The sequence below is a fragment of the Salvia miltiorrhiza genome, chromosome 2 (genome assembly GCF_028751815.1).
Source record: "Salvia miltiorrhiza cultivar Shanhuang (shh) chromosome 2, IMPLAD_Smil_shh, whole genome shotgun sequence".
NCBI lineage: Eukaryota > Viridiplantae > Streptophyta > Magnoliopsida > Lamiales > Lamiaceae > Salvia > Salvia miltiorrhiza.
In genome coordinates, this window is record NC_080388.1 from 46,586 (window position 1) to 104,555 (window position 57,970).

Consider the following 57,970-nt stretch of genomic DNA (forward strand, 5'->3'; position numbering starts at 1 on the left):
AAAACTCACAACAAAGAATAAACTGTGTATGATAAACAGTTATAGCTCAAATCCTCACAGGTTTATTCAACGTCCAAAAGTCAAGGTCAAAATCACTCTAGAATTATGCAAATTAGTTCCAATTATACTTAAATCATCAAAGAAAATCAAATTCCAATTTTTTTTTTTCATAGAAATCATCATTGGCATCTCACCAGAAATCTAATGGAGCAATAAACATCTCACAAACAATCACACACCACCAACCAAGCAGGATAAAACAATAAAGCTAACAAAAAGATAAAAGTGATACACATATCTACTCTCACCCCCCTCCTCCAAACTTATTACAGAATATAAGTTCGAAAATAAGTTTGGAGGGATGATGATATGTGTGTCACTACTCACATAAAAAACATGCTCCATGGTGGTGGTATGAACCAAGCGCGAGTTCCCGCATCTTCCAAGCTCAACGCTGCACTAAAAAAACCAAAACAAAGAAAACAAAGAAAACAAAGAAACAAAAAGAAACTAAACGAAAGGAAAACAAAACAAAGAAAATGGTTGGGTTACCTCCCAACAAGTGCTTAATTTAACGTCTAGAGCTCGACGATACCTCATGGTCTCAATGAACATCAAACGCAGCAGGCGTGACAGATCGCCTAACACGAACAGAGACAGAGGACTCATGTGCATCAGCTGCGTGAAAGACGACGCTTCCATTGGGCACATCTATCATAGCCCTCCCCGTAGCTAAGAATGATCGACCAAGAATCAATGGCGGATTTGTATCTTCAGGAATATCGAGGACCAAGAAATCCGTAGGGAAGACGAGCTTGTCAACCCTCACAAAGATGTCTTCAAGTTTTCCTCTCGGCTTCACTCTTGATCTATCCGTGACAAACATGGTTTTCGTACCTCAATTCCACATGATTTGTTGTCATTTCCCTTCATATTTTGCTTGCCAATGCGTGTTTGTACCATAATGTTGAGTTTTATGAAGATTTGATGTCTTGGTGTAGTTTTGGAGTAATTTCAGGAAAAATCAAGGATTAATTGGAGGATTTTGAAGATATTATATTGAAGTACGTCTCGAGAGGAATCCGTGAGCGCAAACGGCGATCAAATCCGAGTCCGGACGAGGGAGAACGGAGCAAAACGAGCGGACTGCGCATAACGCCCAGTAGCCCGCGGTCACCACCCGCGGCCGCGGGGTGGGACCGCGGGTCAGCTGCCCCCGACTCAGGAGACACCCGCGGTCACCACCCGCGGCCGCGGGGCGGGACCGCGGGTCCCCTGAGCATCCCCCACGTTTGAAGGCCGCGGACGCGGGCCGTGACCGCGGGAAAAGGGCGGGGCTTCCCCCAAGTGGGCCCCAGACGCGATTTTAGCCCCAAAACTCCATTTTTCCCTTCTTTTCTAAATCATTCAACACACACACCCACTTCATCTTCCCCAACTCTCCAATTCCAAACCCTAGCCTCCATTCTCTACCATTTTTTCTCTCTTCCACACACAAAAATCAAAGAAAGAAGGGGAAGACTTGGAAAGGAGCTCATCAAGACTACATGATTGAAGATCAAGATTATAGGATTTGTCTATGAATCTCTATCTCTCTATATCTTTATTTATGTTTTCTTATGACTTGAGATTTGCTTTTATTATGAATATGCTTGGCTAAAATCTCTTATCTTAGGGATTAGATTAGATGGATTTGTAATGGATTGATTTCTTTGTTCTATATATATCTTGATTGTGCTTATTGTTATCTTTTCAAGTCCTAGATTTATCTCTTGTATGATTGGTTGGCCACCTTTTGTGCATTTCTAATTTGTGATTTGAATCGGGAGAGGATAATTACAATAGATTAGGAGTTTGATACATATCATCTCAATAAACCGGGAGGTTGAGAGTTGGGTGAGGGCTTGTTGATCTTTTGTGCTCTTGGGAGTTATAGGTTAGAAATTGACCGGGGACGGCAATTATGACCCGTAATCTACTGTTTTATGTCATCCGGGAGGGGGCTAAAACTAGTGGGGAGATCGCCCTAGATAGGTAGGCCATATCAAGATTAATATTGCTTTAGATTGAAGTTCATTACGATCCATCGAAATCTAGTCCCTAGGATAACTTTCCTTCGAGTCATTCCCCAATTTGTTAACTAAAATTGTTTTGTTGTTATTTTAGTTTACTTGCTTTATTTAGCTTTGTTTTAGTTCTCAACACCTCTTCATCTTTGGTTGTCTAAATAGATTGAAAACAACTCATTAATAATATTTAGAAGTTTAAATTCACCAATCCTTGTGGGATACGACCTTGCTTCCCTATATTGCAACTACACCGTATACTTGCGGCGTGGTGAAAATAATAGCGAACAATCCGCCATTTGAATCTCCATCGAGGTCGGCTTGAGATCTCCAATTCCCAACCGCTTGAAAACAGAGATGGGCATCACATTGACACTTGCCCCTAGATCACAAAGAGCCTTGGGAAAGAGCTCTCCTCCAATCTCGCACTCAATGGTTCTTCTTCGATAGTAGCTTCATTGGCAGCTCAGTGCCCACAGCTGTCGCCTGCGGAATTTTCTTATCCTCATCACCCATCTTCTTGGTGTGAACAACTATATTTTCTTCTTTTTCCTTGGAATCCTGCAATTTTGAGAGAGTTTGAGGCTGTGCATGCCGGTCCGATTCTTCAAGTAGTCTCTTTAGCTCATCCACTATACGTCTATGCTCTGTCTCCTCGGGATTGGCAATTTTTTTCTCATTCTTGCAATGGGAGATCTCCAGCTTGATTTCCTTGGCATCCACCTTTTTGCTCGGCTTCACAGCACATTGCTCTTCAAGCACCTCCCTCTTCATCAGCCTACGGGGGAATGGAGCCTTTGGGATGTATTCCCTAAGTGGAATAGGAGCTTTGTATGGTTCCTCACTTGGTTGTTCGTTCTCCTTGCTCATTCTCCTATCTTTTGGAGACAGAGTGCCATCGAAAATAGCATTGCATTGGCCCTTTGGATTGACAGTAGTGTTGCTCGGGAATTGGCCCGACTTGTGCTGCGCAGCTGCTTGGTTGGCCATCTGACCAACTTGAGTCTCCAATATCTGCACTTGCTTGGACAATGCTGAAACATGATTTCCTAATTGACTCACTTGGGTCTCCATATTGGTCTTCCATGCACCTACATTCGTTTCCAAACCACCTATCTTTCCCAACACCTGCTTCATCATGTCTTCCATCGAATCTTTCTTTGGCTCATTGATAACTCCTCCGCTAGACACATAAAATCCAGGTGGAGGCTGCAAAGCATTGTTCGGATTGCCGTAAGAAAGGTTAGGATGTGGGCGTGCTCCTGGCTGGAACTGCTGCTGAAACTGCTGCCCTCTGTTGTACATTCCTGGCTGTCCTCGCTGGAAATTCTTATAGTTTCTGCCATTCACAAAATTTACATCTTCCATGACTGACGGATCTATCACAGCTTGCTCAGGACGTCCAACATTCAATGAACCAAGTTTTGTAGTCAACTCTGCCAGCTGTGTAGCCATTGCTGACTGCTGCGTAGCCATCGCTGCTTGTTGAGTGACCATTGCTGCAATAGGATCAGAACTGGAAGCAGCTGCAACCTTCTTCAATTGTATTCACTCAGATGGCCATTGGTAGCTTGTAGAAGCCATACTATCAATAATGTTCCATGCATCAGAGCTGCTCTTCTGAAGTAGAGAGCCACCTGCAGCTGTATCCATGTGCATCCTTGTACGCTCCCCGCAGGCATTGTAGAACATTATCACTAGCGTGCCTTCATCAAATCCATGGCTTGGGCACTTTCTGAGCTTCTCCTGATACCGCTCCCAAGTCTCCGCTAGCTTTTCTCCATCGTACTGTTGAAACTGCACGATGTCCATTTTCAACTTCAATGTAAGGCCAGGCGGATGGAACTTGCGTAGGAATGCATGAGCCAAGTCCTCCCACACGACATTATTTCCCAGCTGCAGCGTATGATACCACGACTTCGCCTTATCCCGCAGTGAAAAGGGAAAAAGACGAAGACGGATAATGTCGTCAGGGACACCATTCATCTTCACCGTGCTACACAGCTCCAGGAAATGCGCCAGGTGCGCATTAGGGTCTTCGATCGCCTGTCCACCATATTGGCTCTGTTGGACCATCGTGATCAACCCCGTTTTCAGCTCAAAGTTGTTAACGTTCACTCGTGGGGGCTCCTGGTACACATACTGTGGAATGAACGCTTCATTTATGGCTGGTTGTTTCTGAGCCTCTCTCGTCTCCTGTGCATCAAGCAGCTTCTTCAATTGCTCTTGCAGAGCTCGAATTTGGATTTGCTCTGGAGTAGCCATCGTTTCTGTCTCAGCTTGATCGTTCTGCTTCTTTAGATTGCGCAAGGTCTTGTTGATTTCAGGGTCTAACTCAAAGAGAGGATTCCCGTGAGATCGTGTGTTCATATGAAACCTACAGAAACAGCAAAAAGATCAGAAAAGAAAAATAAAAACAATAAAAAAAAAACTTGCAGTACTATAAAGTCCTATTGGAAATATTAAAGCAAAATCTAAACAGTCCCCGGCAACGGCGCCAAAAAGTTGATCACTATTTTATTAGCAACAAAAATACCGCAACTAACACGGTGTAATCGTAGTATAAACAGTAATCGGATATCGTATCCACAGGGACTGTAAAACGAAATCACTCTATCTATCTCCTACACAGTCTTTCACAATATGCAAGTAAAACGATTATGAAGATGAATATTAAACTAAATTAACTAAATAAAACTAAAAAGCATGTAAACTATGACGAATAACTCAAATATAACGAAAGCTCTGACCCTAGGGATGTATTTTCACTAATCAACTATATGCATTCAACCTATTGATTCAATTACCAATTTTAATCCAACCCTGATGAAAGATCACTATTATCCACAAGCGTCTCTAACGACCACCTATGAACGTAGATTAATAAATCCCTTTTCACATTCAAGACTCCAAGGAATAAATTAACTCCCAATAGCACATAAAGAATAGCTTCCTATAGCTTCACCTATCGCATTCAAGACTCAAGGCTAACACTATATCATGCATTCCTGAATCGGCTGAACAATTATCGCATTCAAGACTCAAACTGAACAGCTAAACATGTAAATCATTGATCAGATAATTCACAAGAGATTAAGCACCAGGAATCATGAATCATAAGTTGGAGGGCAAATTGATATCAATAAATCAAAAACATATAATCAATCAGCTATATACAAACCCTAGGTTCAGATTAAAAGACTAGCCAGACATAATAAAATCAAACATAAACATAATTAAAAAGAATGCAATTGTAAAAACTAAATTAAATAAAAACTGAATTAAAACGATTGTAGCGACTTGAATCTTCAATCTTGATCCAAGCCTTGAAAACTGGAAAGCTAAAAAGTTCTAAAGCTATAAAACAGAAATATGAAAATTGAGAACTGAAAAACTAAAGCTGGGAACCCTAGATAGGTCAAAAGAAGACCTATTTATAGTGTCATGGTAAAATACAGTGTTTGAAACCCAGAAGAACTCTAAAAATCGGAAAATCTCGCAAAACCGCCCATATCGGCGACCAAACTCGGCGATCGCCGAATTGGTCGCCGTTTTTGGTCTGAAAATCGGCCAAATTCGGCACCCGCCGAATTTAACGCTCGTAGTGCAAATTTGAAACAGGAATTTCGGCGACCAACTCGGCGGTCGCCGTTTAGGTCGCCGAATTTTGACTGCTGCGCGCGATGTTTTTGTTTCGGCCATAACTTTCTCGTCCGAACTCCGATTTATGATCCGTTTGCGCTCACGAACTCGTATCGAGACGATCTACAACTTTTATTTCAGAACATTGTTCCAAATTCGAACTCAATAAATCTGAAAATTCCTTCAAAGTTCGAGTAAGAATCATGTTTCACAAGATAGAGCAAATTAAGCACAAAACAATCATCCAACACTCAATTTCCTATAAAATTAACATCATATGAACATTAAAAACCATGGAAATATGAGTGTTATCAGGGTCTCATTGGAGCGGCCCCCTATAGGGAGAAGATGATAATTATTTTGAGAATGGAGAATTAATAGTAGCCGCTAGATCTTGCAAATCGGACGCCTATGATTAAGGCTGATTAAGGCGTTTAATTAATTGTTGGAAATTCATTAAGGTTAGTTAAGTAATTTTTAAATGGGTAGTGCTAAATGGCCATAATTATGGCTACCATAATGGGTCAAATTAGTCATTTTGTATTTATTATGATTATATATTTAATTAGTTTTAATAATTAATTTAATATTTTACAATATTACCCTTGCATTTATTTCTTTCCTTAATTAATTATAAATAGTTTTCTTATATATATTCAACTAATTAATTGTTACATAAATTAGATCCCACGCCAAAAAGGAAATACAATACCCCCTACCCACCCACCCCCCACCCACCCACCACAAAAAAGGTATCATACCTACATGCAATTCACTCTATGAAAATGAAAAAATACATAAGGGTTCGTACTTGTTTTCTAAAAGAAAAAAAAAAAAAAAACTAATTTGTACTTTCTTTTTTGAAATAAACAAATACTAAAAAAAATTTGTTGATAGTTTTCGTATTAATTTACCTAAGAAAATGTCGTTTAAAAAGATTACTTAAGAAAATATAATTATTTATTGTTGATTATGAGACCAATGTGATGCACAAATCGTGATATATTATTATTTATAAAATTTAAAATTATGTAAAAATATCAAAATGTTAGTATGATTTATGAGTTAGATTAATTGATAACAAATAAATATATATATATATATATATATGTTAATATTAGTATATGATTTAATATAGTTTAATAATAATATTATCATCTTAATGCAAATAATTAAATTAAATCTCCTTTTGAGAAAATAACACCAAACCATCAATATAACAAAATAAATAGTTGTCATTTAATATACCAATTTTGGGTTCTTAAAATTTCAAACTATATTATTATTAAAAGTTTATATTTAAATAGCTCAAAATTAATTAAACATTAAAAAAATGCAAATCATATAAATAAATAAATAAACAATTCCTACACATAACTATAAATCTATACAATATAACAAAAATTAATTTTGACATTTTAAACGATCATAACTTATTCGTTTAAAATAAGGGTCTCAATATAAGGGGATCTCAAAATATATAGATCCATGTAAGTATTATATACATTATTATTAAAACTCATTCTCAATATTTGTAGAGGCTAAAATCTACAATTGAGGATAACGTCTGTACGTCCGGATCGATCGGGCACTAGCAATCTATCAACACAAGAACACGTAAGAGCCCTAGGTTGAACACCGGGAGGGGGTGTCGACTGTAGAGCCTCCGACGCTCAAGTCAGTAGCAGAATAGCAAAATTAAATGACAAGCTGAATGAAATAAAAGAGAAAGACAGGTTGGAATTCGTAGTTCTTCCAAGCTGTCAGCGACGTCGGAGGGTGGAAACGGTGACGGCTTCCGATTGGGAAGAGCAATCAGCATGGCGGCGGAGTCGAGAGAATTCAAGGAGTCAATAGCAAGTAGGATTTTCCGTGTCCCTTTTGATGACCTAGTCGGGCTGTTTATATAGTGGACATTCAGCCGCTAGGGTTTCTACAGTCTGGCCTCGTAAAGGCCCTTATCTCCCAGGTTGTTGCGATTTGGACGGGATCACAAAGATTTACTCATCTAATCGCGTCAACTTGGTGGGAGACATGTTTTAGGGTTTGACGGCTGTGAGATGTTTTTTAGGGTTTGACGGCTGCGTCTGACCACCTTGTCAATCTAGGTTGACACAAACCCTTGGACCGCTGGTGAACGTCGTTTACCACCAAATAATTCCTGCAGAATTATCAAAACTAATTAGTATAATGATATACAGGGTCGATCCCACAGAGAGCAGGTAAAATCATTCGATTCCCTAAAATCTATAATTTTTGGTGATGCCACCACACCTTAATTTTGGAGAAAATAATTATCAACTAAAAAGCAAATTAAATTAATTAAAATAACTCTAGAAAATAATCAAGAAAAAAGTAACTCGGCTCAAATAAATCCACACTAATTCAAAGCTCTGATCATCGACGCAAAGATTAATTAATCCCTATCAACCAACCAGTTATAGGATACCGTGAAACGCAACGGACGTACACCAATTCCTACTTACTGTGTCGATAAACAGCTGGAGACGTCAGACCTGCTTATTTCCCTTATTAAAATATAACCTAGCTGGAGACGTGATCACTAATCAGTCATATTCCAACAATTACGGATTGGGGTGCTAATTGACTGTAATCCAATTTAATCTAAGTTGATCAGGCTTAAATAAAATCAGAATTATCTTTAAACCCTAGGAATAAATCGAAATCAATGAGAATCAATTTTAAGCTCAATTAGGTCTCACAGATTTAATAAATTAGTGTTTCATTATTCTTGCCGAATTAAAGAATTAGCTACTCATACTTGAAATAAGAACAAGCAAATAAAATTAAAGCAAGCATGAAACAAGAAAATAAATTAAATTGCGAATAAAATAAAATCACCACTTTTGAATTAAAAGAGAAATCGTCTGCCAAGTTCTTCGATTCAAAACAGCAGTCAAAACTTCAAAATAATCCCAAAAACTAAGCAATTTAAATGGAATTGAATAAAAGGTAACCACAATTGAAAAAACAAAGGAATTTGTCTGCCACTAGTCTTCAAAACAACCGCAAGCTCCAAAGTAAAAGCAAGGAAAAATTAAGAATTCTAAAACTCTAACTTGGGGTCTAAAACGTGTCCCCCAATTAACAAATCTACACCTATATATAACTACTAAGTTTGCGGCTATGAAGTAATTATTACAAAACAAGGAAATTAACAAAAACATAAGTGACCGATCCCTAGTCCAAAATCTTATGGGCTTTCGGCCCTTAACATAATATTAAACCCAAAATTAAATAAAATAAAAGTTTTGGGCACAATTAAATCTAGAATAATTAATTCAAGCTCAATCTCTAATCTTCTCCAAAATTCATGCAATTCTTCATCAAATACTCGACTTCCACCAACTTCTTCCATCCACGAGCATCCATCCCCAATCCATCTAATTCATGTGCCAAAATATCATAAACTTGGGTAATATCAAATATAATCCATGGAAAACAACACGAATATAAATAACTAAAACACACCCATCAAATCCCCTCACACTTGAATCATACTTGCCCTCAAGTATGAAGTGAAGAAAAGACTCAAAAGTGGAAATAGCTATCTAGACAAGACCTCCCCCCTCGACACGTCACTAAAGACTCCAAAAGTAAAGAACGAAACAACGGACACAACAATCAAACGGAAAGAAAACAGAAAAGAACAAGGACACTAACAACTCAACAGAAAACGACAGCCAAGTAAGCATCAAAACACTAGTAACACAACATACTGTCAAATCGAACCATGCAACTCACAATCGATTCTCAACTCTCAAATTAAGAAAAGAAAATGTCAAACAAGTGTTTTCATCGTCTATCTAGTCCAAATCAAGCAACAACGAGTTCCTCTCCAAGGTTCACTCTTCGCTCAAGTATTTATTTTGGAAATTCACACACAAGAAGGAAAATCCACTTAGTCGTGATATGTCATGGTCACATAGTAACTCAAGGAGGTCTTTTCTCATTGGTTGTAATGGGGCTAAGGACCATTCATGATGTTGGCAAGATCCTAGGGGTCCCTAAGCTCAAGCATTGAAAATCAAAGTGTGCACATCTAATCCAAACCATCATCCACAATTTCAAGTTCATAGAGAAAGAAAGATAGTTACTAAACTTAGGCAATGTTTGATAGAGTGGCCTAGATAAGTCAATATTATTTATGGTTGGATAATTATGATAGATATTGTGTGTATTCAGTATTTGATAGCTGCTACAAATTTCGATAGAAATTAAATTTAATCTAGTTTGATAGAGTAGAAAACTTTGATCAAGCTCGTGTCATAGATGTGTGTGGGCTAATGTTAATTTTAAATTGTGAAATTACGATATTGTCCTTATATAATTTATATAATACCCAGAAATGCCCTTTATTTTTTTATTTTATTTTTGTGGGAGGAATTAAAAATAGATGAAATAGAATTTGGAGAGACACCCCCTATTTCACCCCAACATCTGCCATAGCTCGTTGCATCTCATACGAAATTGCTGCTGGGTAAATCCATTGTGCGGAGGCTGTCGAAGTGTACGCCGTTGACGAGGAAGAGTCTAGTTTCACGATTGTGAGAAAATTGTTCAGATTATAGTGCTAGTCAAACAACAATGAGCTCCCTCCAAACAGGTGCAATTTTGTATCATTTGTTAGTTTTTAAAAATTGAATAATGCACACATTGGTTTGGGATTTTGTGGTATCTGATAGCTTATATGGCTAGTTGATTCGTTTGTAGAATTCGTTTACTTCCATTGTTTGATTTTTTTAGGGCTTTATTTGGAGTTCGTTGTTGTTCTTAAATTTTGGGGTTGTATTTTGATGGCAAGCCACACATTTGTGATTTGTTGATAGATTTGGATTTACCCAGAAATTATAGTCCAATTATCGCTGGGCACCTTTCTTGTATCGATGAATTTCTACTTGTTCTATCCACACACACGGCTGCAATATGCATTGATATGTTTTTGCGATGTTCTGTATGTTATTGAACTTTCAGATACATATAGCAATGATACAAGTCGTGGTATAAAGGTAAAGACCGATAAGACTAGACGTACATGGTCTACGAGGGAGGAGGAGGTACTTCTTGTATCTATGAAGGAACTCGTTGTTAATGGTTGGAAATCCGATAATGGGTTTCGCGCTGGCCTGGTATCTCGGTAAGCTCGAAGAGGCTCTTAAGAAAAACTTTCCAGGGACAAACATCAAAGGCATGCCTCATATTCATTCCAAAATAAGCACATGGAAGAAGAACTACAATTCGCTTACATATATGTTGGATAAGACTGGATTCGGTTTCAATATTGACGGGAAACATATGATAGATTGCGACGATGAGCTATGGGCCGAAATTTGTCAGGTATACTCCAACTTTATTTTATTTTCTTGTATTTCTTATGTATGTATAGCAGGTCGCAATTGTTGAAACTTTGTTTGATAACACTTTCCACAACGGTTGGTTGTATGTAGTTAGATCAAAATGCACGCTCGATGCGTAAGAAGAGCTGGCCATTTTTGGAAGATTGGAAAGAGATCTTTGGAAAGGATCGTGCAGCTGGAAAAGAAGCGGAAGACGTCATGGATGCAGTTAACGATATGCATCGTCCAAATAATGTGGACAGCGCAGGAGTTCATGGTGATTACTATGTTCCTATTGAAGGTGAAGCTGAAACTGCTGGTGCCGATGAAAGTGTCTATCAAAGTGAGAAGGACAAGAGCGTTGCACGAACCATAAACAAGAAGCGTAAGGCGAATGATGTTTTCGATGGCTTGGTTGACGTGTTGGGTGAGATGAGCCGGAACGCCGATGTGCGGGCCGACAGCATTGTCTCACGCATAGGCTACAAATTTGACTTGGGGAAGGCGAGAAAGGAAGTATACGCTCAACTCAATTGCATGACAACCTTGGACATGAATGAGAAGTTCGAGGCTTATGAGATCTTGGCAGGCGAAAAGCAGGGGCTTGAACTCTTTATGGGGCTACCGGATGATGCAAAACCACACTACGTCGCTTACATTCTCAGCACTAAAAAACACTAGGAATTTCACACATTCCTTTTTGGTTATGTATTTTGTTATGTATTGGCTTCAAATACCTAAAAATCCTCGCTTTTGGTATCAATGGTGTGTGTGTGTGATCTGAACTCAAAGTTAGCGTCGTGCATTTCGATTTCTATAAGGTTTATGGATTATTGTAGTTTCATAGATGGTTATGCTGATGATCAATGTTTAATTTTTTGTGAGCTGACTTTGGTTATGCTATTTATGAATGAATGCAGTTTTTTTGTTAATGACATTTGATATTGCAGAATGCAAATTTTTTATAGTTACATTTGGGGGTGATGATTTCTGCATACATCTATTTTTTTGGTCGTGGTATTATGTAGATCGAAGTATTGTGGAATGGAAGTCTTGAATACAGATATCAATACCTCATTTCATTTTGAACCACATATGGTAAATTATGCTTGTGTTTCGCTGCTAATAACACCTCATTATGGAAAATCACATAATGCCATCTACAAGGTAATACCTATCACAATTCAAACTTAACACATATTAAAATTCCACATGGAGGTCATATACTTAAAAGACTTGCATTTCATATATAATTCAACCACTAACAAAAAAGGACATCGAACATTATTTTCTTTTTACTAACCAAGCAAAAGATGTGGTTTGGGGTGGGGTTTCATAATATATGTGCAACCCAAATACTAAGCCTGCATCGCCCCTAACTTCAGCAAAAAGAAACACCACGTCTTATCGTGGGTTTACAGACAAAAGACAACCACATCCAAAGTTCTAATTATTATGTGGGCTAGAAGACGCACAAGAACTGTGTTCGACGTCCTTACCTTTAATGGGTGCATAGTTGAGCTTCGGTTGAACAGCATTCACCGGGGGCCAGACATCGTACAAGTGCGGGGTGACACGATGAGATGAGCCGACGCTGGAGTATGCGTCGTCTGGAAAGACCAGCTTGCGAGCGCATGGCTCCTTCACAGGAGGCGATGTGACCTCGTCTTCAGAGATGGAGATGCATGGGCTAGGCGCTTGTTTGTCTTTCGAATACGGCGAATCACTTATGAGTATGACAGTAGGGGACCCCTCCTTTTTGATGTTGTTATATCCGAAGAGTTGACAAAGCATGGACCAGATGGGATCACCTTTCGAGTAGTACGCCCGTGCAAATGAGTCACCCTACAAGAATGAGATAAGGCTACTTTGAAACACACTAGTATAGGTTTAGGTTCTTACGCTATCTAAAAAGAAGTATACCTGGAATATGTTCTCCCACACAGGCTCGTGTGCCGTTACACGATTGTTCGAAACATCCCAGTTGGTCCTTGGGTCGGAGGCAAGTTTTGTGAAGCACAAGTATCGCTTACGCAGAAACTTGACACGCTAAAACACATTGTCGTATACGACGTCGGCGTTTACCTCCTTGTTGAGCGCCTCCATAGCACATATGATCGCGTGCGGTGAGTCTACGGGCAGTGTAGGAGCACATTCTTCTTGACGTTCGATGAGCCGCCGACAGAGGTAGCTATCGAGTGCCTCCGTCCATTTGCCGTCGTACAAGTACCTTTCTTGTTCCGGACCAGCGCCTCCGCTCATTTTGTGGTTTTTTTGGTTACCTCTCTTAACACAAAATGATATGAAACTTTGAAGGGAGAAGAGGCGTCGATGGAATCTATTTGTAGACAAATTTTTTGCTTTTAATAAAGATGGCATTTATGAGGAAGTTGGTGTTTTTTTTATTTACATATTTCATATGTGGTGTATATTACCTTGAACTGTAACATCCGGCATTTTCACTACAGTATACTATATATTATTAATATTATTTGGGCCAGTCTTTGTTAGTATATGGAAGGAGTTGAGTTACATGGAGACTTATAGCTATAGCAGCCCAAATCCTTTATTATTTCAAGTTGGATCAGGCTATTATTTTGGAAGCCCAAATTATATTAATAAAAGAGATGGGCTAAGCTTTTAATTTATACTAAGGACCCAATTATTCAATTAATTCTGAAGCCCAAAGCTTATCATATGAGCTAGTTGTTTTATTATATAGAAAGAAATCCAAGTCCAATCCTTTATATCATTAGTAAAGCAATTAACTTTTAATTAGATTTAAGACATTAATTAGAGTTGTTAAGTCAGGTTAGCTAACAGAAGGACGCGTAGCTTGTAACTTTTACGCAGCTGCTACACATCAACCGACTCAAACCAGTATATCTTGAGTAGCCTCAGTAATTCCGTTTTGTTTCCATTCTACAAATCTTAAACACGCAGCAATCATCCATTCAAACCCACATCCTCCACAGCAGACATCAAAGAAGGTAGTCTTTCTTATTCAATACAGTATATTCAGTATGTAAAGAAAAGCAGTGAAAACAGACATAGCTATACCAGTTAAGCACAAACAGAGATATCTCTAACTCTAATTTCTATAAGCACAGCACGATTCCCAACCATTACAGCTTCAGTTTTTCAATAATCAATCAATGAAAGAACATAAATTTACAATAAGAAAGGTGGAAAAAATAGAATCTTGAGCATTGATCAGGAGGCGGGCTGCCTCGCCGGAGTTGAATCATCGATTCCTGAGATAAGGAAATAGTTAGGGATTTGCTAAACAAGCTATTAAACTAGAAAAGAAAGAAAGTAAGAGAAACAGATACAGAGGAGGAAGAAGAGGCAAGCGATAGCAGCAGCCGCGAGCCACCGCGGCAAAGGTGCGACTTCCGGCGTTGCCTGCGCCACGGCGGTCCGCGGTGGCCGCCAGTAGCAGAGAGAGTTTGAGCGAGGGAGAGAAACAGAGAGTAAGACAGAGACAGAGAGACACGGACATGAGAGAAAGTAGAGCGAGATAGAGGCAGGGAGAGAAGAGCAGAGCGGCGGCGACCGCCGGCGCTGCATGCGCTGCCGCTGCCGCGGCCGCCGCAAGCAAGAGGGCAGAGGGGAAGATCGAGAGAGAGAGCAGAGAGAGAGGACAGAGAGAGATCGATCGTGAGAGAGGGAGGAAGATAGATTACCTGAGACAGAGGTGGCGGTGGTGCCACAGAGACAGCGGCGGCAGTGGCGGGCCTCGCCGGAGGGGCGAATTTCAGAGGGAAAAAGGAAGGCAGCAAACCCTATAATTTGGGGATTTTAGAAATTGGGAAGGAAGTAGGGAAGAAAGAAAAGGATGGGGGGGAAGGAGAGGGCCGGCCTCGCCGCGTCGGAGGCGGGGAGGACCGGCGACATCTGCCGGAGGGGGAAAGAGCGAGAGAGCGCCAGTAGAAATAAAAAGGAGAGAACGCAGAGAGAGGGAGAGAGTGATGCTATTGCGTAGAAGAAAAGGAAAAGGGTGATTAATTTGTTTAGATTAGATTTTATTTATTAAAGAATAATGGGTAATTACAGTTGGGCTTAAACAATTACTTGGGCTAATAAGAGCTGATGGACTTTTGTAAATTAAATTACTGTTGGGCTTGGGTTGGTTAATGCCGTGGTGGCTTTGGTTTAAAATTGGTCTTAATTTAATTATTGTGCTATTATTAATTTAGTTGGACCCTTAATTTTGTTAAAGTGAGCTAAGTTATTTTAATTTAAGCCTATAAATATATATAAAGGATTATTAGCTAGTAGCTAATAATTGACTTGATTTATTAAATAGCCTGGACTTGTAGGATCATTATAATTAATTTATGCTATTACTCTATGTAATTATGCATAAATTAGACACTAGATTATTATAGACTCAAGTTCTTGAAAGAAGAGAAAAATTGATTTATATTATTTCCAATTAATAGCTATTTATTAAATTAGAGTAAGTGGAGTTTCGATTAACGCCAGAGTTACGATTATCATAGTTTAGGTTGTGGTTTAGATAATATGCTGGTATTTATTTATAAGTTCGCCAGGTAGCAACCAGTCATCATTCCATAAGTTCCAATAGAACTATTTTATTAAAACCAAGATAAGTATTTCTTTTAAATCAGTCCATATCATTTTTCCTCATTTTTTATTAGTCAGTTTTTATACTGAAGGTCGGATACAAGCAAGGGTAAAGCAATAGTTCAGAATTACTAGTGTCGTCAGACCACGATCAGGTGGGCTTTCTAAACTCAAAATCTGAAGTGCGCACTATGTAATTATGTTTACATGAATGAAGTTATATTAAAGTTATTGACTTGCCAAAATTTTATGAGCTTGTATGATACCTATCTGGCACCAGAAGTTAATCGAATTCGGATCCTGTTCTATCCAGATGTTAGACAGGATTAGTGTACACAAGGGACCGTGAGCCGATTTAGCATATCGGCCGGCCTAGGACCGTGAGCCGGTTTAGCTTATCGGCCGGTCTAGGTCTGTGAGCTGGTTTAGCGTATCGGCCGGTCAGTGACCGTAGAAGGTGACCACCTTCTCGGCACACAGTTGTCATTGCAGATATGGTAGAGTACAAAGAAGTATGCCTGCAGACGTATGTGAAGTTTATGATAATTACAGGGAAGTTTTACAGTTTTGACGTGCACAGGTTATTTAAATAAAACTCATGTGTGATGCTTGAGATGGCAAGTTCAATATATAGCTCTAAGAGCAAACTTTCAAGTTATTTCGGCATGTGACCATTGAGTGCTTTTGAGTACTCAGCCCTGCATATGTTTTCTAAATGTGCAGGTTAAGCTGTGATGCAAATGGATGTCAGCAGAGCAAAGCTTTTGATATATAAGTACTAAATTAGGCTCAGGATTTCATGTCTTCATACATGTAATCCACTTAAGCTATTCCGCTGCAACGCTTAGTGCGTTTTACTTTATTGATGTGTTGCAAAGATTTCAAACTAATAGCTTACAGAATTATGTCACTTGATACTTAGACAACTTGTCGTTATGTATTGTGAGTTGTCTGCTTTTGAGTTTTAGAAAAGATTGTTTATGATTACCAAATATTTTGATAAATTATTGTTTAAGCAAGTTAGTGAATTTTATTGAGATCTATTTTCTTTTTCATTTTCTTATTTTGTTTTTAGTCACACTTTTTCCCGACTTAACTATTCACTAGCTTAGGTCGGGTTGTGACATGAACTAAGCACCATTCAAGTATTTTTTTAGCAGAATATCATATTGGGTTGAGAACTCCGCAACCAAATTCTGATAAGCATTAATACATGAGGTGCTTGTGGTTTAATTTGATTGACCTCCCAACTACACCAATATCTGATAGATAATGGAGATTGGTTTCTTCTACAACTACCATTTTGTTGCTCTTTTTTCCATTCTCAATTTAAGACATGCACAACGGCAAGGCTGAAACAACCAGTATAATACCTGATTTATTGACCCATAATTTTTTTTTCTTCTGTCTGATGTTAGGAAAATGTAATAATTGAATTAATCACAGTCAACTACTGTCGCGATATTCGTTACAAGTCTTACAAATTAGGAAGGAATACTAAAGAACTATATAATGACAACACGAATTCAGCACAAATTTAATACATTTCATGCATAAAATTAACAAAAGAAATTAGGTAGCTCAACACATCAAGTTTCAAAACGGGAAGTTTCAATACTTAAGTACATAATCAAATCGCCAAATCAAGCATTGTTTAAGTATTGTTGCCACATCGCGAGAGATAAAGCGTCTCTCGTGGCATTCCATGCAGGTGAGGAACCAATGACGTCAATAAATTCAGTGTCTTGCTCAACATCCTCTGCACCGTTTCCATTTGAGGAATCAAATTGCTGCTCTATAGGATCCAGTGGCATCTCGGTCCGGATGAAATTGTTGAGTATGAAACAAGCCATGATTAGGCGATTTTGTATCTTAACTGGGTAGAAGGAGGTACTCCTTAAAATGCCCCAACGCATTTTCATAATTCTGAATGCACGCTCAATTACATTCCTCACTTTTGCATGCCGTAGGTTGAACAATTCCATCGCATTTTGGGGTCTTGCAGCATTTGGCCCCCATTCCTTTAGGTGATATCTAACTCCCTTGTACGGTGCAAGGAAACCATCGCTGTTGGCGTACCCACTATCACATAGGTAGTAGTTACCTGCATTTTACCTCAATGTTAATACTAACATTGCATATGATGACAGCAATGTAATATCGAGCAGATTTAGATGAAAAGTGTTATAAAATTACCCCGAGGAACCCTGAAGCCATTCACGCGAGAAAGGGCATCGCGCAATATTCTAGAGTCAGCTGCTGAGCCTTCCCATCCCGGTAATACATAGACGAATTTTAGGTTACGGTCACAAACAGCGAGAGTATTTGTGGAAATTTGCCCTTTCCTGGTCCGATACCTTGGTTTATCAGCATTTCGAACCATGACATTTATGTAAGTACCATCAAGGGCACCCAAACATCCCTAATCAAAAATCAGATTAGTGCAAGACCAACTTGTGGCAGATTAATACTCAAATCATATTTGAAACTAAACAAAATTCAAACTAAGTTCAAATATAATAGCATATATACCATTTTCATTGAACTAAGTACCTTGAACCATCGCCATCGACTGTCGGTGCAATCCTCTGGTACGGGCTCAGGTTTGACAAGCAAAATAACATGCAATTTCAAGATCGCCTTCAAAACGGCGTGCACAAAGCGTGAAACGGTTTGACTGGACCAAAAGAAATCAAACCTAACAACTCGATTCTTCTTGTGGTGTGCTAAAATGGATAAAAAAATTGCCACTTGCTCCTCTACCCTAACGTATCTCCCATCTGTCAATCCTCCTAGGTCACGTAACAAGAGGCATAGCCTAGCAAATGTGTTCCTATCCATTTCATAAGTTTGCTATGCAATCTATGTCATTAACCCCTACGAGCCTATTCATATGGTTAATCTGATCTGGAATGCGTTCAATATAGCCAAAATTTGCTGCATTTGAAACTCTTTTACGCTTGCGCGACCTCATCCTAACCATAACATAATACGCAACTAAGACTAGAATTAAATGTTGCTGGAACATTTCTTCCATCAACAAATACAAGCAGACGATGTTTTCTGCAGCTGAAGTCATGATTCGTATGGACGAATAATTATAGAAAGATACAGCTGCACGTATAAAGCAAAACAAGTCCTATGAGTTAAGAATGTAAACCAAACCCCTCCTCGTTCTCTTCCACAAGAAAAAAAGAACATAACATACAATAAAATAACCCATTCAAAAACTGGAATTGTCATCAAATGTTTTCCCCAAATGCAGAAAACCTGGATCAATCTATGAAAGTGCCAACAAACAAAGAATATGCAGCCTCAACAGGTCAATGTACCACAACACTAGGTCACCAATAATTCAATATCATGTTCAAAATAAAGATCAAAAGCCAACAAGTTGTTGATCATTGTTCAAAGGGCACTCGATATTTGATAAAAAAAAGAATAGACATAAGAGTAGCAATCTATATATAATACCTCAAACCACTGCTGCAAAAATATCAACAAATCTTTCCACTAATATGTAGGTATTCTTGAAACATTAAATTAATTAGGAACCAAATCAACTACTGGCCCAGAAAAGAAAAAAAAATGCAGTGTAATGTTAGCCACTGTTCCACACGAAATGCACAATTATGTGTGACAAAAAAAGCAGCATTGCATTTGATGGCTAAGGCGTAAAAATGAATAGAACATTTGGTAGTATATGCAATCTGATAGCTTAGCTAGCCAGATTCGAAAAGACTAATCAGCCTAGCATACTTTCCTGCGGATACTCCTAAACCAGATTCATAGGACTCGCCTTGTCTATGTTGAAGGAGCGCGGTTCCAATTTGACAAAGGTAGAATGCCTGGTCGAAGGTCAATTGAGTAAAGGCACTGAATCAATGGGCTGTGCTCCTAGCTTCGGTGTTGGGTCGAAATTGGATACAAATACTAATACCGAATCGAAAATCCTTAAAGAGGAAGCATTTTAGAAAAGATATAAAACCACACGCACGTAACCAAGTTCGTCCCTCAATTTTCAGACAGTTTGCCACAAAATTTCTGCCGCACACAAAATTTCCGAAATTCCCAAGTGGAAAACTTATATATCAGTCGAGAAGAGGAACCCCCCCCCAACAAAAAAAACCCTAGCATTTGAAATTTTTTCTTAATTTTTCAGTACAACAACAGTTCTTCAAAATAACATATATCTCAGGTAGTATCAAAACTGATCTAACAAATTGAAGAGTTATTTACCGAAAAATTTTCGATCGCTAGGCGGAAGACGTCATGTACAGCTGAACAGCCTGAACTTGAGTTGCCTCCAAGCAAAAGACGAGTGGAGCGGAAAGACAAATCTGTGAACCCGTTTTTTGAATTGCATTTGGGGGACAAATTTGTCCAGCTGAAATGTAAAATCAATTCACTGTTTATGACAGAATAATTAACTTGGGGGTTGCAGTGGATTAGCTTTCTAAGAGGAACAATATAATTCATGCGGGCCATGTGTTTTATGCGGGCCCTTTGTATTAATTTCAACTGCTATCAAACTATGAAGTTTCGCAAGAAATACTAATTATCCAACCCAATAACCCCTATCAAACTAACCCTAACAATTTCTAGATCATCATCAGAGGGAGCGGGGAGAGGACGGTACGACAGAGTATGTCGCTCAGGATGCCAGATCACATCAGTAACATTGGCGAAGGCGCACCAAGTCCCTTTTAACCGTCGACACGATACATTATTTATTCACAAAATTCTTATCACTAGAGGGCAACTTAATCATAAAGGTGCTCTTAAACTTCTTACTAGTAGAAAAGCTATAATGGGTGTTAGTCTTCTTGAGGATTTGGGTCTGGCAAAAAAGTTGCGCTGTGTCTCGACAGCCATGATACTTAACCAAGATATGAAAGAAAAAGGCTCTTCGCAGAGCTGAAGGGGCTATTTGATAAAAGGGTATACGAAAATAATTACAAATTTCTATAAGGAAATAAGGAGAAGGAAGACGCAACCCTGCCACCACTTGCTGCTCCTACAGGGCTATACTATTTTCGCGAAGGTTTGAAGGGGTTTCTAATGACTTAATGTTAGGAAGACGGAAAACTAAACCGGGGATAGGCCCTCAGAGTGCTTTCTCTAATCTTTTCATTTCTTTTACTCCCATAACAAATGCGGGAACAGAATAAGAAGACATCTTTGATTGTCTTTATGACACGCTCCCTAAAAATTTCTTAAGAATTAAAAATGATGGAGGCTTTTACGCTATACAACCCAAGAAGAAGAGAGTGGAGATAATACCTAAACCTGGTCGCAGAAACGGGAAAGGAGTAAGCAAAGTCTGGAAAATGTTGAAAAGACGTCGGATAAGCGGCGGGAACATAAAACAATCGGAGAAATCTCTGATGAACGAGAACCTCGGAAAGTGAAGAATGGGGGACATAAAGAAATTATATATACGTAAGGGCGGCGTGGAGAACGAGGGTTTCCAGGGTCCAATAAGGAGCCGATACGTGGCATTTTCAAATAAAAGATAAAATCGAAGATGCGCATTTTTCTAAAAAATGAGGATGATTAGACGGGGCCGGGGTCCACTAAGCTGACAGACATTTAATGCTCTTCAGAAGGAACAATTCAGCGCTGAAAAACGAAGAGGAGACATCCAGAAGCCAATTGTGTATAAACAAAAGAATACTCAATTAGACTGGGGGAGAGTAGCTGATGAGGAGTAAAATATATATAAGGCGGATCTGACAGCAATGGTGATTCCAGCCTTGGAACCGAAAGAGCGAAGAAGACTCTGAACGATATCTTTTGTAAAAAGTCCGCACAGTAGAAGCCTCTGAGCCCGAGCAAATGAATTTTACCACAGGAAGAGCCAGAGCTGACCTGACCAAAGGAGCACAACATGGAGTGGATGTCAGAGCTGTGACAAAACAGGAAAGATATAACTCGCTTCATCGGACAGGGCTGACGTGTCCACGGAGGAAAACCCAGAGCTGAATAGTTTCTGTGCTGGATCAGGGCTGAGGACGTACGAATTATTGACAACTTTTATTGAAGAATCTTCTTAACCAACCTAGGGCTCGTACCGGATATGAATTGACTTATTTACCCTCCTTGTATTCTACTATAAATAGGGAACGCATTCTACATTGTAATACTACGTTATCGACAATACAACACTTCTCTCACTGCTTTCATTACTTTACCGATCTTTCGCACACAACAGGTGAACCATCTTATTTTAAATCGACGATTGTAATTTACGAACTCATCAGTAATTACTTTTGATTAATTTATATGAATAATTATGTTAGATTTGTGCAGTTGCTACATAGATAAGTTAGTTTTAAGTATTCTTCATAATTTTAAAATTAATTTTTCTTGTTGTTACATAGAATAAATGATTACATATATGTTTAGGATAAATGATTACATATATGTTATTATATTTATTATTATTATTATTATTATTATTATTATTATTATTATTATTATTATTATTATTATTATTATTATTATTATTATTATTATTATTATTATTATTATTATTATTACTACTACTACTACGGCTTTTGGTTTGGTTTAATTTATAATTTTAAAAAACCAAATCTAAACTATAAATCATGTATGTTTAAAAAATATAAATCAAATCATATTTTTCAAACCGTAAATCGAATTAATCGCATAAATGCGGTTTGGTTTGATTTACGATTTAAATCAAAATGTGAAAACCCTAGTAACAAGATAGATGTGCTATCTATGTTGGCATAGCGCGTGCGGCGAATTTGGGTTCAATCTGATTTGAGCACGAATTTAAATAGTACTCCCTCTGTCCCATTAAAGTTGGAAACATTTCTATTTTGGGTGTCCCACTAAAGTTGGCCACTTTCTAAAAATGGCAAAAGTTTACTTTAATTAAGTCAACAATTACTCACTAATTTGGTCAACAATTGTAGGCCACTTTCTAAAAATGTCAAAATTACTTTAATTAAGTCAACAATTACTCACTAATTTGGTCAACAATTGTAGGCCACACTTTATTAAAACATATAACACTCAATTTCTTAATCTCCGTGCCGAAACAAATGTTGCCAACTTTAGCGGGACGGAGGGAGTATTTGAATAGTTCAGATTTGCTCATAGTCTACTCGATTCCATATTATTTTCCAGAGAAACTCGATCCAAATTAATGATGGATCAAAGTTTGGATCGGGTCCTAATTGAATTAGAATGATGGAGCCGGAGCAGGGGCAGGACCAGGGCCGGCCCTGACATTCCGGGGGCCCTAGGCGAAAAGGAAAAAAGGGGCCCCTAGGCAATAAACTAGAAAACAATGATGAGATAATTACAAAAATAACTTAGATCTTCTAGCATTTTGAGAAGCAAAATCATCAATAATTTCTTCAAGATCAAGCTTTTCTAATACCTCATGTTCAATGCATAAAACCGCTAATCCATTCAACCTTTCTTGAGACATAGTAGAACGTAAATATGATTTTATCAATTTAAATTTTGAAAAACTTCTTTCTGCTGAAGCTACAGTAACTGGTATAGTCAACAATATTCTGTATGCAATAGAAACATTAGGAAAGCAATCTGAAACTTTAACAAATTCAAGAACCTCACCAAGCGATTTTGTTTCAGATGGTAAATACATTTGTAGCACTTACTTTGACATGATTTAAATAATTTACAACAAAAGCAATATACTTTGTTCACATCTTTTGAATACACTAACCATTTTCTATCTTGATTCTCACCATTTGGTAATTTTCTAGTGTAATGAGAATATGCAAAAAAAAATTATGAATTGATGATTGCTGCTGTCGGCTACAGCATTAGAAATTAGGTAAGTAAATTTTTTTTTTATTTTTTATTGTAGGGTATATAACATAAGTGGGCCTAAATTTTGGGGCCCCCAAAAATTGGGGGCCCTAGGCCATTGCCCCACCAAATGTTAATAAGGGCCGGCCCTGGGCAGGACCATACGATGTAGTGTAACCATCACGCAACGGCGACGTTGGAGTCCCATGCAACACAAAAACTCATACGTTGCAAAACCAACCCACGTCCTCTTTTATTCCCATCTCCACCTCTAATCTTCTGCCACGTCACACACTCTCACCATCCACGGCAAGTCGCAACCTTTCATTCACCAATCTTCCCAAACTACCCTTTACCAATCCTTCTCACCGCCATATCCCTCTATATAATCCTCTCATGAACCCAGACCCATTTCCGTCATTCCTTCTCCACTCTCTCTCTCTAGATTCTCTCTTCCGATCAATGGCGACTGGACTGGTCCGACGAGCGATAGCAAGGATTTCGGCGTTGTCACCGGCGGCCAGAGCTGTCAATTATAGGGAACACGCATCGGAGGCGGCGGCGCAGCAGCTGGATCAGCAGGCGAAGCCGACCTCCGCCCCCAAAATCTTCCAGATCTACCGATGGAATCCGGATACGCCGCAGAAGCCGGAGCTCCAGAGCTACGAAATTGACCTCAAGGAGTGCGGCCCCATGGTCCTCGACGCCCTAATTAAGATTAAGAACGAAGTGGATCCAAGCCTAACCTTCCGCCGCTCCTGCCGCGAGGGGATCTGCGGGTCATGCGCGATGAACATCGACGGCCGGAACGGCCTCGCCTGCCTGACGAAGATAGCCTCCGGCGGGCCGACGATGGTCACGCCGCTGCCGCACATGTTCGTGATTAAGGATCTGGTGGTCGACATGACCAATTTCTACAACCAGTATAAGTCGATTGAGCCGTGGCTGAAGAGGAAGAGCCCGCCGGAGAATCCAGGGAAGGAGAATCTGCAGAGCAAGGAGGATCGGAAGAAGCTCGATGGGATGTACGAGTGCATCCTGTGTGCCTGCTGTAGCACATCCTGCCCCAGCTACTGGTGGAATCCCGAGTCTTACTTGGGCCCCGCCGCGCTTCTTCATGCCAACAGGTACCTTGCTTCTCGCCTAATTTCATGCCGCTGTTATCAGATTTTGATGATTTGTGTGCAATATGGAAAAGTATTTGATCCTTTGATAATTATTACTATTACGATAGTTTGAAAGCTAGATTGGCACGGCCCACGGGCATCGATATTTTGGTGAATTATGTGATTTGATTAGTTTTTTACTGAAGAAAAGTGATGATGATTTTAATCCTTGCCTAATTTCGTGTTGCTGTTGTCAGGTTTTGATGATTTATGTGAAATATGGAAAAGTATTAGATCCTTGCCTGATTATTACTATGAATATTGAGTATCCCTTAATTAGCTGTGTTATAATAGTTTGAAAGTTAGATCGATATTTTGGTGAAATATGTGATTTGATTAGTTGTTGATTGAGCAAAAGTTATGTTTCATGCTTAATTTGATTATTGCGTTCACTTCAAATTGCTGCTGTAAATTGGAATCTGCTGTGTGTATATATGTCTCTTAGGCTAAGGTCATAGTTAGCACATTTGGTGCCCTTCTATTTATTGTTAATCTCAAATAGTAATAAAAGATGTCCTAAAAGCTTGTTGAATGAGCGTGTGCTTGTTAAAAATAGCTTATGTAGTTATTAAATGTTTTGACTATTGTTTTAGGCGTCAGGAACTCTTGAGATTACATGTTTCTTCAACCATTATCTATCTTTTGAGTTCGAGGGTTTTTTAAGACAGTAACTTAGATTGATTTGGAAATTAGGACAATAACTTTCGGACTTGTAAAAATAGGACACTAATTATTTTTAGAGTAAAATAGGACACTAATTAATAAGTGTTGCATCCGCAGGACATGTTTTAGCCAATTATCGGCTGAAAAATGTCCTATTTTTACGACGCTTATTAATTAGTGTCCTATTTTACTCTAAAAAATAATTAGTGTCCTATTTTTACAAGTCCGAAAGTTATTGTCCTAATTTCCAAATCAATCTAAGTTACTGTCCTAAAAAATCCATTGACTCTCTATCTTTTTTTTCAGCATTTGAGAAAACTTATCCTGCTTCATGCTTGAAAAGATCTTATTTTGGCTACATATAACTTGATTACAGAGTGATTAAGAGAAGTGTTAGCTTGTAATTGTTTTAAACAATTTATAAGTGCGTTCATAGAAAGGTCTTGTTTGCTCTTGCTCCCAAAGTAATGGAATCCTTAGATCAACTAATAAATAATACTTCATCCTTCCACGAAAGAACTTCCTACGGACCTATCTATTTGTAGACTATACTCCGCCACTTATAAATATCTCATTTGCGTACCTTTACTTTTCATCTTTTCACCACTTTCAATACTAATTAAAACACTTTTTCACAATTCTCAATACACTCAACAATCTTTTTACCACTCTCAATACACTCAATAACATTTTTCTTGAAATCTGTGTCATTCCCTTCCAGAAAGTTCTTTTGTGGACGGATGAAGTATTTGATAGAATCCCTTATGTTACTGGGTACTTTAACTGCAACTATACCATTATAATCATTTCATAAATTCAATGATTTTTAAAAAACTCCAACATGATATCTATTATGCTAGCAAACATCCTCTAAGATAGGTGAGCTCATAGCTAATTTATAATACTTTCTATGTTAATTAATTCTGCGAATATGTTTTGATGTTGTGAGCTAGGATAATTGTGCTAATCTTCAACACAAAACACTATAGTCATTATGTTCATTTAATGCCACAAAACCATGGGAACATAGTTTTAAGTTGAGAAAAGCATTTAGGAATGAGATGGTGCATTGTTATTGCCCTTGTCTTACATAATAAGCTACGTTTAGTTACTCAACTTACTCTAAACCTTCTTACATCTCATAAACCAGTAAACTTGCGCAAATATTTCTAATCGCAGTGTAGTTCCCACAAGTTTCATTGTGTAGCTAAATCAACTTAGCATATGTGCAGATGGATTATGGACAGTCGAGATGAATACACGAAAGAGCGGCTGGATGCGATCAATGATGAATTCAAGCTGTATCGGTGCCATACAATCTTGAATTGTGCTAAAGCTTGCCCCAAGGGACTCAATCCTGGTATGCAAATCCAGAACATCAAGAGACTTGAACGCACAAATTAGCTCTTCCGATTCTTGGTTGCTTCATTCATTGATCATTTTTTGCAAATTTGAACTCATAAATCAGTATACTATTTCGAAAATAATGAGCTTTTGGAATTGGGCTATAGTTTGTTGTTGGTTAGTTAGTTAGGTGGGGCTCGAGTGGCCCGGCCCGTAACTGTGGCGGGCTTCAGATGGTTTGTAATATCAGCAAGTTTTATTTAGGTTTTAATCTCCTTTTGTCAATATTTAGAGTAGGGCGCATGTAATGATATGGATATGTATTTTATTGTTTAATAACTCTCTAATATTCTTCTCACATTTAATACAGCCTTTAACCACGAAACTATCCATGGATATCAAATGGTATCCATACCCACTACCCGCGGATACCCGCTACCCGTCGGGTATCCGCGAACCCGCTATCCGACGGGTATCCGTCACCCGCTATTCATTGGATACCCGCCACCTACTATCCGCCAGATACCCACGAAACAAAATTTAAATATAAATTTACAACAAATTTAATAGAAAAAAAATCAACACAAATAACATAGTTCAAATCCACATGTTGAAATCCACAAAGAACAATGTTTAAATTCAAATTCATCAACTAAAATATAAAATCCAACAAAATTCTATAATTGCTCAACAAAATTAAAATTAAAATTAGACTATTAGAGTTTGGGGTCTTGGTTGAGTTTCTGTCTGGGCCTATTTTAAGATATAATATGCTAGTCCATAATCTCAAAATATATATTCAAAGCCCATATTTTATGGATTTTTTTGTGGATATTTGACGGGTAATTCACGGATAATTGACGGGTAATTGGCGGATATTTTTCGCGGGTAAACGGGTTTCGCGGGTATGGATAGTAAGTATCCAAACCCATACCCACGAACTAAATGGATAGCGAATTGCAACCACGAAACTATCCGTGGATATCAAATGGTATCCAAACTCACCCTAATAGGTTCGAGTTTTCGCGGATATCCATTACCCGCGGATAGATTGCCATCCCTAACCCCCAATTTTTTTTTTCTAAAATTTTCCTCCCCACTCCAACCCCAGTCCCGCCACCCCCACCCACCCCCCAACCCCCACCCTTCCCCCACCCCCCAATTTTTTTTTTATAAAATTTTTCCTCCCCAATTCCACCCCCCCCCCCTAATCCCCCCCCCCCCCTCCCCAATTTTGTTTTTTGAAATTTTTCTCCCCACCCCACCGCCCTCACCCCTACCCACCCCCCCCCCCCCCCCAAATTTTATTTTTTTAAAATTTTCTCCCCATCCCCCTTTCCAAAAAAATTACTTTTTTTATTTTTTTTAAAATTTTCTACCCCACCCCCACCGACCGCAACCGCTCCCCCATTTTTTAAAATTATATTTATGTCGTTCGGCTCTATAGCTTTCGATCAAAACTCTGACTTTTGTTACATAATTTCTAATATAATAGATCGAACTATTTAATAAACGATAACAAAAAATTACAAAATGATACACGCCGTTTTCATTGTTCAATCAAATTCTTGACCTATAAAGGGGTGGGGAGAAAAATTTTAAAAAAGGGGGGAAGGGGAGGGGGTTGGTGGATGGGTGGGGATGGGGAATTTTTTTTTTAAAAAAAGTTAATTTTTTTTGGGGTAGGGGTGGGGGGGTGGAAGAGGTGGGATTGCGGAGAAAATTATTTAAAAAAAATTGGGGTGGGGGTGGCGGGGCTGGGGTGGGATTGGGGAGGAAATTTTTTTTAAAAAAAATTTAAAAAAAATTGGTGGGGGGGGGGGGGGTGGAGGTGGCGGGTGGGGGCTGGGGCGGGATTGGGGAGGAAAATTTTTTAAAAAAAATTGTTTTGGGGGGAGGGGGTGGGGGTGGGTGGGGTGGGTGGGGTGGCGGGGCTGGGGTGGGATTGGGGAAGAAAAATTTTGAAGAAAATTAAAAAAAAAAAAAAAAATTTGGGAGGGGTGGGTGGGGGTGGCGGGGATGGGGTGGGATTGGGAGGAAAATTTTTAAAAAAAATAAAAAAAAAAATTTTGGGGGGTGGGGGGTGGGTGGGGGTGCCGGGGATGGGGTGGGATTGGGAAGGAAAAATTTTAAAAAAAATTAAAAAAAAAAATTTTTTTTGGGGGGGGGTGGGCGTGGGTAGGGTGGTGGGTGGCGCCCGTGGCAGGTCAGCAGCAAAACGGGTCGGTCCGGATCCATAACAAACGGATCAGATCGGATCTGGACCCGTCAGGTTTAGGGTCTAAATGGGTCGGGTCTAGAACCAGAACCAGAACCGTTGCTTATAGCTCAACGGGTAATGAACGGTTCTGGTTCTGGTCCGGGTAAAACCCACCCATTGACATCCCTACCCCAAACCCCCGACCCCACCCACCCCACCCCCCCACCCACCCTCAAGCCAAAAAAAATTTTTACTCCCCCTAGATAAAAATAAATCAAATTTTACTTTTGTTATTTTATTTTATTTAGTGCCATAAGTGCCAACGAAAATTCAAAATAAAATAAAATAAAATGGTCTTTTTAGCACTTATCGCACTATTAGTGTCATAAGTGCCAAACTTGCAGAACAAATATAGAAACAACAACATCATCTAAACCCTAAACGGAATATTTAAACCCTAAATATATAATCTAAACCATAAATAGAACATCTAAACCCTAAATGGATAATCTAAACCCTAAATGGAATATCTAAACACTAGGGGAAGTGTTTAAAAAGGTCCTTTTGGCACTTATGGCACTAATAGTGCCATAAGTGCCAATAAATAAAATAACAAAAGTAAAATTTGATTTATTTTAATTTAGGGGGAGTAAATTTTTTTTTTTTGGCTTGGGGGTGGGTGGGGGGAGGGGGTGGGGTGGGTAGGGTCGGGGGTCTGGGGCTAGGCAGGGCAGTGAGAGTAAAAAATTTTTTTTTTTTGGTTTGGGGGTGGGTGGTGAGGGGAGGGGGGGGTAGGTGGGTGGGTGGGTGGGGTCGGGGGTCTGGGGGGTAGACAAGGCAGGGGAAGTAAAAAAAAAAAATTGGCTTGGGGATGGGTGGGGGGGTCTTGGGGGTAGATAAGGCAGGGGAAGTAAAAAAAAAAAAATTGGTTTGGGGGTGGGTGGGGTCGAGGGGTCTGGGGGCAGGGGAGTAAAAAAAAAATGGCTTGGGGGGTGGGTGGGTGGGGTCAAGGGGTAGATAGGGCGCTGAGAATTAAAAAAATAAAAAAATAATTTTATTTTTGACTTAGGGGTATATTAGGCATATTGCCTAATTAATGGCCATAATTTGTGTTTTTTCAATTAGTGGCCAAATATTGTGTTTGCATCTTCATTGTGGCCATTTGACACCATTATTTCTAGTTTTATTGTTTTGTCCACATTATAGTTATTTTTATTTTGTTTTTTTTATATAAAAAATATGAAAATTTTAAAAAAAGCACAAAATATTACAAAGATAGCTACAAAATATTTCATGCACGTGTCATTATACATTTATTTATTTTTAAAATTTTAAATTATGTAAAAATGTCACTATTTATGAGTTAAATTAATTGGTAACAAAAAAAATTATGTTAAATTAAATATTAGTATTTCATTTAAAATAGTACTCCCTTCGTCCCGCTTATAACATTCCAAAAAAATGGGACACACAAATTAAGAAAATTTAGGTAAAGTAAATAAAGATAAAGTAAATGAGAAGAGAGATAGAGAGAGTTGCGGAAAAATAAATAAAGATAAAGGTAAACGAAGGGAGAGATAGTGAAGATGAGTAAATCATGTATCATCGCTGATCATTTATTTAATTAATTATTTTATTCGCAAAACAAGTAATTAAAGATACAAGGAACGAAATATTGACAATCGGAGTTAAAAGATTCTTGTAATCAATACCACCGAGCAAAGTAGTCAGAGTTTATAAGTGTTGGAGAAATCAAAGAACATGCCAAAGATGACGACAAGGAGGTTTTAAAACAGTTATACGCGTGTTTCCTTGTAGTGATCGAACAGCTGCCGTGCAGCTATGAGATTGTTGTTTGTTAATATTTTCTTTAATCATTATAGTTTGAGCCACCAAATTCTTCTCAAGCATTTCATCGAACAGCTTCTGAGCCAGATTATGTTCGCCATTGGAAAAGTAACCAGATATCATAGTGTTGTAGGTGACCTCACTCTTGTGAGGCATGGAGTTGAATAAAAGCAATGCGGCGTCGCATTGCCCATTGTGCATGTGGTTTCTGATAGCTACATTGCATTTCACTATGTCGGAGTGCATGAAATAGTTGCTTCTAGGCCTCGCCGGCGGCTCATCAGTATTTTCTGGGACAAGCGCAATATGTCTGAAATGCATGGAATGAGAAAAACCCTGAAAGGAATTTTGTAATTGATCAATTAGCACTCCTTGTGGAATTTGCGCGACGCTACCGGATGAGTACTGGAGGACGTCGTGCAGCAAACTGTCTCAGCATTTCCCTGGTTGGAGCTCCCTGGGGTCCACATTGTCCTAAACCACAAGGAACATCTTCTCGTATCAAATGGATTACCTTTCACTGATGTAGTTGATCACTTCATTGGAGTCGTCAGCCTTGAGTTTACCCGTGTTGTTCTTGTCGGCCTTGCTGAAGATGGCTGCAATCTACTGTGAAGTCTTCACTCCCACTTATATTCTTGATTTACAATGCACCTTCATGTTTTTTTCATATCGATTTTGTAGCATTCAGCTTCCCGGAATTGAACATCAAACTTCTTCTGCATGCAACCATCAACCTCAACATACATATAGCAGATTCATCAAACTTTTGCTGCATTATTTATCAATGTGTGTGGGGGTATACTCGTCATGAAAATATTGCGAACTGGCTCTACAATGCTCTGTGCCTCCACTGTACCACACGTGGGAACACAAAATAATTTTGTGGTGAGACGGCCACCAGCACGGCATATGATCCAGATCTTTTCTTCAGAGCTTCCTTGTGATCATGTACAAGAAGACCTTGTTTCTCCTTATCTGATGGAAGATTTGCATATGCAGCAAGCAAAAGGACAAAACTCCTTTACAATTCCACAACAACGTACATACCATATTACATCATGAATCCAAACTAATACATTTACACAGAATTCCAAATAATCCATCCAATAACTAAACTAATGCCAACTAGACTATATATCCAAATAAATTAGGTGGGAATCAAACCAACGACCTCTTCAATAATGAGTATAACATAAAGCAAACATCCAGCTAAATGAATTTCTCATTATTTTTTTTTTTCATGATAAGTAGTAATTTCTTATTGAAATCTGCAGATGAATTAGTCTCAACTCAAACAGGGAATACTCTAAAATAATAAATTCCAAATTCATAAAGTAAAGGATCCTAAAAAATACAAGTATTACAAAAGTTTCTACACATTTGTAAGAACAATCCTCCCCTAATATTTTAGGAATCAACATATTCATTCATTATTTTCCCTACAAATTCCTCATGTAAGAAAAGCTTTCTTCATATTTGTTCATTTTATTGTTAGATAACACAAGCGCTGCTGGGGCATTCGGTGTCCGAAGGCCCAAGCGGAGAGATGGCCTACATGGAAAAAAACATACGAGAATTCACCAATAGTCTCCACAGTTACACACACCTCCCTCAAAGTGGTGGAAACGCTTAACGTCCCGTAAGATGATCAATCTCCCCTCGAACAGGTCTCCCACATTGAATCTTCATAATCCCATAAGCAACAGCTAACCTTTCACTATGATACTTGAGTGTATGCTGCTTTTCTTCTTCCTCTACATCATGTAGAGCAGATTTTGTGGCGGAAACATATCCATCCTCTTTCATCCTCAAATCTAACTCTTCCAAGAAAGCATGGATGCTTTCGCCATCAGGATGGGTGAAGTCTCCAACAGAAAATGTGTGAATCTTGTTTAGCACTTCAACCTAGCTATATCCCGTTGTTTTGCTAACACCCCGGTCCCTCATTTTTAATTGCGTGTTCTTAGCATCTTCCCATCTGCCCGAAGCTGCATATAAGTTGGAAAGAAGAACATACACCGAAGAGCTCCATGGTTCCAAATCAAACAATATCTCAGCTGCCTTTTCTCCCAATTCTATATTTCCATGAATCCTGCTAGAACCAAGTAGAGATCCCCATGTTGTTGCATCTGGCTCAAAAGACATGCTTTTCATTAGGTTTTGAGCTTCGTCTAGGAGCCCAACTCGACCTAGAAGATCAATCATGCAGCCATAGTGCTTTATATTTGGCACTATGCCGTGATCATGTCTCATGGAATAGAAGTAATGTTTTCCTTTGTCTACCAAATCCGTGTGACAACAAGCAGTCAAAACACCACACTAAATCAAAACAAGTGAATACTTTCAATCAACAGATGGAGATGAATATTTCACATGAACAACAATTAATCAATCAAAATTGACAGATGTCCTACACTATTCATTCTCAAATTAGTTCCGAGTTCAATTGTACAACATGAGTCGTACAAGACTACAAATAGCTCTAAGAAATACTTTGAGCTTTGTATTATTGGCAATCAAAAAACAAGTAGTCATCAAATGCCTTTTATGCTTCAAAAACAAGAAAAAATGTATAAACACAATTAGAATTTAGCATTGTAATTTCATTTGGTTGGATAGACGTTTGTTTCATTGACTCAAAATATTGGAGAGCTTCTTGACCAAAGCTATGTCTTGCATAACCATTAATGATTGAACTCCACTATATCACATCTTTATCCTCAATTTTCTTGAAAACATCATATGCCTCCTTGATGTTTCCACACCTACAGTACATTGAAACAAGAGCATTTCCCACGCTGTAGCTAAATTCTAATGCTCCTTTAACAACACGCCCATGTATTTGCCATTGGAAAAGTAACCGGATATCATAGTGTTGTAGGTCACCTCACTCTTGCGGGGCATCGAGTGGAATAAGCGCATGTGGTTTCTGATAGCTACATTGCATTTCACTATGTTGGAGTTGGTGAAATTGTTGCTTCCAGGCCTCGCCGGTGGTTCGAAGAGGTGGTTAGTACTTTGACGCTGCCCATTAGTTCTTGATCTGCGCAAGATGGTGGTATGGAGATATCTTAAACGCATGGAACAAGAAATGGCTATTTATTGTCACGAATCAATCTGAATTCGGGGATGAAACTGAACATATACAACCGGAATTGAAAATTCCGATGAAAGGTTGTGGTTTGATTATTGATTTGATAATCAAAAACACCAATGGAGATGTCTGAAACGCATGGAATGAAAATTGGCAATTGAATCAATCTGAATTTGGGGATGAAATTGAATTTTAAGTTAAGAGATGGGCTGCCACAAGTGGGCTGAAGGAGGGAAATGGGCTGCCAAGAAATGGGCCTGAGGTTTGGGCCAACAATTTCAACAATAATTTTGAAGAAAGTTTCCACCTATGAGAAATGTGAGCTGAGGAAAGGGATCCTTTGAAGCTCTGAGGTCTTGTACCTTTGAAGCATGAGAGTAATTTACATAACTCACCTTTGCCTTATTATTTTCAAAAAAGAAAAAAGAAAAAACCTCACTCTTGCCTTATAAAAAGACTTTTATCATTTTCCAAGTCAATTGGGTTTGAACAAGTCAGCTTCATCTTCATATCTGAAAATTTATTTATATTTATTTATATTGGACAAAACAGTTTCAAATGTGATGAATAACAAAAAACTATAGCCTGCTTGAATTTACGAGAAATTATGATTAAAATTTTTGGTGGAAGCAGAGTACCTTGTTTCAATCTTTTTTTATTGGCCGATTAACTAAACTCAAATTGTATATTCCCTTCGTCCCATGAATCTTTAGTCACTTTTCTTTTTCAGCCGTCCCACGAATCTCGACTCTTGAGTCATTTCCAAATATAGTAAGAATTAGATAAAAGATAAGGATTATTAATAAGGGTGTAATCGAACCGAGCCGAACCGAATACTGGTGTGCTCAAGTTTGGTTTGTTTAGTATCGAATCGAATCTCGAACTTTACGTACTGAATACTTTGAGGCTCACAAGCCTAATCGAACCTATACGAACTTTCTAAATTTATATTTATATTCAAAATATTGATTATTTTATTTTAAAAATAAATTATTTTATTCAAAATAATAAATATATTAATTATTTTCTTATAATAAATAAAAGGGTTAATTGCCGAAAAAACCATATACTTTTTCGATTTTTGGTTATTTCCCATGACAAAAAAAGTCTGAACAGAAATCCATGAATTGAAAACTTAATTGTAATTTTCCCCCGCGTCCATTTTCCGGCGATCTCCGATGGAGCTCCGATCCAACGTGGCATAATTCATTCCATCTGTCAAAATAAATTGATGACTAGGCAGCCACATCGCCTGATGACTAGGCAGCCACATCGCCGCCGCCTGAAAGAGGAAATGGGAGAGCGAAGGCGGCGAGGCGAGAGGGCAGAGGTTGGAGGCGAGACGAGGGCGGCGGAAGTGGGAGCCGGGATCTGAATCAGTTACCCAAATTTCTGAAAGAGGCGCCGCAGATCTGGTTCTGTCTCCCTCCCTCTGCTTTGTCAAGCAATGAGCCCTAATTAATGAGAATAGAGGCGAGCGAACTGGAAGAGGAAATGGGAGGGCGGAGGCGGTGTGTGGAAGCGGCGAGGCGAGAGGGCAGAGGTTGGAGGCGAGATGAGGGCGGCGGAAGTGGGAGCTGGGATCTAAATCAGTTCTCTCAAAACTAATTGTCGTGCCAACTGCCAATCGCTGCCGGCGTAGGGGACTCGGGGTGGAGTCACGAGGCTCGGGCAAGGCGACCGGTTACTGGTTTGCTGGCGCCGGAGGTCGAGGTGACGGGACTCAAAAAAGCTTCACTATCGCCGCAAAACTCCATTCCCGGCGATGACACGCTGGAAATCCGATTGCCACCTCGGATTCAATTTGGGGAAAAATTGGACGCGGGGGAAAATTACAATTAAGTTTTCAATTCATGGATTTCTGTTCAGACTTTTTTTGTCATGGGAAATAACCAAAAATCGAAAAAGTATATGGTTTTTCCGGCAATTAACCCTAAATAAAATTAATTAGAGATTTAATACAATTATTATTAATTTTAGTGGATAAATAAAAGTTGTATCTACCAATAATTTATATTTTTCAAGCTGAATCACTTGCCGAACATGTTCACGAGCTAACGAGCCGAATAATACTAAGCTCAAGTTTGGTTTGTTTATTTATCGAGCTTCTCTAAACGAACTTGAACGAACTTTTTTCGAGCCGAGCTCCGAATAGTTAGCGAGCAGCTTGGTTTGTTTACAGCCCTAATTATTAATTACATTTTCTCTCCTACTTTATCACTTTAATTACATTCTCTCTCGTACTTTATCAGTTTTATACTAATCTACAACTCCTGAATTCCCGTGCTGAAAAGAAGTGACTCAAGATTCGTGGGACGGAGAGAGTATATTAGTTGAAGTTTAGGATGCTATATTTCCCCCTTTTTGTTTTCTTTATTATTTCTTTTGTTTCACTGTTCCGCTAATGTTATAGGATGAAAACATATATCTAAGAGCACTCCCAACAGAAATCCCAAAATTATGCTCCTATATTCCTCCCTAAAGCTTCCCTATTTAATTTTAGGATTTCGATTTTATAAATGGATACACCAGATCTCCTATTTTCTACATTAAAACAATAATTATGTGTGGGCCCTACTAATTATAAGCTTAAAATAAATTTAGGGTGGGTGTAAATTTAAGATTGAATTTAGGTGGGTGTAAAATTTTTTGTGGGCCCCATCCAATTTAGGGGATCTGCTGGATGCATTTTTTATCTCATTTTCAATTGTTTTAGCTTAAATTTAGAGTTAGTGGTGCATTTAGGTGATCTGCTGGAAGTGCTCTAAGGTGACTTACTAACAAAGTACAAAAATCACGACGATATTCATGCAACTACACGTAACTTTTCCTTAAAAAAAAATACAATTTCTTTCCTATTTTATTATAAATTATTTATTTTTTAACATTCTGGCCGAGTCTTATGACCTATATGATTGAGATGGAGGTGGAGGAAGTATTATATTTTTCAGGTATTAATATATCAAAGTAAAAATATATTTTAAAATTTGAATTTGATGTGAAAGAAACCCGGCCAAATGACAAGAGTTTTAAGTGATCAAGCTAATTGGAATTATTCGAAAGAAACGCAAAAATTTGTGTGCAACATGTTGCAACATGCAACATTGATATTTATGCCTTCCAGTAATATATAAATATGCGTATTTGTGGGTTCTGGGGGTTATGGGTCAACCCTGTTCCATGGTGCAACATGTTGCACCCAAAACCACCTCTTCAAAAAATAAAGTGTAAAATTAATTTAAGATTGATCGAGTCGAGCTCGATTCAAGCTTCAACAATATTTGGTACACAAATTTGTTTAAGTAAATGTTTAGACCACTATATGACAATAATAAGATTATTCTTTATGTGTGCGTGTGTTGGCCAAGCGGTAAGGGGTTAATGTTCAAGACCAAAGGTCTTGGATTCAAGTTCTCTGTGGTGCGACCTAAGTTTCTTTATTTAATATTATTAATCTATCAAAAAAATAATAATAATATCATTCTTTCGTACTAGTTCAATGAGAAAAACTCCATCAGGAAGCAACATCTAAACAAACTCACCCAACAAAAAATGCAATAAAATTGTTTTTAAAATGGTTAGTTATCCAAAACTTCATCATCTTTGAGACAACTTGGGATTTGGACACTATATTTAAAACCTTCCAATAATAACTACACACAAAAACAATAAAGCCAATGTTCATTATTTATTAAGATATACTTGCAACTTGCAAACCAAAACACACGACATGTTTACATTGCAGATAAGAGTAAACATTTCTTATAAGAAAGCAAAGAAACAATTGTGTGAAAAAAGGTTAGTATGAGAAGCACAGCACAGCTGATATCTTCAAGTAATTCCTCCTCACTCTTGCCATCCATCTCCCACGTCGAAGCCGTTCATATCTGTTCACACTCTCAAACACATTTGAGTAGCAAAAATCTGATGATGAAACCACAACATTCTTCCCCAATCTGTTGAACATGCTGCAGATCATCTCATCACTGCCTAGGAAGTTGCTGATGATCCCACTGCGTCGCAGTATCTCAACATCTTTGGTGGATCTGATGAAACAATGTATGAAAAACAAGTAATCTTTCACATACCTTGGATGATCATTAGGGAAGCAGAGCTCGTACGCGATCAAGTTCCTTAAAAGAGACTCAGTTTTATCAGATATGCATAAAGGTGGGAGTTTTATGACTCCTTTGGTGAAACTGATATCCCTTAGACTGATCCCTCTCGACCCGTGTAGCCTAATCCCGCCCTCCTCCATCTCCGAGGCAGAGTATGTGTGGTGCACCGTGTTGCTACCGTTGTTTTCAGTGAAGTGCTTGGCTGAGAATGAGAATGAGAAGCAAGAATCATACACTAGGCCTAATAGATGCTCTGCATTGTGTAACATATCTGAACTTGAGTCGAGCTTTGAGGAATCCGGCCATGGGAGCACGTCTCCGGCTAGGAAGAGGAGGAGATCGTGTATGTTATCGTCTGGATCTTCCATCTTTGTCATGTCGAAAAGCTCATTCAACACGAAGAAAGGGAGCTGGTTCTCTAACAACAGGAGATCATGTCTTATTTGAACCAACATATGATCAAATTGAAATATTTGATCATTCTTGTCTCTCAAATCACTAAACCAGTAGCTTCTCAGCAGCTCAATCACAAAGCATCCATCAAGAAGCAACATCTCCACAAACTCATCTTGATCAAGACTGATTGATTTCGGGTAGTAAAGGCGAGCCTTCTCCTCCATGCTCCTCACTTCCAACACACATTTCTCAATGCTCAACTCATCTCTTCTTCCTACTACTTTTCTTAGATACCTCAGTTTGTGTTGCTCCATGCCCTTAACGCGATCTTTCCCACGATGAATTGGACCTATAGAAACTATTTCGGGTTCAAAATCCTTTTCGTTTACTTGCCTTAGGTGTTGATCCACTTTAGCTATGATAGGCTTTGAGGGAGTGAATGAAGTAGACAAATGATCAAGCAAGTTTTCAATCCTAACAGTAACACAATCTCTCTCCTCTGTCATCTTCAAGAATTAAACCAAGAAACCAGAAAATATATATGCTACAGAAGAAAAAAGCAATAAAAATATTAAACATTTAGCAATCTACATAGGTTCATTTGTTATTGAAACTTGCATTAATTCAAGCATACTTACTAGATTAGCAGCAGAGCTCCTCAGACGAAAAAAGTTAGAGAAACTAGTGCACCTTAAGCTGTCGTGGTTGCTGCAGCTGATTTCTTCGCGCTATTTTCTTTTTAAAGAGCTTTCTTCCCATCTTTGCATTATTGTATTGACAAAGTGAGCGTTTGGTGCAACTAACCAGAAATTATTGTATTCATAAAGTGAATCTTGTGACAGAAATTAAGTCAATTTCCAAGAACTTTACTTTAGAGAAAGACTTCATGCTTAAGAAAGTTCCTAGTGAAATACCTATTAACAAATCAAGTTGACTGGTTCAAGTCTTTTTAGTCTTCTCTTGAGGTTTTTGCCTCAGTTGACTTGAACAAAATGAAGTCTTCTTTTAAGCCATGGCTGAAATCAGCAAGCTTATAACTTCTTTATCCAAAAAATCTTATGCTTCAATGGTAAAACACCTCAAAGGTGAGATCTGTACCAAAACAACAAAGACCTTAATGCAATGGAAATTACATTTCTCATGCATAGAAAATTCTTGAACACAAAATCTCAAACTCTGGTTAAGTTGTTTAGTTCTTCACCTTCCCTTAAAATGATCTTGTGTCTATAAATCTAGATCGACACGAAGAATGTAAAGAAATGGCACACACATCAAGATTTGATCACTAGTGTGTCAAAGGAGCATCCAAGGTTTGATTGAGAATTTGAGCAACACTACTCAACCTAAGCCCAAAATATTTGAAGTGGATGATCGCTTGCGCCAAGTGAATGCAAAGGATTATGAACCAAAGATAGTGGTCTGCAGCAACTTGTGCAGAGAGGAGATTATCTCACCATAGAAAAACTGGTCCAAAAAAGTAAGAGAAATGGAAGAAATTTCCCTCCAATGCTACTTAAAGTTGATGCAGATGAGTTTGTGTGAATGCTGCTTCCTCATCGGGCTCGTGAGAAGGCACGAGCATGTCTCTGATGAATCGACAGAGAAAGACAAGACACTCATCCAGCATCAGATGTGAATCATCTCTAATTAGGCCTAATCTGCCAATGTTTCACTCCATTTTCAACTCAAACTCCCTCCAAGGCTAAAGATAGGAACTCATTAGCCCACATAAACTCTGCCTCGGAGCTGAAGGAGGCCGGTATTCGCCTCAAACGGTCTAAACAGAATCTCCTCACTTTCAAGGCCAGAGTCCTCAAATTCCCACATCTGCAAGTCTCAGGCAAGACAGAGTCCCTTCTAAGGAACACCTCTGCCTCGATGATGATCATCCAAAACACGTGACAGACTTTGCGTTCTTCATGCATTGCCTCATCAGATCCACAAAAGTAACTACGTAGGAGACGAAACTACTTCAATAGTCCGTAGTCCGTGATCAAGTATGTGGCCGCTGCTACTCACCTTAACACAAACTGTTTTTGCTATACTTGCTTTTGAGCATAGAAATGATGTGATTAGAGTGAGTTTTACTTCAATGTGATTCAACTATGTATGTATGTAGGGACAGAATCATTTCTAACCTTATCAACTGTTTATCTAACGTAAGAGATTCAAGTAAAAAATCTCTTTAAAATCTTCCTTCACAGCCAAATACACTGCAACAGTTTCTAGTAATGTTGAATCATGATGCAAAATTGCATTTTCGTAGTAAATTACCTTGGAATTTAGCTAACAGTAAAAAAGAAAAAAGAAAGTGGAAAAAGAAAAAGTTCTAAACTTCAACTGATAGTAATAATATATACAATTGGAACTGTTTCACATATGAATGGATCAAGTTGATTTGTTCAAGGCTTTGCGTAAGTTGACTTGAAAAATGAAGTCTTTTCTAAAACTTGTTCATCTAAACAATCAATAATTTCACCAAATCTTTTCTTATATCTATCATGGATTCAGCATCATATTTTATTCATACATTTCTCTTTTGCATGCTAACAACAGTAAATGGTTAGTTCCGTATAAATTAGTTACTGAACTTAATTTCAACAAATTGCACACCAACTTTAATTTGTATTAAAATTACTCAAACTTGCATACTCGCCCATTTTCTAGCCAAAGTTTGTGCCTTAAACAACATTGTTTCCACCAACTATACAATACGACATCGATTCTATTTTTTCCGCGAAGCCATATTTATTCATGTCACCACGTTGAAAAAATTTCTCCTTTTTCTTTTTGTTAAAGCCAACTCACATTTCTAGCCAAAGTTTGTGCCTAAAACAACATTGTTTCCACCAACTATACAATACGACATCGATTCTATTTTTTCCGCGTAGCCATATTTATTCATGTCACCACGTTGAAAAAATTTCTCCTTTTTCTTTTTGTTAAAGCCAACTCACATAAAAAATGTCACGCAATAAATTTTTGGCTCCTTTTCCTTTTTGTTAAAGCCAACTCACGTAAAAAATGTTACGCAATAAAATTTTGGCATTTACATAGGATTAAATAAGACCGAAATTTTAATTCCAAAAAAATTAATGTTTATGCATTAATTGACCAAGTATTGACTAAAAGTTAAAATTCAAGTATATTTCGTGTATTTACAAGCAATTAACATAAGTAATATTAATATATCTATATATAATATAAAGGAGGAGTTTTTTATCTCTCAATTTTTTCCTCCAAATTTTCTCTCTTTTTTTTCTTTTTAATTTATTTTCAAAAAAATAGTTAATTTTAATTCATGAAAAAAATTCAATACGACTGTTGAATTAAAGATTACGAAAAAATCTTTAATTCGATTCAAAACCTTAAAAAAAACTGAAATAAATAAGTTATGATCATTTTAAAGTGTCTAAATATATTTTTTTTACTCTTATTTATCTTTAATGTTGAACATCATACTCTTTTTATATTTTGTTTTCGTTTACTCGTGAAAAAGAATAGAGTTAATATATGAAAGTAGCCATTTTCTTTTAGTAAATTTAAAATTTACCTACTCAAATAAAAACTTTAAAAATTACCCACTTTTTGTGTTAAATGACTAAACTGCCCCTAAAATTAAAACTAAAAAATTACCCACATCAAATATCTATTTCCCTCCTCTCGGTCTCTCACTCTCTCTCTCTCTCTCGCCTTCCTCCCCCACCCGCTCGCTCTCTCTCTCTCGGCTGACACATCACAATTTACAATCATATTTTTTAAATTTTTTTAGTATTAAAAGTTAGAAAATTAATTTATAGTAATTGGAATAGATATTAGGTGAGTTTTCCAAGTTGGCGTGGCTTTCACCACTGGATGCAAAAGTAAGTCATATATAAAAAAAAAATTAAATACAAATAATAGAAAATGATCATTCTCTCAAAAAAAGGACGATTTCTTAAAATATTACACAAAAACGAGCTGATGAACAGGAGAATCACAAATTTGGTGTTGGAGAAGAGCGCAATGTGTTGAAATTTCATTTTTTTTTTTCTTCTTTCCTTTTCTTTTAGTTTGAGGGTTGGATTGAGGTAATTGTTGAGTTAGGGTTTAAATCTGAGTTTCAAAACGATTTCTCAGAATCAAAATCTCGTTGAAGAAGATGAGGGCTTCTGCAACAGCTCTCATTCGCAGAGGAATTGGTGTTAAATTCGGTACTCTGACTCATCCATTCTCTCTCTACCCTTCTGATCTGCGTAATGTCGGTTTCCAAGGTACGAGACATTTCTCATCTATGCTCAGAGTAGATTTCAGTTGTTTAAACGACATACATTTCGCTCGTTTCCTGTTTCGTGAAATGATGAGAGTTAGGCCACGGCCTTGTCATTCCATGTTCAACAAACTGCTGAATGCTGTTGTCAAGATGGAAGAATACACAACTGCCCTATACATGTTCGACGAAATGCGTCAATTAGGTGGACCTATAGATTTGTGCACGATGAATATCATCATCAATTGTTATTGCCTTGTGAACAGGGTGAACTTTGGGTTTGCTATGTTGGGCTGCATCTTAAAGCTCGGTTACGAACCAGATGTGGTGACTTTTACTACTCTCGTGAAAGGACTTAGCCTAAGTGATAGGGTGGTTGAGGCAGAAAATTTGTTCTTTTACTTGTTAGATCATAATCTCTCTGTGACAGATGAAGTTATGCTTCGCACTCTGATCAATGCACTTTGCAAGGTAGGAAGGGTAGAGGAGGCTGAGCATGTTCTGAAAGTCATGGTAATGCGGAACATTAGCCCTAATGTCATCACTTATACCACGATGATGGATGGGTACTCTTCACAAGGGCAAATGGAAAAGGCAAAAGGAATATTTCGTTCCATTGTGGAACAGGGACTTGAGCCAGACATAATCTCCTACAGCAGTCTGATCAATGCACTTTGCAAGGAAGGAAGGATAGAGGAGGCTGAGCATGTTGTGAAAGCCATGATAATGCGGAACATTAGACCTAATATCATCACTTATACCACGTTGATGGATGGGTACTCTTCGCAAGGGCAAATGGAAAAGGCAAAAGGAATATTTCGTTCCATTGTGGAATACGGACTTGAGCCAGACATATACACCTACACCAGCCTGATCAAGGGATATTGTAAGAAAGGCAAGGTTGATGAAGCTTGGTGCCTTTTCCACGAAGTTTCTCGTAAAGGTTTACAACATACAACCGTCACATATAACACCATGCTTCATGGATTATTTTGTTCTGATAGATTTAATGAAGGTTGGAAGCTTTTCAATGATATGGAAGCGGATCAGCAAGTACGCCCTGACATAATCACCTATCATATTCTAGTCAAAGGTTTGTGTGCAGATGGAAGAGTTGCTGCTGCAAGAGATATTCTTCATCAACTTCCTTCAATAGGGCTGCGACCTGATGTTCCAATGTATACCATGATTTTTGACTCACTTCATCGAAAGGGGTTAATGGAGGAGGCAAAGTGTTTGCTGAAGGAAATGGAAGGAAATGGTATGAAGAAAGATGAAATTCTTGAGAGATTGATTAGAGAGAGGGTTGAATTGTAAATTTAATAAAAATCACCCTTTAAATAAGAAATAATAGCTGATCTTATAAGTCAGTTTTTGATCTTGTATATTATGCTAGTATATATTATGTGTAGTTAGATGCAATAGTATGTTGTGTTGTTGATTGCTTACAGATTTGCATCATGTAGTGGGTTTGTTAGAGATGCATGGAAAATTCTTTGGAGAAAGGATAATTGTCTTGCAATTGCTAATATGGATTCAATAATATCTGAGATAGCATCACCTTCAATGATGCTGTAGGTGTGTGTTAAGTTCTCCTTGTCGATGCCTTCGACACGGTCTTTGACACTCTTATACTGACCCCCATCGCCAAAATGGATAACCTTAAAGGGTGGCAACGCCGCCATCCCCTTCCAAGATCTCGATGTTCTTGATGGCCTGAGGCATGATCTTGGGGATGAGGGAGTCAGCGGCCAGCACCACGGCTTTGAACATCCTTGCAGCTGGGATGGAGGAAGGGAAGGGATCTCCTCTGTTGTAGTAGAGTTTGAGCTTTAGATTCTGCTAAGCAGCCTTTCACACTCAAAACTTGATAGACACCGCAACAGTTTTTCTATCAACAGCAACCAATCCCGTAGTTTGAGAACGATATATGATAAGACCAGTTGCAGTGAAATGCCTGCACACCATCAAGCATAACTAGGCTAGGCTCAATCACCTTGAAAATCTCTCGATTCATCCACTCTGCAAGAATCCTAAGGCTCTCACAACTCTTTCCAAAGGTAAGAAAAATGCTGAAGCATTCAAGGTATTTTCCTTTCCATAGTGTGGAGCATCTCTATCCAAACGAGCAATAGTTCCTACAAAAATAGACACCTTTTCAGCAATATCATTTCCGACCACCAGAATTTGAAGCCCCACATATGCAGCCTCAGGAACAAGAGGGATCTCCTCATGGATAAGGAATCGTATAGCACAAGGCTCGTAAAGGAAGAAGCCCAAATCATGAACCGTGGGACTTGTCTATGTCTACCACGAAGTTGGTGGCGTATGACGTTCCGATGGACTCAGTGTCGAAGGTAAGGCAGGCAGTTGAAGGGCGGGTATCTCCTCCTCCGATCCCAACCTCTCCATTTCTTACACAAAAACTCCACCGTATGTCTCGCACTTTGCGAAGCAATTAGGTCAAGGATTTTCCGGCTGATTTATTGCTCGCTTTCTACATTTTAGGATCGGAAATCTCCTTGCTTTTAGAATTATTCAGTTTGTTACATTCTGTTGCAAAATAACCTATTTTTAGTAGAAGCCCTAATTCACCCCAAAAATATCTTCCTTACAGATATACTCCAGCAGCATCCTTACCCTACAGATATACAAATACATTTCTATATATACCTTGCAGATTTTATCAGAATCGAAATCTGTATATTTTTGCGTGTAATCAATACTGTCAGGTTTGTCATTCTTAATTTTTCTACTTTGTTAATGGTTTTTGTATCTTGTATACATTTGGATTGATCGTATGTTTGTCGGATTTTTAGATTTGTGAATGAAATGATTTAGATATTAATCATGCAGTTTAATTTGTATGAATATCGGCAGTTGGATCATTTGCAATTCTGGTAATCAAATCACAACCTTTTTTCAGAATTTGCAATTCCGTTTGTCATATACATATGTATTCACTTTGATCCCCGAAATTCAGATTGATTCGATTGCCATTTCTCAATATCCCATGCGTTTCAGACATCTTCTCATTGTCTTAATTTTGTCCAAACGAAATAGGCCAAGTCGGCTGGGAGTAGAAAATAGAATCTTAGTCTCTTGGGGTGAGGAATGTTTGTGTTCCTATCATAGCTTATGTCATGTGTCATGTTTCTAGCAATGTCATTTGTCAACTAATGCAAATCATACACTAACTCCAATATTTTTCAATTGATAGAAAATGGATATCCAGTCGTTGGTATGTGATAACGGAACTGGAATGGTGAAGGTTAGTATAAATTCACAGAAAATTGTTATGAGATTCCATTATTACTGCATGCATGTCCTTCAATAAGAGATGTCACACAAATTGACAATGAAGGATATTAAAGGTGAGACTACCGGTGCTTATATACATTTGTTTTACTTAGGCCGGGTTTGCCGGGGAAGAAACTCCAAGAGCAGTTTTCCCCAGCATCGTTGGACGACCCCAACGCACCGGTGTGATGGGACAAATGGATGCATACAACTGGGATGATATGGAGAAGTTATGGCATCACACTTTCCACAATGTGCTTCGTGTTGCTCCGGAGAAGCATCCCATCCTTGTAACCGAGCAGCCTCTGACTCCCAAGGCCAATAAGGAGAAGATGGCTCAGATAATGTTTGAGAAATTCAATGTCCCCGCAATGCACTTTGCAATTCAAGCTGTTCTGGCTCTCTACGCCACTGGCCGTACAACAGGTGAAGTTAAACTTCTTCTTTTTTCCTCTTCTTTTCATTAATTTGTAGTTTGTTTTTTTTTTCTTGATAGGTGTTGTGTTGGATTCTGGTGATGGCATGAGTCATATTGTGCCTATTTATGAGGCATACTCGCTGCCGCATGCTATCCTTCGTCTGGACCTAGGCGGGCGCGACCTAACGGACTATCTCATGAAGATGCTCACCGAGAGAGGCTACATGTTCACCACATCTGAAGAGCGGGAAGCTGTCCGTGATGTCAAGGAGAAGCTTTCATACGTGGCCCTCGACTATGAGAAGGAGCTCGAGACAACTAAGACTACCTCCAACGTCGAGCAGAACTACAAGCTACCCGACGGCCAAACCATTAGTGTTGGGGCCGAGAGGTTCCTTTGCCCGGAAGTACTCTTCCAGCCATCTTTCATCGGAATGCAAGCTGTTGGGATTCATGAGACCACCTACGATTGTATCAAGAAGTGTGATGTCGACATGAGGAAGGATTTGTATAGTAACATTGTGCTAAGCGGCGGCACGAGTATGTTCGTAGGCTTTGCTGATCGCATGAGCAAGGAGATCACTGCATTGGCTCCTAGCAGCATGAAAATTAAGGTTGTCGCCCCGCCTGACAGAATATACAGTGCTTGGATCGGAGGGTCGATTCTTGCATCTCTAAGCACATTCCAACAGGTAGAGTTTCATCTTGTTGTTGGTTACACTTTCAGGTTGCATTTTCTCTGGTTGCAAATTTATCATAGGAATGATAAGAAAAATGAGAAAATTTTAACATAGTTTTGCGATCCCCATCTTTTCTTTATCTTGTGTACTCAAGCTATAATAGAAAACGTACATAGGAAAATATTTATCACAATAGACTGTAATAATATGATCATGGATTTGGCATGTGAACATTATTTAAAAAATTTATACTTATGAATTTAGGGGTTCACTTAATTAGTGATTATTGCTAAGTGAGTTAATTTGATTCAATTATGAGTAGTGAAACACCTTTTAAATTGTATTTGGAACGAGTATGGTATATAGGGATGTCAATGCAGCCCGGAACCCGTGGGCCGACCCGAATAACCCGACAAATTAGATGGTTAGGGTTGAAAAATCGCAACCCGAAAAAATCTCCAGCCCGATTAGCCCGCACCCGACTAACCCGGAACCCGATAGGGCTAGCCCGAAAACCCGATGGGCTGGCCCGGTGGGCTGACGGAATTGTGACTGATGCATCCAGTTACAACTTCTGCTATGTTTAGATCTATGGTATTTGCTTAAATATATATATATATGTAGCCTCATTAAAAAAAAAAGTGAAATTAATTAGTTGGAATATATATGTGTGTATATGTGCAATCTCATTAAAAAAAGTGAAATTAATTATGAATTTTTTTGTAGAAATTGATTATTAGTATCTCATTAGTTAGAAATTAATTATTAGTATCTCATTTTAAAGTGATACCAATTTTTTTTTTTCTGTTAATGAGACGTGCATGGCAAATCCACTAATTATTCAGTAATAATCCAAATTGATTCTAGTGCATTGATACATGTTAAATTTTACTATCTCATTTTAATATAATTTTGTTTATGTAATCTTGAATATCTTATATTTTTGCATTTCATAATTTGCTATATAATTTATATCTTTAACATCTATGTATATTTTATACATTATACATTAGATCATTAGGAATAATAAAATACAAATGATAATTTTATTTTTACGCCTTTAACCTGATTAGCCCGATGGGCTAGCCCGAAACCCGAAAGTTTAGGGTTAGGGTTGAAGATTTACAACCCGAAAAAATCTCCAACCCGATTAACCCGCACCCGACTAACCCGAAATCCGATAGGGCTAGCCCGAAAACCTGGTGGGCTGGCCCGATTGACATCCCTAATGGTATATACACTATAGACGGGTCTAGGTGGACCATATCATTTTGGTTTAGCCTCATCATTTCATTTCATCGGCGTGTTAAGTATTAACTTATTTTTTAAATATTATTTATAAATTATAATGTAAATTATTTCCCACCAAAATTCAATAGCATGCATACTAGTTATCATAGATTAGAGTGAAATGGGGGAAGATGACCGCAAGACAAAAAAAAAAAATCACGGAACATGTGAACAAAATGAAAAATTGGTGATATTTATGTTTTCCACTATTTTCTGTCGAAGAGAATTTGATCTCATTATCTTCTGATTTTATTATAATTATTGGATTTCTTGTTTATGATGAAACAGATGTTGATATCCAAGGGTGAATTTGATGAGATGGGTCCATCAGTTGTCCACAGAACATTTTTAGGTCCACAGAAGATTCAAAATTAAAGACGAAAATATTCGTAGCTAAACCATAGACAATCAAGATTAACGACGAAAATTCCAAGTTTCACGGCGGAATGATAGACCTCGGGTTGTGCTTGGTCGTACTCTTCACCTACGATGGTAAATATAGTCGTTAAATTTAACGACCAATTAAAGGAGGAAAGTAGTCGTTAATTGATGTTTTTCATTTTTTTTATATTCTGCCATAAAGTCGTAGTCACAAATATTTTTATTTTTTATTTTTTTTAGTATTCCGTCGTAAAGTAGTAGCTATATGTATATATATTTATTATTTTTTTAATATTCCGTCCTAAAGCCGTAGCTATATACATGTTTCTTTTTATATTCCGTAGTAAAGCCGTAGCTATATATATTTGTTTTTTTAATCTTCCGTCGGCAAACCGTAGCTGTATAAATTTGTTTTTTCTTTATTATTATGTGTTTTCTCTCCGTGATAAAGTCGTATATATATATATATATATATATATATATATATATATATATATATATATAGGGAGAGGTTCAAGAAAGAACCATAAATAAAAAAAGAACGGAGAACCATTTTCAGCCATTCGATTATCAAGATCTACGGTGGATGTATCATCTTGTTGGATGAATGCAGATCTTGGGTTCGAATCCTGAAGGGAGCAATTTTTTTTTTTATTTTTTTTAGTGCATTAATTTTAACAGTGAATGCATTAATTTTTACAGTGAATGCATTAGATTTGATGGTTCTCACGTTCTCACAAATAATGTAGTTCTCTCTAGAACCACACCCTATATATATATAGGGTGTGGTTCTAGAGAGAGAGAGAGAAGGGTTCAACAGAGAAGCTAAATATTGTGGAGAATAGAGAATTCGCAAAATAAAAACGAACAGATCTATAGTTTTAATGAACAGATCAATGTACCGCATGAACAACAATTTGCCCCGGGTTCGAATCCTGCTGGTGGCGAGTTTTTCTATATTTTTATTAAATACGTCTGTTCATTACTTATGTTGATCTGTTCGTAAAATATATAGATTTGTTCGTTTTCTCGAAAAAGATAATTCTCTGTTGAACTCAATCCTATATATATATATATATAGGGGAAGGCTAAAATAAAAATCAAAGTTAGACTATAAAATAGGAACCATTTTCAGCCATTGGATCATCAAGATCTACGGTTAATTCATCACCTTGTTGGAATAATTCATGGTCCTGAGTTCGAATCTCATAGGTAGCAAAAAATTTAATTTAATAATTCATACATTTACACATCGGATTCATGGGTGTTCTACATATAATTAATACATTTTAATTATTTTATAGTTTATAGTCTAAGAGGAGTTCTCTGAATAGCCCTCCCCTATATATATATATATATATATATATATATATATGGAGGGGGCGCTCCAATGAGATCCCCTAATTTTACTGAGATCTAGGGCACGATTTGGTGCGTTTATTTTATCAATCCTATGGCTGATATTGCATTTGGAGGGTGATTTTTTTCACAGGGTTCGAATCCTGGAGGGAGCAGAATATTTTAAATTTTGTAATTCATCAGTATATACTGCATTGTTCATCGTTATATACTGTCTTGTTCATCAGTATATATGTCTTATTCATTACCAATGTTTTAAATTTTATTTTTCATCAGTATATACATCTTGTTCGTTAGATATACGTCTTGTTCATTAGTATTATATGTCTTATTCATTGTCCTCATGTTACATGAAAAATACGGGGTCTCACTGGAGCGCGCCCCTATATATATATAGCGGAGCGCTCCAATGAGACCCCCTATTTTTAATGAGACCTGAGACACGATCTCGTGCGTTTATTTCATTAATCCTATGATTGATTGTTCGCTATTATTTTTACTACGCCGCAAGTATATGGTGTAGTTGCAATATAGGGAAGCAAGGTCGTATATATTCTACAAGGATTAGTAGTCAAATTCTAGTGATTACCTTAAGTCATTATGCTAGAGCTATTTAGACTAAACAATGAGGTGAGTGGTTTGATTAACTAACAAATTCAAAGACAAAATAAGGTTAAAGCAAGAGAAATGAATTACTCAAGTGATTAAGATGATTTAGGGACTAGACATCAATGGATTAGTAATAGACCTCAAATTTGCTCAACATTAGTTTTGATATTACCTATTATCTAGGGTGATCTCCCAACTAGTTCTAGCCCCCTTCCGGACGACTAAAACGGTAGATTACGGGTCATAATTACCGTCCCCGGTTAACTTCTAACCTATAACTCCCAAAAGCACAACAAAGATCGATAAACTCTCACCCAACTCTCAACCTCCCGGTTTATTGAGTCGATATGTATCAAACTCCTAATCTATTGTAATTATTCTCTCCCGATTCAAATCACAAATTAGAAATGCATAAAAGGTGGCCAACCAATCATACAAGAGATAAATCTAGGGCTTAAAAAGATAACAATAAGCACAATCAAGATATATATTAAACAAAGAAATCAATCCATTACAAATCCATCTAATCCGATCCCTAAGATAAGGGATTTTAGCCAAGCATATTCATAATAAAAATAAATCTCAAGTCATAAGAAAACATAAATAAAGATATAGAGAGATAGAGATTCATAGAGAAATCCTATAATCTTGATCTTCAATCATGTAATCTTGATGAGCTCCTTTCCAAGTCTTCCTCTTCTTTCTTTGATTTTGGTGTTGTTTTTGTGTGTAGAAGAGAGAAAAATGGTAGAGAATGGAGGTTAGGGTTTTTTGAGAGGTGAAGAATGGTGGATGATGTGAAAAGTGAGGGAAGAAAGGGTATTTGGGCTGAAAATCCCGTCTGGGCCCACAAAAACGCACAATTCCGCCTTTTGATCGCGGTCACGGCCGTGACCGCGATACAGGACCGTGGGGAAGCTGTCCGCGGCCGTGGCCCGGACCACGGGTGCCGTCTGGCGTTTTGGACGATTTTGGAGCAGAGGCCCGCGGTCGGACCTGAGACCGCGGGGTACTGGGCTCAATGCGCAGTCCACTTGTTCGGCTCCGTTCTTCCTCGTCCAAACTTTGATTTGGCCGCCGTTTGCACTTATGGATTCCTCTTGAGACGTACTTCAATCTCATGTCTTCAAAATCCTGCAATTAATCCTTGATTTTCCCTGAAATTACTCTAAAACTATACCAAGGCATCAAATCTTCATAAAACTAAACATTCGGGCACAAACAAGCATTTACAAGAAAAACATGAAGGAAAATGACAACAAATCATGTGGAATTAAGGTACGAAAATCATGTTTGTCATTGATATTGTATCTAGAGGGAAAATTTTCTTCTCAGGGTTCAAATCCTGGAACGAGCGAAATATTTTAAATTTCGTTATTCATCAGTATCTACTACATTGTTAATCGATATATACTGCCTTGTTCATCAGTTTATAGTACTAATTTTTTAAATTTCGTTATTCATCGGTATATACTGCCTTGTAGCCCTTGTTCATCAATATATACGTCATATTCATTGTACTCAGTATCTCACGAAAAATAGGGGGTCTCACTGGAGCGCGCCCCTATATATATATATATATATATATATATATATATATATATATATATGAATGGATCCATGGAGAATCCATATATTTTTAAGAATAGAGAATTGATATCGTCCCTTAGATTTCATAGATCTATATTACCGACTATTTAACTACGGAAGTTTTAATTAATAAAATTAAAAATTCAATATATTTTAACAACTATTTAACTACAAAAAGTTAATTTAATAAATTAAATAAAAAAGTCAATAAATTTTACCGATTATTTAACAATGCGATATTAATTTAATAAATAAAATAAAAAATTCATAATTAAATTTCTCGACAACTCAATGACACGATATAATGTAATAAAATAAAATATAAATATATGTTATACTTTATGACACTTTAACGATGGAAATATTAAATTAAATAATAAAATAATACTTCCTCCGTCTACGAAAGAACTTCCTATCTTTATTTTTTGAGACGTCCACAAAAAAGCTTCCTACTTATTTTTTAACTATACCCCACCACTTATAATTACTTATTTTTCACTTTTTCACAACTCTCAATATTAATTATAACACCTTTTCACCATTCCCAATACACTCAACAACTTTTTCTCTACTCTTAATACACTCAACAATATTTTTCTTAAAATCCGTGTCACTCCCTCCTATAAAGTTCTTTCATGGACGGAGGGAGTATATTAATATTAACGGCGGTTTAATGACTTAATATTTAAAATTACATAAAATTTAAAATTAATATACTTCCGTTGGTAAACCGTTGATAAGACCGACAAATTAACTACGGATTGAATTCCGTCGTTAAATTTAGTAGCTAATTACATGTTTTCTTGTAGTCGATCTTTGTAATTGTTTGGATGTTGTAGTAGTGGAGAAGTTTGAGTACAACGTATGAGAGTCATTGTCATTAATACTAAGAATTTCTTAATATGCAACATATGGGAGTCATTGTCTTAAAATTTATTTATTTAATACCGTTAATTTATCAAAAAAAAAAAATTATTACTATGCAAGGTATAAAATCTCTTCTTTTTTTTTGAAAGAGTATAAAATCTCTTTAATACTAAGAATTTTAATGAATTCTTTCCTAGTAAATAAAATACTTTCTAAATAAAAAATTCTCCGGGCAAAAATCGATTTAAATAATATTCTAATTTCTAAAAATCTTGTGAAAATCTATTGAGGAAAAGTCGATCGGGGAGTTACACAGGGATTCTCCAAAGTTGAAAATTTCTTATATATGGTTGATAAATCCAAAGTTAGGGTATATGAATTCTTTTAACTTCAATTTTTTGAATTAAAATTCAGTATATATGATTCTATATATTATAGCAAATTTTATTTTAACAAAAATACTGTTAAATAATAATTATATGGGACATGGTACACAAAGAATGATGAGACACTAATAAAAATTTGTACGAGATTAATACTTCATCTGTCCCACTTCAAAATTTCAAATGATCAAATTTCTATTTTGGATTGCATGTCCCACTTCAAATGACTCAACCCAAATTTAGAAATACAATTAGGCATTTAACATTACTTTTTGGATTGTCCCACCATCACTTTACATTTTTATCACACATTTTTTAATCTTTGTGCCCAATTTTTTTGGGGTCATTTGAAGCGGGATAGAGGAAGTATCTGCTTAGTCAAAATTTGCCTGACCGTATACATAATCAGATCCTATATCCTATAGAACATTTTAATATTTTGGTTGATTATATATGAACACTAATATGAGTACCTACCATTTTACACACGACTTCATCTTCATGCATACTAGCTAGTACCTCCCGTGCGATGCACTAGTCACAATATATTTTATTATTTTTACATTTTTAATTTATGTAAAAATTATCAAAATATCATCATTTATGAGTTAGACTAATTGATCATTCTGATTATTTATATATTTTAATATTTTATTAAAAATATTACATAATAATAATATTATCAACTCAATGAATATAATATTAATTTAATGAGAATCGAATTATAATAATTAAAACAGAATAAAAATTATAGAAGAGAAAACTTTTGGTGGGAAAAGAAATTAGAAGAAAGAGCAAATTTGGTGGAAAAATAATTCTTTTTTTTTCTTTGATAAATTAAAAGTATTAAATAAAGAAATTTAAAGGTCACGCCACGTTAGAGAACTCGAATCGCATAACCATAGATGATGCTAAAAGAGGACTAGTAATTGTCATCAACAATTAACGTCATAGACTCATACGAAAGAAACAATATCTGGAAATTGATTAACAATATATTAAGGTTTGGTTCATAAGAGAATACCATAATTACAAAACTCCCTCTCTCTTTCTCTCTCTAATATGGTTTAGATCTCGTAGCGGCAAAGCGGGCAGCTAGGGCTCTTCTTCAGCCACTTGTTGATGCAGCCGCCGTGATACACATGCGAGCACGGCATCTTCGACGCTCCTCCGCCGTCGCCAAGCTTCTCCAAGCAGATGCAGCAACACCTCTCCTCCTCCTCCTCCTCCTCCTCGTACTTCTCCAGCAGAGAAGCGAACGACGGCTCCTCCGCGGCCGGCACCAGCAAGGGGTCTTCGTCCTCCACGAAGAACACGTGCCGGTGCTCGACGCGAACGTCGAAGGTGAGGTGAAGATCGCAGGAGCCAGATAGGGTTCGATGGGCCGGAAGCCGCACGCGCGCTTGCTCGAACGCGAACACGATCAAATCCTCGCCCCTCCTGCCGACGGTCGGAACGTGGTTTCTGATGGCCCTCCCGACGGCCGCCTTTACGGCCGCAAACGAGAGGGTTTCTCCGTCGATGACCACGGTGGCGGTGGCGTAGGTTTGGGTGGTGGGGAAGGTGCCGGGAAACCCTTGTAGTGTGCAGTCGTGGTCTAGCAAGTAATTGTTGTATTTGATTTCGAAGAAAAGGTGGAATTGGATTCTGAGTTGGGGCAAAATTGGGGGACGGAAATCCCCTCGGATGAGGTTGAAGGCGGTGAATGGATGGTAGTAGCAATCCATGCTCATCAAGAATAATCAAAACCAAATTTGGGATTAATTTGAGAGAGATCACTAATGTTTGGCGAGATGAATAATGAAGAAACTAATTAATCGGATGTAGTAATTGGGAATTTAGGATTATATATATATATTATGGGGCGTATACATAGAAGGATTCCAACTCTAATTGGATACAAATTAGCAGATGAGATCCTCTATCCCAGAATATTGTGTGTAACACGTGTACCACTCTTCATTTCTTTGTTTTACAATTTTTTTTAAAATAAAAATTATTATTATATTATAAACTCTAATTAGCATTTATCAGTGAAAAAAATAAAATTTAAAAAATTATATACCCTAACTTTGAATTAATGAATCCAAATAATCTATTATTAATTCAAATAAATATAAAAAAATAATTATAAACCCTAAATGGATGAGTGAACCCTTGTTAATTATCTTTATATTATATAAAAGCATAATAAATTAAAATTGAATAAAATATAATTTAAAAATATAAAGAAATAAAGAGTGGAACACGTGGTACACACTATATTTTGGGACAGAGGATCCCATTTGAGAAAGTAGAGGTCATCCGATATCAATTTTAATTATTATTATTATTTTTATAATTATAAAGAGACGGGGGAATTAATAATGTTAAGAATTTTATTAGCCTGTTATTTTTAATTATTATTATTATGGAGAAGTAACAAATAACCCCTATCATACAACCCCTAACACATTTACCTCCATATTTTTTGACCCTCAACATCTCATAAAGAGTGCAAAATCCCCTCTGTTCCCGAGAGACACTTAACACCGTTTTAAGGGCAGATTATTTACTCCCTTTTAGGGCTGTCTAATTGGTTATCGGGTTTTGGATAATCCGTTAACCGAACCGAAATTCCTGGATTTGGGTATCCAATAGCCGAATTTTTTGGTTATCGGTTCGTTTTGGGTATCATTTTTAGAAAAATTTCGGGTATCGGTTAACCCGATAACCGAAACGAGTTAACCGAAATAACCAAAAATTATTTAATAAATTATTTAATATATATACTATATACATTTTAATTATGAATTCATTAATTAATTTATTTATTTTTTTAAAAATCGATTCTTAAGTAAAATAAAATTATGATATATTTAAAATATAAGAATGAGCTTTAGTCTAGTGGATAAGTTGCTTTGTGTATTTTCTGGAGACTAGGGTTCAAATCCTTTATCTAGCAAATTATTTGAATTTTAATTTTTTAAATGGGTATTTTGGATACCCAAATAACCGAATCGGATAACCGAAGCAGATATTGGGTAACCAAACACCTAACGGTTTAGGAACAGCTAGTGACAATTTCGGGTTCGGGTAACTGAAAATTCGGATACGGGTAACCGAACCCGAACCGATCGACAGCCCTACTCCCTTTTAATCTCCTAAATCTATTCAGATATCAGCTTGGCTTAGTCAAGCCGTAAATCTACATCTTCCTCTTTCCTTCTCCAACACAAATAATCCATTAAGGAAGATTTCTCTCTCCACCGAAAAATGAGGAATTTATCTGCTGCACAGGATTTGACTATGGATATCCAAAATCAATCTTTCTTTTGCTTCAATTTCTTATTCTTCTTCTTCAAAAACTTTCATACTCTATTTTTTATGATTTTATTCTTCCACAAGAATCAATTTAGTGGAAAGGAACCAGAGGAGATGAATTAATTAACTGGAAAGGAATTGGAGGAGATTACATTCTTGATTTTGTAACTATCAAGGAGTGATTCATTTGTTAAATGTGGCTTTGGAGCTGGCGAGGAGGGACCTCTTGTTCAACCCAATCAGAAAACATACACGCAGGTAGGGATGTCAATCGGGTCAACCCACCAGGTTTCGGGCTAGCCCTATCGGGTTTCGGGTTAATCGGGTGTGGGCTAATCGGGTTGGGGAATTTTTTGGGTTATAAATCTCCAACCCTAACCCTAAACGTTCGGGTTTCGGGCTAGCCCGATGGGCTAGCCCTATCGGGTTTCGGGTTAATCGGGTGTGGGCTAATCGGGTTGGGGAATTTTTTGGGTTATAAATCTCCAACCCTAACCCTAAACGTTCGGGTTTCGGGCTAGCCCGATGGGCTAGCCTATCGGGCTAATCGGCTTAAAGGCGTAAAAATAAAATAATCATTTGTATTTTGTTATTTTTAATGATCTAATGTATAATGTATAAAATATACATAGAAATCAAAGATATAAATTATATAGCAAGCATTAAATGCAAAAATATGAGATATTGTAAAAAAACATCAAGATTACATGACATATAAAATAAGTTGGTAACAATAAAATGTTCAATTTTGTTAAAGAAAAAATAATAAAATATTCAACAATAGTTTGAACTTATAGAACCGAAGCATCTCAAAAATAAAGAAAAGTGAAATGATGAGACTTTATAATATTTTATCATTTTTTTATTTTATATCTAAATATTCTAAGTTAAGTACTCGGGTTTCAGGCTATCCCATCGGGTTAGTCGGGTCGACCCTATCGGGTGCCGGGCTATTCGGTTACTGGATAATCGGGTTGTAACTTTTATTGGGTTGAAAATATTCAACCCTAACCCTCTCGGATGGTGGGTTAATCGGGTCAGTCCACGAGTTTCGGGCTAGATTGACATCCCTACACGCAGGTGGAATTTTGGCTAAATAGAAAAGGATTTCCATTGAGTAGTTTCATCAAACAGATGGAGTGCAATGCGAAGTTGAAGGCAGATGTTTGGGAAACTGTAGAAAGAAGAGACCTTGTTGAGGATTTGGTTGGATTGGCGAAGACGGATGGGTGTGGAGAGTGT

General features: G+C 37.5%; 7 protein-coding genes, 1 long non-coding RNA gene and 1 pseudogene across 10 annotated transcripts; 4 read left to right on the forward strand and 5 right to left on the reverse strand.

Annotated features, from left to right (window-relative positions):
• Window positions 1–10,100: 10,100 nt before the first annotated feature.
• LOC131012445 (uncharacterized) lies at window positions 10,101–11,949 on the forward strand. Its single transcript, XM_057940401.1, has 3 exons — window positions 10,101–10,335; window positions 10,704–11,066; window positions 11,177–11,949. The coding sequence occupies exons 2-3, from the start codon at window positions 10,821–10,823 to the stop codon at window positions 11,744–11,746; spliced, it is 816 nt and encodes a 271-aa protein (XP_057796384.1). The 5' UTR covers window positions 10,101–10,335; window positions 10,704–10,820; the 3' UTR covers window positions 11,747–11,949.
• A 2,097-nt stretch (window positions 11,950–14,046) lies between these two features.
• Window positions 14,047–15,440, reverse strand: LOC131012446 (uncharacterized). The gene is made up of 2 exons (XR_009097327.1): window positions 14,752–15,440; window positions 14,047–14,319 (listed from the first exon to the last, which is right to left on the reverse strand). It is a non-coding gene; the product is annotated as an uncharacterized LOC131012446 (long non-coding RNA).
• A 1,858-nt stretch (window positions 15,441–17,298) lies between these two features.
• LOC131012967 (uncharacterized) lies at window positions 17,299–18,496 on the reverse strand. The gene is made up of 3 exons (XM_057940953.1): window positions 18,209–18,496; window positions 17,852–18,077; window positions 17,299–17,759 (listed from the first exon to the last, which is right to left on the reverse strand). Exons 1-3 carry the CDS (start codon window positions 18,494–18,496, stop codon window positions 17,299–17,301), a joined length of 975 nt encoding a protein of 324 aa, XP_057796936.1.
• Window positions 18,497–23,833: 5,337 nt separating this feature from the next.
• LOC131012447 (succinate dehydrogenase [ubiquinone] iron-sulfur subunit 2, mitochondrial-like) lies at window positions 23,834–27,000 on the forward strand. Its single transcript, XM_057940402.1, has 2 exons — window positions 23,834–24,594; window positions 26,529–27,000. The coding sequence occupies exons 1-2, from the start codon at window positions 23,864–23,866 to the stop codon at window positions 26,698–26,700; spliced, it is 903 nt and encodes a 300-aa protein (XP_057796385.1). The 5' UTR covers window positions 23,834–23,863; the 3' UTR covers window positions 26,701–27,000.
• A 5,268-nt stretch (window positions 27,001–32,268) lies between these two features.
• On the reverse strand, window positions 32,269–33,638 carry LOC131012968 (pentatricopeptide repeat-containing protein At4g02750-like; annotated as a pseudogene).
• A 3,816-nt stretch (window positions 33,639–37,454) lies between these two features.
• Window positions 37,455–39,187, reverse strand: LOC131012449 (putative UPF0481 protein At3g02645). 2 transcript variants are annotated; one of them, XM_057940405.1, is made up of 3 exons: window positions 38,938–39,187; window positions 37,874–38,843; window positions 37,455–37,798 (listed from the first exon to the last, which is right to left on the reverse strand). In XM_057940405.1, the coding sequence occupies exons 2-3, from the start codon at window positions 38,803–38,805 to the stop codon at window positions 37,585–37,587; spliced, it is 1,146 nt and encodes a 381-aa protein (XP_057796388.1). In that variant the 5' UTR covers window positions 38,806–38,843; window positions 38,938–39,187; the 3' UTR covers window positions 37,455–37,584. The 2 variants fall into 2 exon arrangements, with proteins under 2 accessions (XP_057796388.1, XP_057796387.1); XM_057940404.1 differs by having other exon boundaries at window positions 37,455–38,843; window positions 38,938–39,184.
• A 2,995-nt stretch (window positions 39,188–42,182) lies between these two features.
• LOC131012448 (pentatricopeptide repeat-containing protein At5g16640, mitochondrial-like) lies at window positions 42,183–43,930 on the forward strand. Its single transcript, XM_057940403.1, has one exon. It carries the CDS (start codon window positions 42,441–42,443, stop codon window positions 43,863–43,865), a length of 1,425 nt encoding a protein of 474 aa, XP_057796386.1. The 5' UTR covers window positions 42,183–42,440; the 3' UTR covers window positions 43,866–43,930.
• Window positions 43,931–43,990: 60 nt separating this feature from the next.
• On the forward strand, window positions 43,991–48,999 carry LOC131012451 (actin-1-like). 2 transcript variants are annotated; one of them, XM_057940407.1, is made up of 5 exons: window positions 43,991–45,280; window positions 45,769–45,819; window positions 45,962–46,274; window positions 46,345–46,958; window positions 48,525–48,999. In XM_057940407.1, exons 2-5 carry the CDS (start codon window positions 45,772–45,774, stop codon window positions 48,609–48,611), a joined length of 1,062 nt encoding a protein of 353 aa, XP_057796390.1. In that variant the 5' UTR covers window positions 43,991–45,280; window positions 45,769–45,771; the 3' UTR covers window positions 48,612–48,999. The 2 variants fall into 2 exon arrangements, with proteins under 2 accessions (XP_057796390.1, XP_057796391.1); XM_057940408.1 differs by lacking the exon at window positions 43,991–45,280 and adding an exon at window positions 45,604–45,655.
• A 5,466-nt stretch (window positions 49,000–54,465) lies between these two features.
• Window positions 54,466–55,152, reverse strand: LOC131013205 (uncharacterized RING finger protein ECU07_0330-like). Its single transcript, XM_057941269.1, has one exon. It carries the CDS (start codon window positions 55,150–55,152, stop codon window positions 54,493–54,495), a length of 660 nt encoding a protein of 219 aa, XP_057797252.1. The 3' UTR covers window positions 54,466–54,492.
• Window positions 55,153–57,970: the final 2,818 nt, after the last annotated feature.

Excerpts from the sequence above, each read along its gene's own strand:
- LOC131012445 (XM_057940401.1), top strand. The coding sequence starts at position 10,821 with ATGGTTGGAAATCCGATAATGGGTTTCGCGCTGGCCTGGTATCTCGGT. Across the intron at positions 11,067-11,176 it reads TATGGGCCGAAATTTGTCAG|TTAGATCAAAATGCACGCTC; the intron begins GTATACTCCAAC and ends GGTTGTATGTAG.
- LOC131012448 (XM_057940403.1), top strand. The coding sequence starts at position 42,441 with ATGAGGGCTTCTGCAACAGCTCTCATTCGCAGAGGAATTGGTGTTAAA.
- LOC131012451 (XM_057940407.1), top strand. The coding sequence starts at position 45,772 with ATGGATATCCAGTCGTTGGTATGTGATAACGGAACTGGAATGGTGAAG. Across the intron at positions 46,275-46,344 it reads CGCCACTGGCCGTACAACAG|GTGTTGTGTTGGATTCTGGT; the intron begins GTGAAGTTAAAC and ends TTTTCTTGATAG. Across the intron at positions 46,959-48,524 it reads CTCTAAGCACATTCCAACAG|ATGTTGATATCCAAGGGTGA; the intron begins GTAGAGTTTCAT and ends ATGATGAAACAG.
- LOC131013205 (XM_057941269.1), bottom strand. The coding sequence starts at position 55,152 with ATGGATTGCTACTACCATCCATTCACCGCCTTCAACCTCATCCGAGGG.
- LOC131012447 (XM_057940402.1), top strand. The coding sequence starts at position 23,864 with ATGAACCCAGACCCATTTCCGTCATTCCTTCTCCACTCTCTCTCTCTA. Across the intron at positions 24,595-26,528 it reads GCGCTTCTTCATGCCAACAG|ATGGATTATGGACAGTCGAG; the intron begins GTACCTTGCTTC and ends GCATATGTGCAG.
- LOC131012967 (XM_057940953.1), bottom strand. The coding sequence starts at position 18,496 with ATGGATAGGAACACATTTGCTAGGCTATGCCTCTTGTTACGTGACCTA. Across the intron at positions 18,078-18,208 it reads GTCGATGGCGATGGTTCAAG|GGATGTTTGGGTGCCCTTGA; the intron begins GTACTTAGTTCA and ends ATTTTTGATTAG. Across the intron at positions 17,760-17,851 it reads TGGCTTCAGGGTTCCTCGGG|GTAACTACTACCTATGTGAT; the intron begins GTAATTTTATAA and ends GGTAAAATGCAG.
- LOC131012449 (XM_057940404.1), bottom strand. The coding sequence starts at position 38,805 with ATGACAGAGGAGAGAGATTGTGTTACTGTTAGGATTGAAAACTTGCTT.